Below are 72,089 nucleotides of genomic sequence, written 5' to 3'. Positions count from 1 at the left end.
CCACAGGATGATGATGTTTATGTAATAAGTAATTGTGTGGCATGCAATGCATATACCTCCTTTGGTATCTGTTGAGGAGTTTTCTTATTACCCAAATATACTTGTACCACATATTTTATTTTGTATTTTCTTTTGTTTGACACCTTGGCATTGTAAGTCTTGTCGAATTCAATATATTTGTTAATTTTTTTTTAAATCATGATTAATTGATTGACTATATAAGAGCATGAAATATTCCAGAATTTTTGTTAACAGGAAGGTCTACTGGTATGTGATTTTGTGGCAAATATAAATTTTTAATACACAATTAAAAAAGCAGAGTTTTGAGGTTTTATTCATTTTTATCTACTATTTACAAATTAGTGTAAAGAAATGAGCTGATTCTAAAAGCAATTAATTTGTGTGAAGACCGATATATTTGTCCATCTTAATCATTCGCGCTGTATTTTCTTTTTTTTTAATATGGTGTGTACATTTTCTCTCCACTTTTTTTTTCAGCAGTTCGGAAAACGCAAACGGTTTAGTGACAATTATCTAGAGAGCTCAGTTTAAAAATAACCATTCAACTATCGACCACCACCACTTATGTTTGTAACCTCTCTTTTCCCTTTTACAGCTTATCAAATTGTTTAAATCTTCTCCTTGTGTATTGAAACTTTGACATCTCTTTCCTTAAGTTGTCTGATAGAATCTAATTTTTGTTATTTTTTTTTCGCATAACAAGTTTTCTCCTCATCATATCGGACAGTTTTGTCTCTTCAGATTTAGATTTCCCGGTTATTGTCTGGTACGAATGTCTAGAAACTGAATCGTTCGATATTTAGATTAATCCCTTCAGTCTACATCTTGTTTGTAGTAACATGCAAATTAATTTTCAGGAGGAAAGTTAATAAAAGACTTTCAAGTCTGAACTTGTATAAAACTTTTCAGAAAATAATATAGAAAAAGTAAAAACTGCAGGCGTGGTCATTGCATCAGATTAAGAACTGTTGAATTTCACTTTTTTTTATCATTTCTAGAAGATTCAGGAAATGTATCGCATTCATCACCTTCATGTGTATGCATGGTGTGGGCTCCGTCGTCAACGCTGAGGAACATCATAAATTATCTGTATCTCGTTCAATATTCGCATGTCATGTCAATAGTATGATACCAATATCACTTCGATCTAATCTCGGTACTATATCTCTCAATCTGGACGTTGCCCTGAGGTGTGACGGAAACATAGACATTCTTCCTCATGATACTTCCGATATAGTCCAACTGTTAATGTCATGTTGGCTCTGGTGGTATATTTGTCTCAAAGCCAATCAAACCACATCTTCTTCGTTTTACGATAGTAAATTAGTTACAAAAACAGCTCCTATAACAGTGAAAATATAACTTATATAAGAGAGATTTGCAACAGATGCGTTTGTCCTGCTTTCAATATTAGAATGGTTCACAGATAAGACTGTTAGTGAATTTTCAGTTGTAACGAGTTTTTCTCTTATGCTCATAATATGTTGTAACGTAGTAATAACTTTTGTTGCGTCAACGAAGGTCCTAGGGGAAGATACCCACTGTCTCTTGGTCTTTGAAGACGAAATGAAAGGCTTCGTGGTAAATCTTGTTACTAAAATAGTTTGGGTAGATTGTTTTTTAAGGTGCATGTCTAGTTCGCTCATTTTCCATACATTGTTTGGTAATTTGTGCACATTTCTATCCTTAAAATCCAATGGTTTCTGTTGTACTGAGGACACTGTTACCAATAGTATGTAAATGACCAGGTTAACCATGATTTTCTACAATCAATTTAAATACTGATCATCAATATAGTTATTGCATTGATCATATTAATTTGTATTACAAACAAACAACATTCTTTATTCATATAATAGAAAAACAAAAGAGATCGGGTATCCATCATGTCCATGTATCCTCGACATAAGTATAGCCATAGCTATCAGAACACATACAAAAAACAAAGGAACAGCGCTTCATATGACAGTCACATTGATACCTTGATTACTGCAAGTTTAAGGCAACATTTAGCAACGGATTTTGTAGATTTTTCTACGTGGAACAATAGGTTAGAGGTCTTTTAAGGTTTAAACAATCGTCATTTTCATGCCAAAAAACTTTGCCACTCTTTTGCCGATTTGTGTCCTTATTCATATGAGACTGACTTGATACAAAAACATTTTAGGAAGAAACGAAATTAGTTAGCAGTATTCTCAACCCTTCTTGGTGTTATATAAGTTATATTCTCTAGCTAAATGATTTAAAATCTTGGTGATTATGTCGAATGCATATATCCCATCGAATTTTAGAAAAAGGATACACCATAAAACTGTTTAAACTGCCTCATATCTTGACTTACATTTAGAAAATGATAATTAGTGTCGGTTAAAACAAAAGTTGTATTACAAAAGAGATGTGTTCATCTTCCCAATTGTGAACTATCTATTTCTATGTATCAACATTCTAGCAGCGCCTGCTTATGGGTTATATCCACAGTTGATATAATATTCCTTGTCTTTTATTTCATATAATGATTTCATTGATAGAAAGATGCTATTTAACTTAGATTTCTAAGTGGTGAAGCTAAAATTGTCCCTTCATATGTTTTGCAGACGCCCTAACAAATTGAATAAACGTTATGGCATATCCGTTTCACAGATGATAGCGAAAATGTTCTGCTTATTATTAATATCATCCTATTCCCTGTTACCGAATGTGACCAAAATATTCAAGATCAATATTAGACCTTAACCTAGAAACATTTATCTTGTTCGCACAACAAACCATCGCAATAGATTCATTCATAATTAGTCAATATTTTTCATAGATGACTCTGTATGCGTCACAGGAAACCATTGTATTTCATTATTGAAGGAATGACTGTAATATTTTTTCTGTCTATGAAAAAATAACATAACAAATTTGGTGCACACTGAATAACGCGCGTAGCGGGTTATTTAACATTGTGCACCACATTTTTATGTTATTTCGAATGAACAGAAAGAAATATTACAGTCATTTCTTATAATTTAATTCTAAATTCCATTTTAAACCGTAGAAAACCATGAAAAACCGTTGATGACATCACGGTCACATGACGTACTTATGTCTATGGGCTGATAACAAAATAACGTCAGCCAATCAGAAGACGCGTCACATCCAAAAATAAATTATATAAATATGGTTGTGTCTTACTTTTGTTTATTAATAAAAAAAAGTTAAGTTGATAAAGATAGTAGCGTATTACGCTGGCGTATTTGCTCTTATATTGAACATCCTTTCTTGTAAAGTTAATCAATATATATAGATAAGTGCGTACTACTGGGCTGGTGTAACCCTCGGCCAAATAAATCTCCACCAATAGTGGCATCGACCCAGTGGTTGTAAATAAACTCATCCTAGATACCAGGATTTAAATTTTATGACAACATGTAATTAAAACCATCTTAAAATATTTTACCTACCACGAAATGCGTCTTTCCGTGTCTGTTCTTCTTATTATTATTATTATTACGAATGATCCAATGAAAATAATATGCTCTTATAGCGTATTAAAAATTTCCATTCACATCTTTTATTAATAGATTAATATTTCCCCTATGCTATTAATATAGTATAGTCGTACGATTTTTAGATCGCGCCTTTGATGTCATCGATTATTTTTAGAGTATATATTGTATACCACCATAATCTTATTGAGAATTAATTCATGGAACCTATAGAGTTTTGTGAGAAATTTACACATAGCCTCGGACAATCCTTAACCTGAAGCGGAGATAGGTATTTCGTGTGTGTTTGGTTGTTTTAACCCTTACTCCCTATTAAATAACTAAAACTTTCCAATAAATATATAGCCCGCAGGAATTTTTTTTTCTTAAATAACCGCTAGAAATGTGTTTAACTGTTTTAATTCAATCCAAACATCTGTAATATGTGATTAACAATTCTACGCTTGTATCTTGTACGATAACGTCAAATTCATAGTTTACATTTTGTAACGAAATAGCCACCATGTTAACCAGCTGATAAAAGTAAGAATGCGAATAGTAAAATAGAATAAAAAATGTAACAACAGCGGTATCTATCTCAAAACTCCATGTTCATTCAACATCATCTGATTTGGAAAATTCACAGAGCGAAAAACCTTTCAGCTTTTAAGTTTTCATTTGTATCAGTGAGGTTTTGAAATGACTTAAATGCACCAATACTTTGTTGTCTCTGTGACACATTCCCTATTTCCATTCTCAACTTGTTATCCAAATTATCAGTATGTATACTATGTCTTGGCTTAACTTGAAAAATATATTGAATTTTACAAGGTTTACAATACAAAGTTATACTCGGAATGAACAAAACGTAAATTCCATGTAATTGGCTGAAACACACAAATTATCATACTATACAATAATGACGCAATAATGTTTAATACATTTGAGCACACTACATTTATCTATTGCATTACCATTTCGAAATATAAGGAAGGTTTTGATTCAATTTTTTATTATTGACGAACTATTATTAGAACAATGCAATAAGTTTCCTTATTATATTTATATTGAAATAAAAAATAAATTAAGGAAACAAATTAAGTTTTTTTTATAACTTTCCATGAATCATGTTAATGATGCAGCCCTATTTAAAAACATATACCACTTGAGATCCATAGGAATCTTTCATTTATGATCTAACCATTCCTGATCATATACAATAGTATTGAGTTTTGTTGTTATGTAGACTTGGATCCATTAAAACGTTTAATCCCGCTGCAAATGTTTGCACCTGTCCTAAGTCAGGAATCTGATGTACAGTAGTTGTCGTTTGTTTATGTAATATATACGTGTTTCTCGTTTCTCGTTTTGTTTATATAGATTAGACCGTTGGTTTTCCCGTTTGAATGGTTTTATACTAGTAATTTTGGGGCCCTTTATAGCTTGTTGTTCGGTGTGAGCCAAGGCTCCGTGTTGAAGGCCGTACTTTAACCTATAATGGTTTACTTTTTTAAATTGTTATTTGGATGGAGAGTTGTCTCATTGGCACTCACACCACATCTGCCTTTATCTCTTTATTAATTTGACTGTCCCTCTGGTGTCTTTTGTCCCTCTTTTATACAGTATGACATAATCTGGGTTAATATGACTATCTATTGGGATGTGATTTGCTGCAAATCAAAATTTTAATTACACAATATGAAAATTATTTTATTTTTCTGCATTTAAGGATTGATTCAAACTATTTACAAATGAATGTAATACTCGTCTTCTAAAGGAATAAGATAATTCTAACCGCACTTAATTTGTTTGGAGTACGTATTAATCATTCACACAGTATTGACGTTTGTTCAGGATCTTGTGTACATTTTCTATTCCAGTTTCTTTATTTTAGCAGTATACGCATACGATTATTTAAAAATTATAAACTCTAAGAGAGCTCTGTTTTGAAAATAACCATTCCATTATCGACAACCACCACAAAGGTACATATATGATACGTTTTCTCATCAACTACAAGTTCACTTATGTCTAGTTCTTATGTTCTGTTTGTTATATTCTCCTGGTGTATTGAAACTCTGGCATCTCTTTCCTATATTTGTCTCATAAAATCAAGTTTTTTTTATTTTTTTCGTATAAAAAGTTCTTTTCTTATCCTATCGGCCAGTTTTATCTCTTTAGTTTTAGATATCCCGGTTATTTTCAGCTACGAACGTCTATAAACTGAATTGTTTGGTATTACGATTAATCCTTACAGTCTACTCATAAAAGTTATAACGTGCAAATTAATAATAAGGAGGAAAGTAAAACTTTGAAGTTTCAACTTGTATAAACTTTTCAGAAAAAAAAATCGACAAAGTTACAACTGCAGGCGTGGTCAGTGTATTAGATTAAGAACTCTTGAATATTGTTTTTTTTTAACATTTCTAGGAGAAACAGAAGATGGACCTCATACATCACCTTCATGTGTAGGCGTGGCGTGGGCTCCTTCTTCAACGCTGAGAAAATAACAAATTATCGTTCAATATTCGTCTGTAAAGTCAATAGTGTGATACCAATATCACTTCGTTCTGATCTCGGTACTATGATGATTTCAGTTTTCCAATTTTGAACTTATCTTTTCTATGTAACAACATTCACTTTAAGACAATAGAGATGATTTCAGTTTCTCCAATTGTGAAGTTATCATTTCTATGTAACAACATTCATTTCAATGTAACAACATTCAAGTAGCGCCTACATACGGGGTACATTTCCTATTGGTACAATGCTCCATTTCTTGAATTTCCTGTAATGATTTTCTTGATGGAGGATTGCTGCTCAGAAAGAAGCTATCAAACTAGTAAAGTAGTGAAGATAAAATCATTTCATCATAACGAAATGGTTGACCGTCATGGAATATGCATTTCTCAGATGAAAGGGAATATGTTCCATATGTCGTGACTACAATATTGGTTCGTGTTCCTGAATGTGACCTACTGAATAAAAATATTTACCGAGTTTTATTAACATGAGCAGTACGACGACTGCCTCTTAAAAATCAGGAGCTATACCATCCAGAGCTGCTGAGACCACCCCTAGTTTTTGATGGGGTTTGTATTTCTTTGCCTTTAGTTTTCTATGTTGTGTCCTGTGTAATATTGTTTTTCTGTAAGTCTTTGTCAGCCGTTTGAGTTTGAATGTCCCTCGTGTATCTTTAGTCTTATATTTTAAACATAATAAATGTATGGTGCGCTACTAGAACCACAGCCTACATAGGAACCACAGTTATGTATACCTAACAGCAATACACAAGTGTATTATTGAAACGGTGTAAAGCACCGATGTCATACGAAAACTAACTACTGAAGCTATAAATATTGTATTCGACGATTGTGCACAACGTTCATTTATCACAAAGAGTATAGCTAATGATTTACAGATAAGACCATGTGAAAGGGACACAATTAAACTGTCAACATTTGAAGACAATAAGTATACAGCAAAAGAAGGACGAAAGATACCTGAGGGACAGTCAAACTCATAAATCGAAAATAAAATGCCAACGCTATGGCTAAAACTGAAAAGGACAAACAGACAAACAATAGTACACGTGACACAACATAGAAAAGTAAAGAATAAACAACACTAACCCAACCAAAACCTAGGGGTGATCTCAGGTGCTCCGGAAGGGTAAGCAGATCCTGCTCCACATATGGCACCCAGCAAATGTTTAACTACAAACTAGGTAAAGAAATATAAGGTGAGATCGAAAATAATAACTCATTGTTTTTCGATATAGCAGTATCACTTCAAAACCAGATTAAATATGTAGTCCCATATTTGTCATAACTATAAGATTTACAACTCGCACATCCTGTTTACTTACAGCAATTGTAGCTTTGAAATATCTGTCCTGCTCGAAGCAGACTACTATTAGGTTGTACACGATCACGTGAATAGAGGGAATGGACCTCAATTCGTCGTATTAAAATAAAATACTTGCTTCTTGGACCAATAACAAAGAAAGAACCCTACAACTTCATCCGTACTTTATATTGGTTGCCTTCGACTGTTTTTTGTTTTCCATTGATCAGGTTTTTGTCTCTGACAAATTCACAATTTCTGTTTTCAGGTTAATTTTGAATGTTATTTCACCACACCACGCTGAGGAAAGCGACACTGAGAAGTTCTCAAATCTAGATCTATACACAATGCATTTATCTATTTGTCACAACATACCCTTGTAAAACACAAAATGTAAAACTTCTGCCAATATCAGTGAACAGTATTTCAAAAGGCTCGGTATGCGACACAGGACACCATTGTTCCAAAGAAATATGTAACTTTGTTTCCTACTTTGTTTCATTCAGATTTTTATGGGACAAATACGGTGAATTTAAAAACTGAAGCGAGAGGAGTGGGTATGTCGTGAGTTTGGCTGTTATATGTTACCCCTGTTTGACAGCTAACTTTCTAACATTTGTCATATTCAATTTGCTATTTCTTAATCTACTGCCAAAAGCATTACTGAAGTTTGCCATGTTTGCCGAACCCTAATGCATGATTTTTTTTTGTTATTCACTAGAAGTAGTTTTTCGTTTGCTATTTTTAACACAAATAAGTTGACATAGCGTTAAACTTTGCACATGTTGGTTTACGCGGGAGATATTTGTTAATAGTCATTATCGTGTTGTATCGTGTTTAGTACGTTTAAATTTACGACCTGCAAGCTGCACGCGTACAACGATATGCTGTTATAATAACTCACTGCGAAGTATTTATGCGCCAATCTCGGATAAGCAATATCTGGTATTTAAAAAACTAAGTTTACTATTTTTACTTTGTGAAAAAATGCACATAGGGCACATGGTACATTTGAATTGACAAGATAATTATTTTCAGCTTTTTTATATTTTTTCTATTTAAGTGATTTTTCAAAATTAGTACTAGTATTGCTGTAAAACTTCATTCACAGAACAACATTAATCATGTATATAATATACTTAATGTTTCCAGGAAAAGTATAGAAAATTAAATTTAGCATTTTAATATTAAACATGCGAAATCGAAATTGGAATATCACGGAAAGTAAGTCATGAAGGTAGATTTTCTTTGCACTTTTAGTTTGTGCATGTCAATAATGACTTTTTGTAAAACTTTGAAGGAAAAATTATGTGTGTCACTGATTGCCGACACGTAATTTCATCGTTATTTTTCGTTTGTTTTTTTTTCGTATGATCATAATAACAGACAATGAATTTAGTAGTATTAGAAGTATTAGTTCATTAGCTAAATGAGTAATCATCTCGTAGACTAAAAAAAGTCAGGATCTAATATAAGATGAATATTGTTGTTGTTGCGTAGAATACATTGCTTAACGTACGTCTGGCATTTCAAAGGTTAATACAACTGTATAAACGGCATTTGTCAAACCAAAAACATCAGAGACAAGTTTTGAATGAATAACACATGAATAACTACTATTAAATACAAATAAATATTTCAATGTTTTTGCGCCAAGTGATTTCCTTTGGTTTTATATATGTTTTCTTCATGTTGTCAACTTGAAATTGAGGAGGTATGATACATATGTCAATGAGATGATAACTAGTGTTTAACAGTAGACACAACATAATATTTCGTACTTTTACAAGACCAGATCAAAAGTCGAGTGCTATAGACAGTGAACAACACTTCTTTTTAAACTGAGCATGCAAAGTGTATATACAAAACATATATTACAGTACAGGTAAACAATAAAAATGAGATTCAAAGAAACAAAATATATGCCAAATGATTCTTTTCAATAAATATTACGCGTTCTTAAATGATAGTTAACTTTTTGTAACCCACAATCCATCGAGTTAAGTGGCCGATTTAACATGGGCATGTATACATTTTCATATTTAGAAAATATCGATTCAAAGTCATTCTTCAGTCGTAAAACTAGTGACATCGACTAGTAATAGTTCCATCCGTTAATTGAGATATGTTGATAATGATTGACTATAACAACGGTTCTTATAATAAAACTAGGGAGGCAAATAATGAAATATCATTAAAATACACAGTTTTTCTGCAACCAAGGAAAGGTAGGCCCTTCCGATGCCTCCCCATGGTTCTGTCCCTGCTTGTGGTTTGTTGCAGGTTTTTACTTTTCTATGTAATGTGTTGTGGACACTTTCAGTAGATTACAGCTTTGCCATATCATCATAAGTTTAAAACTTACGACTTATAAGTTCTGGTTGTTCTATCCGTATAATTCCTAAATTTGTCAATTTATTTAAAAAAAAAAAGAAGTTTTTTTTTTCGCTTGTTCATATCTGTCAGAAGAAGCCTGTCCACATGATGTTGATAAACAAAACCCTAATTTACTCCAGAACACACCAACATCATCCAAATACACAAAAAGAACACATGCAAAATATAATCATTTATCAGATTTTAGTTGTTTATATACCTCTACATATTGGTCGTGTAATTGTTTTACCATTTTCTGTTCCTTTATAGATGTTTTAGAGACGCGAGATGATTTCGGAGGCTTTCCTTCAGCGCCACAGCATGATGAATCTACGCATGATCTCTGAACACATTTACAAAAGCACAGCCTCCTACAGAAGCTGCAAACACCAATTGCACCAGCGAGTCTTTGAGATTTCAGTAATTTCTCTAAAAGAAAAAAAGTTGAAACATAGCAATTAATCATATGTACTTTTAAGAACTCAAGAAACGCATCACATTCCACACAGTAATACGTTTATTTGTTTCTGTTGTTGCTACACATAAACCTAAGAAATAATGTACAGATAATTTTAAATATTAATGGTCATAAAGTGAATAGTATAACTAGATAGAAATGTGACAAATGTAGCATTGACAAAGGTTCACATTCTCATTATCCATATATACATATATTCAGACCTGCATTTCAATTTATATTTGTCCATCTGATGAGTTTATCCTATTTCAACTGCTTTTTATAGTTCTTTCTTGTGTTGTACCACTGTTACAGGTTAGTGGGATGGTTGGAATCCCACTAACACGTTTTACCCCTTCACATTAGGTACATATGTGCCTGTCCCATGTTTGGAGCCTGTAATTCAATGGTTGTTTGTTTATGTGTTACTTATTTGTTTCTTGTTCATTTTTTTGTACATAAATAAGACCGTTAGCTTTCTCGTTTGAATTGTTTTACAGTGTCATTTCGGGGCCTTTTATATCTGACTTTGCGGTATGGGCTTTGCTCATTGTTGAAGGTCGTACGGTGACATATTATTGTTAATTTCTGTGGTATTTTAGTATCTTTTGGAGAGTTGTCTCATTGGCAATCATACCACATCTTTATTTTTTATATTCAAATATTAATAAATAACTTTAGTGAACTTTTCAATAAAAGTAATAGCAAACGATGAGAAACAATGGAAAAAATCAAAACGACATTGCTTGCGATAAAATCAAGCGCTACAGTTTTATATCAACTGATGCGCAATATTCGGCAAAACACATGTCCCTCCTTAAATAATTATGTCTCCCATACTATATCCGTTAATCATGACTTGTGAATTTTGATTATACATGTTGTATCTTCCACATCTTTCAAATCACAAAACAAACACGGAGTATTTGTAAAAAAAAATATAAGCCATACAATTATATTACAAATGGCAAATACATTAAAAAGTACTTGCCTTTCTTCGAAACAGGATACTTATTACGTCGATACGAAAGAGCTAGTCCACTCAACAAACAAATTACCAAATAAATCAGAAAATAGAACTTGATTTCCATGTATTTCGTATGTGTAAACGTTTGGTAAATAATAGGTGTAATGTTCTGTATAGTCGGCTTTTGAGTGGATTCAAGTAGAACAGGGTGAAATATTGTTTTATGTTTCCTTTGAAATAACTCACTGTATACGATTGTTCTAATTATGTCGTTTCAAATAACTCACGGGTAACAATTGTTGTTAGTTATATATCTTCTTGTCTAACTAAACAATACACTCACAGTTGTTTATTTTGTTATCTCACTTTGAAAAACTAGCGGATGTATGTTATGTATCGCAGCTGACTATGAAGAACTGAAATAGTTATATGCAATATGAAATCTAAACATCAAGAAAGATGTGACAGATGTATGTTACAAATATGTGATGTCGGAAGTAATTCACTTGTACTACTGTTGTTAATTCAGACTTAAAAAACCGCTGATGTCCTCTCAATGCACAGGTTGCAGTATAGATATTCCTTCAATTGCTTATCTGAGTGAGCATTCGTCAAAATTAAGAGTAATCAGAGCGAATATGTTAAAATGAAAACAAGCATGTAATGTGATATATCTTACTATTCTGGTAGCAGAATTTTTGACCCCGATATAAAAATTAATTTATTACATTGGTGACATAATTTGTATACTTAACCTTTTTAGAATGCTAATAAATAATCCATTAAATTGTTAAATACTCGATAAAATGAATCTAAACTAATGGTTTTATTGTTGAAAAAAATATATTGTATTGGATAAAGACAGTTTAATAACCCTAATATATGTAACATATTGTAACATTTCCAGAATCTCAGTAGATATCTTGTATATGGAAGGTTATTTTGACAAATGTCAGATTCATACTACATGCAAATTTCCGAAATTCTTATTATTAAGTGTATTTTTTTGGCAGACTGAAGGTTTTTTTTTGTTCGTTTTTTTCTTTTTGCTATGGTATTTTTGGTCAACGTTATGATTATTTGAGTCTCCCTTGATGCCCCTCTTCCTCATTTCCTAAAATTGTTTTAGAAGTGGTCTATTAAACCGGAGATTCCGTTACCATGGTTATCATTTCAGCGGCTGAATTTTTCAGCAAGATGAAAAATTTAATACGTTGTGCGATTTAACGTTTTACTTTCTGCTCTGTGTACCAAATACAATGTGCAGTTTTTCATTTAACTGCTAATATACTCTGCTAATCTGTCTACTTTTAAAATATATCTATCTTGTTTAAGGTGCTCAAGACTCACACCTAGATCCATACTCGTAAATATTATTATGTAAACCCCCTTGTAGTAACATGCACATGATTCGACTAACGTTATAACGTCAAGTTGTTTGAATATATATGACTATGAATAACTAGCAATCTCACCTAACGTTAATTGCATGTGGAAGTTCCTGATAACAAGTACCACTCGGGTAAATGATTTTCTTTAACACGCCAAACGATGACCATGCGTACAATGGCGTCAAAGAAGGTTTTCTAGCAAGTATCGGTGATATTACCAACAGAGCTTCCTCTGATAAGTGGTCTTTTACTTCTTTCCAGTCGTAATAGCATTGGTTTGCAGTTTCTTCGTTTCTTTGTTTATTAACCTGAGCAAGACGTCATTATTTGTGGGATTATAATCAAACAGACTCAATGAGTTGTAAGGAAACCAGAGTACCTGAACAGACCAGTTTCCTTCAAATACTTTCTGTATATTTTCAGCATTATAGAATAGATCGTTTAAGTTCATGTATCGAGTTTCTACTTTGACGATAATCTCAGGAATGAGTTTCATTGTCATATCGAATATCACCCCGAAACACCCAAAGTTTCCACTTATCGCTCTCATCATTTCTTTGTCATCAGATGTATAGGTTCGTAGATTTCCATCCCTTCCGATTATGCGCATTTTTACCACATTGTCACTCGGTGTGTCTGCATCCCAACCTACGCCCTGTTTGTATATATGTACGTATAAACAATTTGATGAATACCTATATGTTATCATCGACACCAAACTTTTAGAAAATTGCTAGAACAATATTTCTATGTATTGTTTTGGACAATAAACTGTTTAATATGTATCTTCTACACGGTTTCCGTCTTATATGAAATATGAAGATGTGGTGTTATTGATACAGGATTCAGCTGTTAACCAATGACCGACTTACGTAGAATTTAACAACTTTAAGTCACAGAGCATCCTTCAACAATAGACAAACCTAATACCACAAAACCAGCTTTAAAGTCCCAGGTTAATCGTCTTACAACCAATAAGCATGTGTTTGGCTGTGTATGATGTACATGTACCCAACCCCGTCCAGTAAAAATGGGGCCGTTAAATCTAAAGCTTCTTGTAAAGAGAATTGTACGCTCTCTTTTGAGGTTGAGTAACCTTGACACAATTCTTTGCTTGGTTCGTATATGGCCTGTTTGCATGTAAAATGTGTGTCCAATCCAAAATACTGTCATTTGTCAGTGGCAACAAAATGTTACCGAATTTTATCCCGGACGACCTTAAACACGGTACCTTTACTTTTGTATTGATTATAAATTTGATCCGGGTCTCAACATGCATAAAATAATTGTCACTGGATGCTAAGCATCCATTAACAATGACTTATAGTTAGATAACATATAAAAGTAGTTGAAGATTTTATTATGAAAAAAATACTCACATGGCATCCTGTTGCTACAACACTGACCATCTGGACAGCCTCTATAATAACATTAGCTGTAATATTTAACTTATTTTTTTTTATTTGCTGCAAATATCAGTTTCCGCAATTCTTCTTTTGTAGTAGGAGCTGAGGAAATAACTTGCATAGATTACGTCTCTATCCATTTTTCAAACATCTTTATCTGTATAGTTGGGGATTTTCCTAAGCGCTTTTGTAACCTGGATAGTTTATCGTCAATATCTCCCTGAAAACACATCTGTTGTATTCAATACATTAGAGGTCATCGCATATTGATCTTAACATTGTACATGTTGTAAGCAGTGTAAATATATTGATGAAATAATATTTAATGTGTCATTTTCTGTTTTCGGACATACAGATATTTAGAGTCGACAGTTTATACAAAAGTTCGAAACTCATAAAATCCATTTCGATGGTGCATGAAGAATCATGGCGGGAGATGTCTGCCTTCTGTTTTATGACCATTGTTATATCATAGTTCGTTTCTGTATGTGTGTGCTTCAATTTAGTTTTGTGTTCATGTTGTGTCGTAGTTCTCCTCTTATATTTGATGTGTTTCCCTCAGTTTAAGTTTGTAACCCGTATTCGTTTGTTTTTAATCGGTTTATGAATTTCGAACAGCTGTATACTACTGTTGTCTTTATTTATGATTTGAATTACATCAAAGCAGAGAACAGATAATGTGAATTAACTGCGATAAATGAGATATACAATGTATTGAACGATATATTTCTGTTTAGAAATTGTAGTTTACAATTGAATCTTGGAATACCATTAGCTCATATTTCGCGATATATATGGCCATTTCAATCTTAAATGTTTTGTTTGTTCTTTCACATGCCATTATCTGATACACAATTCACAAGAACATTTATTGAAAGCACTAACTATTTCTAAGTTCTCACGACCACGTCATTAAAATCATTTAGTACCTGGTTAGACAAATCTGGGTGAATATTCTTTGTACTAGAATTCTCAAATATAGATTATTATAAGGGTTTAAGAATAAAAGAGAGAAAAAATTCGAAGTGTTCATTCGTGAATAATGAACGAAATAAAAACAAGAATGTGTCCATAGTACACGGATGCCCCACTCCCACTATTATTTTCTATGTTCAGTGGACCGTGAAATTGGGGTCAAAACTTTAATTTGGAATTAAAATTAGAAAGATCATATCACAGGGAACATGTGTACTAAGTTTACTTTAACTTCATCAAAAACTATCTTGACCAAAAACTTTAACCTGAACTTTGCACTATCATTTTCTATGTTAAGTGGACCATGAAATTGGAGTCAAAACTATAATTTGGCATTAAAATTAGAACGATCATATCATGGGAAACATGTGTATTAAGTTTCAAGTTGATTGGACTTCAGCTTCATCAAAAACTACCTCGACCAAAAACTTTAACATGAAGCGAACGGACGCACAGACGGACGAACGGACGAACGGAGGCACAGACCAGAAAACATAATGCCCCTCTACTATCGTAGGTGGGGCATAAACGCAATAATATCATATTACACAGAAAATAAGACGGAGCAAAACGAAACCCATTTTTCACTTGGGTTGATATCAGGCGTTCTAGAACCGTTTGCATATTCGTTTCGACATGTCGTGTTGCTCATGTAAGTATTTTAAAAAAAACATCATTAACTAGGAAAAGTAATGTTTTTCACTATAACGACATCGTTATACATTTAATGGCACGACAAATAACATTACGATATACTCGGAACAAGTCCTTCCCTGCTATAAATGCAACTACTCGATGTAAAGTGTAGACTATAATTATAAAATCAAAATGTGCAATGTCCTCAAATTTTGCATACTAGTACATTGTAATTACAAATACTGATCTAGTATCTATTTTTGAATGTCTATTCATGCTATATGACAATTATTCCGAATTATAAAACAAACATATTTTACTTGTTCGTCATACAATGCCTTGCAGTCAATCATCGCTATTTGGTCATTACATCTCGCATCTTTTATCTAATCTTTGTTTCTGTCACCTAGTTCAATTATGGCAATTTTCTGGTCAGCTAGTGCTCGTTCCAAACAGCGGTTTAGTTGTTCAATATCACGTGGTCTATCATGTTTGACAACTAAAGGATGAAACTATAAAAAGAAACAAACACAACGTTCTATGTACAAAAGCATGCACATTTACTCATTTTCAAAACATATATCTTGATAAAAGAGAGTGTTATGTTTAATTGAAGTTCGTCGTAAGGTAAAAATTCACTTAATCCAATTCGTTGGTGTAATATAATCACAAAGATAATCATGTTTCATGAACATCTGACAAAACAAACACACTGATTGCAGTTCATTACGCGGAAATATTGAATACAATATAAGCAATATTAATATGCTATATAGTTTAAACAAAATATGATAACAGAGTGATTCTACCACAGTGACTGTATCTGTATTAAACCAGTTATCCTATATTCAAAACATTAAGTAATAATTTGAGTCCAAGTATAAAAATGATCGGTAATACATGTACCTACATATTGCACAGACCAACGATAATCTGATATGTCACGCTCTAACCCAATAAACATGTTTAATAAATATATATTGGATCGATTAGCTATAGATGTCGTAATACTAAATTATTTCTTACCGTTTCCGACGATTGACCGCACCCATTTTAAGTTTCAATCTGAAATGAATATAATTATATGTTTAGACAAATGACTGTACATAACATTATGTAAAGTTACAAACAACACTAACGTACTAGTACATAATTGCATGATAAAGTCCACAAGGTTCATCACGGTTTAATTCATATTACTTTTCTTCCTCCTTCTTTACTTGATTTTCTGATTTTTTGTTTGCCAGTTTTTTTTCAATATAACAAATAAAAAGACAAAAAGTAAGTTCTTACTCTGTTGCATAACACAAACAACATACCTCTGAATGTAATTGTTTGTATTTATGACTTAACACGATTTATTTTATATGATGTAAGCGTTTAATGTAAAAACAACAAGTGAAACTGCGAGCTACTGCTCACTGATGATACCCCCGTCACAGGTGGATAATATTAATAGTGTAAAAATATGCAAGTGTTCGGTACACAGGAAGTTGTCAAGTGATGAATCTGAAAACGCATCACACGGCATAGCAGACTTATATAAACCCTGAAACCAAATTTCAGAAATCCTTGTGTTGTAGTTCCTGAGAAAATTGTGACAAAAATTTTAAAGTTGGCTATCATGTGTAAAATCATACAAGTGTTCGATAAACAGGAAGTTGTCAAGTGATGAATCTGAAAACGCATCACACGGTATAGCTGACTTATATAAACCCTGAAACCAAATTTCAGAAATCCTTGTGTTGTAGTTCATGAGAAAATTGTGACGAAAATTTTCAAATTGGTTATCATGTGTAAAACCATACAAGTGTTCGGTAAACAGGAAGTTGTCCAGTGATGAATCTGAAAACGCATCACACGGTATAGCTGACTTATATATACCCTGAAACCAAATTTCAGAAATCCTTGTATTGTAGTTCCTGAGAAAAATGTGACGAAAAATTTCAACGGATACTAAAAGTTTTCAACAAATAACTTTAAAAATTAGATTCACTGTACACGGATTAAATCTAATATACTTAACCCATTAACCCCCAATGACGCCTATATGCGTCATGGCGACAACCATTCTTTGATGGCCCGTATGACCCTCCATACCTTTTTTGAACTGCCCCACCTGAACTGTCATGATAGCAGGGACTTCAACCAAGCAGTTCATGGTCCATAAACTCTTCTCAGACGTCTGTTTAGGAAAATATGGCACGTTGAAAGCCGTTTAAGAGTTCAAAATCGGGAAAACGTGAAAGGTAGACAAAATCAGGTTGGGGTGGGCATCTTTTGATGGCCACTACTTCACTGGTAGTCATTGTAGGTATAAACTATTATCGTAAATGCATGCATAGGTGGTATAGGAACACAAAGAGGTATAATATGGCCAATAGGAATCTAGTCTGTAAAATCTAGGTCACCGTTTTGTCAAAAATCCGTAAAAACGGACATTTAGGCAGACCTGACTTGACGATAATAATTCGCCAGCAAGACACTTAAGTCTCATATTCTCCCAGTTAGCATGCATGGACTGCGGTAACGATAGGGTAATACTTGAATGACAAAGAAACACAGTCTGGTTAATGTTCACCTCTCAAGGTCGTTTTAAAATCGGAAAATAGACGGAAAATTACCATTTTTCAGTGGGGGTGGGTTCAAACCCACGAGAAAATCTTCCACCTCCCACCCCATCCCCCACCCATGCCATCCGCCCCCAAATTGCAATACATAGTTTAATAGATGAGCAGCAGTTACAGCATCAAGAGTCTGCTAATTTGCATATAATTTGCATATGATTGCAAATTTTCGGAAATGCCTGATTTTCCATAAATCTCTTAGGGGTGAATGAGTTAAGGACAGATAAAATAATTTCCGCGATTAACAGTTAAAATTATCTAGACCTTATCAATATGTGTTTTAAGATTTACTGTACACAAATAAAATCTAAATATATAGGGTGCTTTATACAATGGAAAGCAGGACACCCCTGCCTCTACCTTAACACATATGTACATAATGTTCATCTCATATTGTTCTGTATTTCACTGATTGTATTATCTATGTATTTAGCTAGACAGTTATTATTATCCTTGTAATTTCCATACACGCTGCGAATGGAGTCTATAACACATATCCGAAGCTAATCTTTAAATTTTGTCCAATTCGGTCCTATTTCTAAGCAGAAAAGAGCTGTCGACAATAAGTCTTATGAGATATAAATGTCCTTTAAATTCTTTAGACCAATATCCCGTGCCAAGAACAGATATCACATAAGACTTAAGTTTTCTAAATGTTTCTTTTCTGTGCTGGTGGAAGGCCGGACACAACAGTAGGAAATGGATTCAATCCTCATCCGATGTTCCACAGCATTTACATAATGCCGACTCCCTGCCACCACTAAATGTAGATCTTTGGGATTCTAGTAAATAAGTTCCAGTTAATAGCCGAACTTTTATCGTTCCCTTTTTAACATCCGAGACGGTTGAAGAAAGGCTGGTCCAAACCGGATGTGTAGATCCAACTCTTAACATGGTTTTGTCCAAATATGTTAATGAATATAAACAAGAGGCTCTCAAGAGCCTGAATCGCTCACCTGGTAAACAATGCCTTCGGCCATGTTTTTTGACGAAATAGAAAATAAAACACAAACTTTATTTTATACACCCTACTGATCATTCAAATGAAGTTTGGTTGAATTTGGTTGAGTAGTTTTAGAGGAGAAGATTTTTTAAAGTTAGCAAATATGATGAACAAATTGTGAAAAATTGTCATTAAAGGACAATAACCCAATTGACAATTTTGGTCATATTAACTTATTTGTAGATCTTACTTTGCTGATCATTTTTGCTGTTTACAGTTTATCTTTATCTATAATAATATACAAGATAATGACCAAAAACTGCAAAATTTCATTAAAATTACCAATTAATTTGCAGCAACCCAACAATGGGTTGTTTGATTCATCTGAAAATTTCAGGGCTGATAGATCTTGACCTAATGAACATTTTTACCCCCATGTCAGATTTGCTTTTAATGCTTTAGTTTTTGAGATATATGCCAAAAACTGCTTTTGACCCCTATGTTCTATTTTAAGTAACATCAGCCATGTTTTTTGACGGATCAAAAATCGAAGCACAAACTTTGTGCAGAATAATCTAAGGAACAATCATGCTAAGTTTCATCCAAATCCATTCAGTAGTTTCAGAGGTGAAGATGTTTGAAAAATTGTAATCGACGACAGACGACGACGACGGACGCCAAGTGATGAGAAAAACTCACATTTCCTTTTAGGAAAGGTGAGCTAAAAACTGCAAAATTTCCTTAAAATTACCAATTCAGGGGCAGCAACATAGCAACGTGTCGTCCGATCCATCTGAATATTTCAGGGCAGATAGATTTTGACCTGATAAACAATTCAACCACAGTCAGATTTGATCTTAATGCTTTGGTTTTTGACATTTTACCCCTATGTTCTACTTTTAGCCGTGGAAGCCATCTTGTTTGGATGGCCGGGTCACCGGACACATTTTTTAAACTAGATACCCAAAAGATAAGTGGCCAAGTTTGGATTAACTTGGCCCAGTAGTTTCAGAGTAGAAGATTTTTGTAAAAGATTACTAAGATTTACGAAAAATGGTTAAAAATTGACTATAAAGGGCAATAACTCCTAAAGAGGTCAACTGACCATTTCGGTCATGTTAACTTATTTGTAAATCTAACTTTGCTGAAAATTATTGCTGTTTACAGTTTATCTCTATCTATAATAATATTCAAGATAATAACCAAAACAGCAAAACAGCAAAATTTCCTTAAAATTACCAATTCAGGGGCAGCAACGCAACAATGGGTTGTCCGATTCATCTGAAAATTTCAGGGCAGATAGATCTTGACCTGATACACAATTTAATCCCGTCAGATTTGCTCTAAATGCTTTAGTTTTTGAGTTATAAGCCAAAAACTGCATTTTACCCCTATGTTCTATTTTTAGCCATGGCGGCCATTTTGGTTGGTTGGACAGGTCACCGGACACAATTTTCAAACTAGATACCCCAATGATGGTTGTGGCCAAGTTTAGTTCAATTTGGCCCAGTCGTTTCAGAGGAGAAGATTTTTGTAAAAGATAACTAAGATTTATGAAAAATGGTTAAAAATTGACTATAAAGGGCAATTACTCCTAGTTAAAGGGGTCAACTGACCATTTCAGTCATGTTGACTTATTTTTAGGTCTTACTTTGCTGAACATTTTCGCTATTTACAGTTTATCTCTACCTATAATAATATTCATGATAATAACCAAAAACAGCAAAATTTCCAATTCAGGGGCAGCAACCCAACAACTTGTTGTCCGATTCATCTGAAAATTTCAGGGCAGATAGATCTTGACCTGATAATCAATTTTAACCCCATGTCAGATTTGCTCTAAATGCTTCGGTTTTTGAGTTATAAGCCAAAAACTGCATTTGACTCCTATGTTCTATTTTTAGCAATGGCGACCATGTTTGTTGATAGATCAAAACTTAGGATACAATTTATAAACTAGATACCCTAAGGAACATTCAGTTAAAGTTTGGAAGTATTTGGCCTAGTAGTTTCAAAGGAGAAGATTCTTGAAATAGTTTACGACGACAGACGACGGACGACGACGGACGCCAAGTGATGGCATAAGCTCACTTGGCCCTTTGGGCCATGTGAGCTAAAAAGAAGATGTGGTATGATTGCCAATGAGGCAACTGTCCACAAGAGACCAAAATGACACCGACATTAACAACTATAGGTCACCGTACGGCCTTCAACAATGAGCAAAGCCCATACCACATAATCAGCTATAAAAGGCCCCGATATGACAATGTAAAACAATTCAAAAGAGAAAACTAACGCCAATTTTTTTTTTATTTCTTTAATGAGGATTTTAGCCCAATAATCCTGAATTGATAATTAAAGTATTGCTTTCCATTTTAATTTTGAAGGTAAATTTTGACTAAGTGTAGTTATACTTGTCAGATCATATAGAGCTAGCACACCTGTGACCTTACAAAAGAAGCTTAGATGGTTATCAATATTCATGATGATTTGTCTATCTACTGAGCCTTGATTAATTGTCGAGTTGTTACAAGAATGAACAGAAAAGAAATTTGCCTTTTATGTAGTTCTGCCTCAATTGTCAGAGCACTCAACAGCATAAATACCGATCCAGTGGCTGTTCGTGTAGGCAGAGACTGAATATTACGCAATGTGTTTGTGTGGAAACGGGTCATGATATCAAGTTGGCTCTCGTAAAAACGAGGAATAACATAGCTCTGATATATCTTGTAAGATGGCTGTGGGTTTAGTCCATTTGATCCATGTAGACCAGTATTCGTCAGAGAGTATAGGGTTCTTCTCGCATTGCTGATGCGCGCATCAATATAAGATTGTTTTCATTCAATTCTGTTCTTATTAGGCCAAGATGTGTTGTTTTTTTCTGATGGATAAACGGAGATATGGCCTAGTGTTCAGTTTGAGTCGGACTTGTTTATCTTTTTCGGTTTGTTGAGGATGACAGCTTTAGTTTTGGTAGGATTTATTGTTACTTTAGACTGTCTCGCATGATTAGTTGCAACAGATAGCAAGCATTGAAATTCCTGATTGCTGTTGCTTAAGAAGGCTATGTCGTCCACAGAAGTTAGGCAAACCAACAGTTTGTGCCAATTTTATGACCAAGACTGTGCGATTTAAGATCCTCAAGTTGATTGTTCACATATACTTTATATAGAAAAGGTGAATTAAACCTCCTTGTCGTACTCCCTGATGAATATTAAAGCTATCACTAATGGTTCCCTTCCATTTGACTCTTGAAACTAGCCCTGAGTAAAGCTTTATCACTATTGACCGAAGAGGATGATTTTGAGTATGGTCATATAACGCATCTAGTAGTATGATGTGATCAACCACGTCGAAAGCCTTCTGACTGTCCACAGTAATAAGAAATAAAGGCTCCGTTGTGACTAGTTGTACTTCTGCTCTTGCTGCAATGATAATGAGACTGGCAATAAGCATCGACAAATCTTTTGTAAAGCCGAATTGAAGAGATGACTTATTAAAATTCTCACTTACGAAGTAGATTAGTACATTCGAAGAGTTTTGAGATGACAGGTGGAACGGTAATTCCTCTATAGTTGTCCATTAACATTGGATTTTTCCCTTTTTTGTGTACTGGTGTTACGATTCAAGATTTAAAGATATCAGGTATATGATGATTGTTGAAAATGTTATTAAAGCAGTTTGTAAGAAAATGAGTTACAGGAGTTGGTGAATTTTTAAAATGTTCAGCAGCAAGACGTACTTATTCATCTGTCGCCTTCTCAGAATATAGCTGTTCGATTGCATTACAGATATTTTGAAAAATTAAATTGAGGTTCGTTGCTGCTTTGTTTGCAAAGTTCATCAAATATGTTATGCCGGATATTGCAGGGATCTAAGAATTCGGGATCATATCCATTGTCTCTGGGAACAGCCAGGTCCTCAAAGTATCTAGAGAAGCTGTTTGTTTGGTCAGTTGCAGAATATTGGTGCTCGCCATTTTCTATTATGCAGATTGCATATTTTTTTTGAAGCATCTGTTACGTCGAATCAGTTTGTGAAACTTATCATTGCTTGGGTTGTCCATTAATTCATTGTAAAATTGATTTCTATCCAAATACTGTTCCTTTCGGAGTTGTTTGCGAAGATTTCGTTGCGCCAGTATTTTGCACGTTTTGAGATGGTCATTTTTCTTGCCATGAGATTTCTAGAGTTGATATTTTTCTTAACTTGTTTTGAGCATCATCAAAGTGGTTGGAAATGTTTTGAATTGTGGACCTTTCAATATAATAATCGTTGATGGAACAGCAACTGTAAGAGTTTTTTTAAGACAGTTGCAAAGGAAGTTAATGTTTTCTTCTATTGAGTGACGTTCAATATCGTGCTGAGCTTGTTCATTACTGATATGGTTATAGTAAGTTTCACTGTCTTTATCTAGCATATTAATCTATTGAAATAAAAATTCATAATATCTAATAAAATTTGTAGATGTAGCTAACAAAGTCCTTATATTTGTATAGAGTAACTTTCGTTTATAGTGGAAAATTGTGTTAACGTTAAATAAGCTACTATTAAAAATTGCTTGCTGGACCCTGTCTGTGATTAATATTAGATAACTCTGGTTAATTTTCCAATGAATCTATCATGAAGAGCAGAAATATAATTCAATTTTCATTCATAGTCATTTTCAAAAATGATGAACGGTTCTTTATATTGGTATGTAATCATTTTAAACATTTCAAATTTATGAAATTATATTCGTAATTTAATGTTTTTGATACACCAATAACAAAAACTGAAATATATTGAATTGATACATTTTGTAATTATTCAAAACTATATCAGAAACCTAAATTTAATTATAAATTAATGAACCTGTTAAAGGCAGCCAATACTCGCATAACTTTTTTCGAATCGGCACATAATATAAAGTAATGTCACTCTTGCATACAAATGGCACATCAATATAATTAATTAACTGTGCATTCGTGCTCCACCTTTAATGGTGATTCTAAATTATAAATATAATCAAAAGTTGTTAATATATAGGATAGTGAAGACTAATGAAAGCTAACCCACTGCAAGAAATATTTCTTTGCAATTTTTTAAAACTTACTCAGAAAAATGCTCGAGCCACTTGACTTTCATAGCTCATAATTAACGTTTTTACACAATATTTAAATAAAATAGTTAAAGATTGTTCGCTTCTCAAAGTGTATAAGACCTTATAAAAATCGTATGCTTGCATTATCTTACCCAAATACAGATTTAATTAAGTCCTGAACTTTTCGACATTTCTTCGAATATTTTCATCAAAACCGGTTTTAAGCAATTCACAAGTACATGTTAAGATCCGACTAAATACCTATATCCCGATATCGTCAGGTAAATTTGCTACTTTATCTTTCTACTGCATTTCTAATTAGCTGATATAGCCGGGTTTGATTGCTTTATTCGTTGGTTTTGATTTAACAGTCATCTTTGCATTCACAGCAATATGACTTACAGTATTGAAGTGTCGTTGGTTATGGATCTTCTAGTCCGATAGAAAGGCAACTGTGGCATCCTGCAAAATACAGTAAAATTGAAAAGGTTGACATTCCAGAATGATGAAAAAAAAGTTGATTTCTCAGAGCGATGAGATTGGAGATTCATGTACGATGGCTTGCAGAAGTAAATCGTCTTTGTTATAGTTTTTTATAATTTATAATAGAACTATAACATAATGATATATAATAGAACAATAACATAATGACGGGATCTTCTAAAATACAGAGTCACGTTATCAGAACCTCAGAAACACAAAAGGTCGCATATACAAAACACACCAGCAAAATAAAAGATAACACCCATTGTTTAGGTAAATGTTGAACACCATCTAAAGCCATCCACTCCTGTCCCACATCAATGCAGAACTCTTTCCAACCTTTCGTGTCAACAACACTTAAAACTTCTATATAAAGCACCTGACCAGAACTTCCAATATCCGGATTTCCGATTATACCAGGACAAAGAAGTGTCTCACTAAAAATGATGATTTTATTTAACATTAAAATAAAGAAACTATATAAATATTCAAAATCCATACACCAGTGAACATGCGACAGAAACTGCATCGTGTTGTCGCACTATTCAAAATTAGCAGCTTTTCCAATAAAGCGTGTTATATCTATTACTTTGACTGTTAGATCACATTCTGCTGGTTGATCTTATACTGACACACCGCGTCCTCGTGGGATCACTATTAATGATACTGATTACATTGATAGAAGTGAGCTAATAACATCCAGACATTCTGTGAATTCTAGATACGAGTCCCCAGAGTTATTCGTAGGCATTTATGCACTAGGTATGCATCAAACTAAAAACACATTCATTACTTCGCGTGTCTGACGTCAGAAAATGTATACGTCAGGTAGGAAGATTTTTATCGTTTAACGTTTATTCCAAACAATTTTATAGTTTCACATGGGGAATGTTGGCATACAGGGTTAAAAAATCAGAGTATTTTACAATTAATTTCAGAAATAGACCGAGATTTATAATTGTCCAGAAGTTTTCTAGAATTTTTAAGAATTCACAAATGTTTAACACCCCTACTCGATTAAAATTATTTTGTCATTTGTCGTTCAAAGTATTTTATAATTTATAATAGAACTATAACATAATGATATATAATAGAACAATAACATAATGACGGGATCTTTTAAAATACAGAGTCGCGTTATCAGAACCTCAGAAACACAAAAAGTCGCATATACAAAACACACCAGCAAAAATAAAAGATAATACCAACACATTGACGGGATGTATAAGTACCGATGCACGTCAACTTGATATCACAGAAAACAATCGAAACAGTAAAAGTAATATTAATAATAGAACAAAGACAAATGAAAGAAAAATATAACACGTTGCTAAGATGATAAACAACATCAGTAATGCGTTTAGTTGTTACAACGCCTAGCTGCTCAACTTTTAGTTAAGATAACACTCATCACCTTAACATATTGGAACATATCCAGAATTTAAGTATATATGGAAAGTTATGGTTGACAAATATAAGATTCATACTACATTAAGTTTTTCCAAAATTCTGTTATCGATCTCATATACAGTCACATGCTATTTTGTTTTTCTGTTTTGTCAATTGTTATCGTTGTGCCTTTCATCATTGTTAATAGCTGTCTGTGCCTTATATATTTGGTTATTGTTGACTGCCGTACAGCGACCTATAGTTATAAATTTCTATGTCACATGGTCTCCTGTGTAAAGATGTCTAATAGCCAATTACACATATCCTTTTTATATATTGTTAATTTCAATAGAAAGAAAATTGCGGTACATCAAGTGCAGTAAAAATTGAAAGAGAAAAAAAACACGCACCCCACAATGTAGTATAGGACTTTAAACCCCTACAATGTGAATTATCTGACTTATTTAAGCACAAGTTTCAGCACAAATTTGCATAAAATCATATCCTATTTTACTGATTATTCCAAGGTGAAATGCGTTGAAGTTTTACCACGCCCAGCTGCTCAACTTTTTGGTGAGATAACACTCATCACTCTTAACATTAACGTCAGTTATTATTGGCCAGTTATATTTAACATGTTATTGAGTTGGCTTCAAAAAGGACACAAATACATTGTTTCGATGTATAAAATATAGGGATGCCTCGTGGTCTATATTATGGCATTTTTATCGCAGACGAGGAGATCAGCAATTATAAAGAATGTTTTCCAAACTATTGCTTTTTTTTCTGTTTTGTTGCAACATTTCTTTGTTCAAAGACTGCAATTGAGAATGAAGACACATAAGCAAATACCCTACCTCATTCAATGATGGACTGCTCCCCTTTATTTAATGAAAATTTTTGGTAATTTAATAAGGTAAAAGGCACATAGTCGTTATCAAAATCACGTAATAGCACGAAACAAACTTGTTTTATACATGAATAAAACATGAAACAATTAATCATTTTGAAACATGATAAATGTTTTGGCTGTTTTATAAAGATTATGTCATTTGTATTTTCTTTCGATTCTTTCAACATTTTTGATGTTTCCGCTTCTTTACTTCACATCCACACTATCTTCTAATTAGTTATCAAACTTATAGGATTAATATTTAGTACGGCAGACGCGTGTTTCGTCTACATAAAACTAATCAGTGACGCTCAGATCGCCAAACAAGTACAAAGTTGAAGATAAAATTGAGAATGGAAATGGGGAACGTTTCTGTGTGTTACATTGTAGTGTTGTGTCGTTGTTCACTTCTTATATTTAATGCGTTTCCCTCAGTTTTAGTTTGTTACCCTTATTTTGTTTTTTTGTCCATGGATTTATGAGTTTGAACAGCGGTATACTACTGTTGCCTTTCTTTATCAAAGAGACAACAACCCGACCATAGAAAAAACAACAACAGAAGGTCACCAACAGGTCTTTAATGTAGCGAGAAATTCCCGCACCCGGAGGCGTCCTTCAGCTGGCCCCTCAACAAATATATACTCGTTCAGTGATAATGAACGCCATACTAATTTCCGAATTGTACACAAGAAACTAAAATTTAAATAATACCAGACACAGAAAGGCCAGAGGCGCCTGACTTGGGACAGGCGCAAAAATGCGGCGGGGTTTAACATGATTGTGAGATCTCAACCCTCCCCCTATACCTCTAGCCAATGTAGAAAAGTAAACGCATAACAATACGCACATTTAAATTCAGTTCAAGAGAAGTCCGAGTCTGATGTCAGAAGATGTAACCAAAGAAAATAAACAAAATGACAATAATACATAAATAACAACAGACTACTAGCAGTTAACTGACATGCCAGCTCCAGACTTCAATTAAACTGACTGAAAGATTATGATTTCATCATACGAACATCAGGCACAATCCTTCCCGTTAGGGGTTTAGTATCATACCATCGTAACATATATATATGAGAAGAACATAACCCGTGTCATCCCAATTACTGGTTTTTGAATAAATGTGTTTAGTTCCGATGCAAAGACCCTATAAGTGAATCAATATTAACGCCAAAATATGCAATCTTTAATGACCTGACAATACAACAGTATCGTAACTATATTCCTTCTTAATAAGTCTATTCAAAGGTTTTGTTAGTTTCTGAGGTGAATACTGACACCTTTGTGCTTTATAAAGAATATTTCCATAAAAAATGAAGAGCATTTAAGACCCAAAATTCTATAAAAAAAAACATAAGTTAATTGTTTTATCTTAAGAAATGATCTTTTGATATTTTAAAGCCTTTTTTCTGATTAGAACACTACCGATATTTGTGGTTAAATAATCAAAACTTTCCAACTATACTGCTGAAGTATACTCATAGGACTTTCTGTAAATAATGTGGGTCCCGTCTACAAAAGACTCATCTGTGACACTCGATTCAAATAAAGTAAAAACGCCTAAATAAAGTACGACGTTGAAGAGCATTTTGGACCTAAAATTCCCAAACGCTTAGTCAAATTATCATTTTGGCCGAAGCTGTTTTGCCAAATACAGCTAAGGTAATATATTCCTGAGGTGGAAAAGCCACAGTATTCAAAAAATGTATTTTTTTCTATTTATACTAATGATAATTCATGTCTACACAGAATTAACAACTGTTTCGAATTTTACCTTTTTATTTTACATAAATACAAATTTTTAATCATAATAAAACTAATTAATTGTCAATGGACGAATAATTTGATGAATTCACAGCACACGTATAGTAAAAAGTCACTTCCAGTTTGACGTATTAAAGCCGTAACAGTTTTTGTAGACTTTTGTTGAGGAACATCTTCTTTGGATCAGCACCAGATTTCTGTAGCTGCTTTCTAAAGGCATCGATGTGCTGTCCCATATGCTGAAAGATTGGAAAACAATAAATTGTCTTAGCAAACATTTGATTAATAACTTCATTTCTGCATTGCAATTTTTTAATACTTACATTAAAACATTAAATCATACATTTAATTAAAATTTGATAGTTGTTTTCAGTCAATTCGTTTGTTAATCTAATCAAGCGTTTGGTTTTATCAGTTTTTATCTGCTACAAATTTCAACATAGTTATTCTTTTATTCACGAACCTATGATTATGTATCTATTGGTGTAACATAAGTTATGATTGCAGTTTTTTGGGCAATGTACTTTGCCATATAGACCAAACACTACACATTTAAACACATTATCTTCATTAATTTGCTATGTCATTTACTAGATAGAGGCAAGAGTAGTAGACCACTGTTCAATAGTCATAAATAGGATAGGCAAAAACAAATCAGGTTTACAAATAGCAATTGTTATATTATAGTTCGTTTCTGTGAGTGTTACATTTTAGTGTTGTGTTTCTGTTGTGTCGTAGTTATCCTTTTATATTTAACCTATTTATAAGACATCACACGATATCTAACCAGTCTTACAAAACGAAACTTCATAACTAAATACATGGATTTTAGATGTATAAATACCGAGACACGTCAATAGCAATGCGAATTAACACTCGAAAAACAGTCATATTCGGGAAGAGGTCAAGGTTAGTACCTAGAAAAAACCAGACGATGAAATTGGTTAAAGAGGGAAGAAAGATACCAGAGGGACAGTCAAACTCATAAATCGAAAACAAACTGACAAAGCCTTGGCTGAAAATGAAAAGGATAAACAGACAGACAATAATATACATGACACAACATTCAAAAACTAAAAAATAAACAACACGAAACCCACCAAACACTAGGGGTGATCTCGGGTGCACCGGAAGGGTGAGCAGATCCTGCTCCACATTTAGCACCCGTCGTTTTGCTTATGAGATACACATACGGTAAATAGTATAATTCGGTAGGTCACATTTATGAAAGGGCAATTAGTTGTAGTTCCGACGTAATGAACATATCCGATATCATTTGTAACGGTTATTCTATAACGGTCAACCAACCCGTGATGGAGTCCGTAAAATTTACGAAGAGATGATTTTAACTTTATCATTAGGAACTCCTAATGTAATAGCTTCCTTTTGAGAAAAAACCCTCTATCAAGTAAATTATGATAACGACACCCGTGGTAACAATGCCGTTGGTTAGCGTTGACGCAGATATGACTTAGAAATGGGAATATGATAGTAGGGAAGTTGAAATCATCTTTTTGTTATCTTAAGAAAGTTCTTAAAAGTAGAAGAAAAAAACTGTAGGGCTGCATAGTTAGTACCCATTCAATACTAGACCTGAAAAAATGAACCCATAGTTTTATACATGCATATTGTCACAATATGAACTAGTTATTTGATTATCTCTATTTATGTAGCCTTGTTTGCCGGGTCTTTTATAATTTAGGATAACTTGTTCCGATGTTGCTTTACATATGATTGTCAAATAAATCCTTGGTTCCTTATCATTTTTTTTATTTTAACATTATTATGAACATCGACAAGGAATGTTTATTTTATGTTTTCTTTTAACGGATGGAATGTGCTATTCTCTTGTTCAACATTATATTGATTAATGATTGGTTGATGTTTACTCCACTTTCGGCACTACCATTATACTTTGTGGGTTGCAATTTGTATTGTGGGATGTGGCCGGAGTGCCCGAAGAGAGCCACAGATCTTCAGTAACAAAGCTGACAATTCTACTCAATTCATATTTTGATCGAACGTGCATGCCTTGTGTGGGAATAGAATTCAAAAGCTCAGTTTTGAAAGATTAGTAATACAGTAGTTCGACTATTGAGACCACTCTGCCACCATGACAAAAGCAATATTAAAACGTGCCGACGTAGATTAATTACTGTGTGATTGTAACAAATCAGATTCAGGATAAGTAAAAATGCATACGAGTTACTTCTAAAATAGGTATATTTAGTTCCAACACTGTTTATGTCGTTTTTTAAGCATGTCCGATAAAAGTAAGCCCTGAAAATGTTTGAATGCACTTAAATCATAAAAAGCTACTTAAGTCAAATATACCACTTGTAAGCTAGAATCAAAAACATTTAGTATGCTCTGTTAAATGTGAGAATAATGTGCACAATGTTTCACTTTGGCCGACGCAATTGTTTTACCCTTTTTAATGAGACATGCTGTTGTCAGTTATGCGATATTACATCTTGAATAGTATATTTTTTATCTCTGATCCCATTTAACATTCAAGGGAGTACCGTTTTTAGTTGTGTTTTTTTTTTTTTACTTTTCTGTAATTTAACTTCGTAAGTCTGAAACATTTTCATCTTATTTGTTTTGATTAAACATAGGTGTGAGAAAGATTAAAGGTACCTTGTAAATGTGGTCCTCAATTCCTGGAAGAAAATCCCATTGTTTAGCTAAATGTGGAACACCATCTAAAGCCATCCACTCCTGTCCCACATCAATGCAGAACTCTTTCCAACCATTCGTGTCAACAACACTTAAAACTTCTATATAAAGCACCTGACCAGATCCTCCAAAATCCGGATTTCCGATTATACCAGGGCAAAGAAGTGTCTCACTAAAAATGATGATTTTATTTAACATTAAAATAAAGAAACTATATAAATATTCCAAATCCATACACCAGTGAACATGCGACAGAAACTGCATCGTGTTGTCGCACTATTCAAAATTGGCAGCTTTTCCAATAAAGCGTGTTATATCTATTACTTTGACTGTCACTCTGGTATCTTTCGTCCCTCTTTTATATATTGCCTCTTATTAGATAAAAAACGTATGATTTAAAACAAAAAACAAATATAAAATTAAATCGTTGACAAACTGGTATAATGATGGAACAATGTTATACGCCTTCAAGCAAATTAAACGCATGTTCAGGACCTACATTGTAAGCGCATCTACCCTGATCATGATTTTCTTTAATGAGAAGAATAGCATAAAGCATACTATAAAACTGAGGCCGGGAAAACGACTTTTAGGTATGTTCCAAGGGGGTTTATTAATTACATACATTAATGTAAAGATGCAATACAAGTTTTATTATGTTTAATACTCGATTAATTGCTCTTCCATCAATGTCATATCTGATAGTGAATAAGTAGCTATGGAAATTTTAAATCATATTCACCTATAACCCATCATACGCATTTCCAGAGCAATGTTAAGTTGATACTCCTTTTTTTCCTGGTATTGATGCACTTTGTTCACAACTACTTGAATTATCTCCAAGAGTCGATTAAAATCTCCCTTCAAATCAAAGGCAAATTCCATGTCATTCACAGGAGCCAGATCAATGTAATGTCTGAAATTCATAAAATGCCAGACCTAAAGCTGATTTAACATGGAACAAACACAGAACGTCAAACTAAACATTCATTTTACAAATTGCCTTTGCAAATATCAGTCTTATATTTTAGTCAATTGGAAAACCATATTTTTTAAAGAAAAATAAACTCATCATAGATGCAATTACTAACTTTTCTAAGCATGATCAAAATAGTTAAAAGGACCAATACCATACTGATGTTGGTGAGCATGGAATGCCAAAAAAAAATCTATTCCTGAGGAAAATAATCTTTAAATACACGAATCTTCATTTTTTGTTTGTAATTACTTTTCGGTCAGATCTCGAACAGATTTTGTTATATTGAATTATTTCTACATTGCTTAGTAATTGTTCTCTTGTTCAAAATGGAAGGAATTATGGGTAATTTCATTTAACGTAAATGACGTTATTAGCATAGATAACTAACAATCATACCTAAAATGAACAGCATGTGGAAGCTCCTGATAAAGATCGTGACCACTTGGGTAAATATGGTTGCTCAAATAACGAAAGGATGCATATGCAAATTCTGGAGTCAGATGAGGATGTTTGACAAGATGCGGTGATACGATCTCCAAGGCTTTCTGTGTCCAATGATCTTGCCTTTTTTTCTTTTCGTAATAACTTTCTGTTTCTGTTTTTACTTTTTTCGATTCTTTGTTAATGATGCGTATCAGAACGCGGTCATGTTTTGGATCGTAACTAAAAAAGCTCAGTGAATTGAAAGGAAACCAAAACATCTCAACAGACCAGTTGTTCTCAAATATTTGTTTTATATTTTCTGCATTGAAGAATAAATCACCTAAATGCATGTATCTATTTTCTACCTTAACGATAAACTCAGGAATAAGTTTCAATGTCATGTCAAATATGACTCCAAAACATCCGAAATTTGCTCTTATCGCTTGTAACATTTCTTTGTCGTCTTTCGTATAGGTTCGTAGTTTTCCATCACTTCCAATTATGCGCATTTTCACTACATTGTCGCTTGGTGTGTTTGCATTTCTTCCTACTCCCTGCATGAACAAATATATAATAGCGTTCAAATGTGGTTACACAGTATTTGGGAACAATCGAAAACTAGATGAAATGAAAATATTACTGTATTCCTGGTAACAAAGCAACACATGAAAGATTGGCGTAGTACATTAGTCTTCCTACGTGTGTCACTGAATCAACCAGTATAAACATTAGCAAAATATTAATATTGTCGTAGCTTTGGAAAAAAACATAATTATGCAGCTGTGATAGAAGGTATTGGCAACGAAACAGCAATTCCCCAATAATGTGAAGGGGACGAAAGATACCAGAGGAACAGTAAAATAAGTAGATTGAAAATAAACTGACGACGACATGGCTAAAAATAAAAAAGACAAATAATAGTACAGAAGACACAACATATAAAAAAAGAACCTAGAAAACTGAAGATAAGTATTAAAACGACCAGTCCACCATACGGCCGTACAGAAATAACAACACCCTCATCAAATTGTAGACTTTAACGATAGCCGAATGAAGAACAGTTGAAAAAGAATACCAACGGCCCAATTGATAGATGTGATTAAAAACACTAACTTCTCCAGTCACAATGCTGCAACAACATAAAAATAGAACACATTTAAAAATGACTGAATCAGTAATAAAAAGGCTAACACACAATAAACAAACTGCAAATTACTGGTCGATCTTATTGGAATCTAATACAAGCCAAATTTCATCTAGATAATTAATCATGTTTCCTTTAAAAGATATATATCTTTTCATAACCAAAACAGTAATTGTTAAGACATTATTGAAAGTTTTGCGAAAGCACGGACTTCTACTGTGTTATGATTTAGGTAAATACTTTTTTGTTAACGTGTAACAACTCGTACAAATACGTGTATTTATTTATGAAATTATTCAAATTTATCCAATATAAGAATCGATAATCAAAATAATAAAGATATCTTACCTTCGTGTGATATTCCTTATGTTAATTAATTTCAAGGTTCTGCCCCTTTACCAAAAAATAGTTATATTTTGAAAATATTATATTCTCAAACTGAGGGATGGGTAACAGCATTCATGATTTGTGATTAAACATTAATTTTTAAATTGATGCACAGAATGTGTGTTTAGGATTACAGACTTTTTTCAAGACTAAACAACTACAATGTCAATAAAAGGTAGGCCTTTGTATTAGTGTAAACAGCAAAGGATTCAGATAAAACATATTGTTTATCATCTACTTAATCTATTAGTTTCATGAGTACAGATCCAGTTTTACATGACAATGCATGTAATTTTAACAATGAATTACATTTCGTAGATATCTTTATTAGTAATGATAATTTAAAGTTAAATCAAAACTCACGTGACATCCTGTCGCTACAACACTAACCATCTGAACAATATCTAATATAACATTAGCAGGTATATTTAGCTTGTTTTCTAGTTGGAACTTCTTAAAGTCTCCAGTCGTTACTCCGGTCATGATGTCAACTTCAAGCTTTTGGGGCTACAATATAATACAGTTTTGTAATGTAAAACATACTAATCAATGTACAAATTGTTTAAAGTCTCGAACGATCAACCTTCTTAAACTTTATATATAAGAACAGTCCGTTTTCTGTAACGAAATTTTGCGTCTAATATTTTCTGTTACTTTTTGTTTACATTTGCTTATGTACAACTCACAATTCGATTTAAAAGACCTTATAAAACGCATTTAAAGGGAAGGCAAGACCTGTAAAGGTCAATGTGAAGTGCACGTCTTAGTTAGATTACACGATACATCAGTTGTAACAGCTAGAGAAGAGGGAAGAAAGATACCAGAGGGACAGTCAAACTCATAAATCGAAAATAAACCGACAACGCCTGGCTAAAAATGAAAGAAAACAAACAAACAATAGAACACATGACACAACATGGAAAACTAAAGAATAAACAACACCCACCAAAAACTAGGGTGATCTCAGGTGCTCCGGAAGGGTACGCAGATCCCACTTATAGTCTAATTTGGTAGGTCACATTCATGAAAGGGAAGGGAATTGAAGTTACGACGTAAGGAACATAACCGATATCATTTGTGAAACGGTTATTCCATAACGGTCAACCAACTCGTTATGGCGTCCGTAAAATTTACGAAGGGATGATTTCAACTTCACCATTTGGAACTCTTGGTTTAATAGCTTCCTTCTGAGCAGCAACCCTCTATCAAGAATATTATGATAGGATATGCAAGCACGGGAATATCGTATCAATTGGGAGATATATAACCCAGGTGCTGCTGGAATGTTGCTACTTAAAAATGGAAAGTTCATAATTGGAAAGCTAAAATCATCTCTTTTTTCGTAAAAGGTTTTTTAGCAGTCGTCACAATATTCTGAATGTCCGCTCTGCGAGAACGTAACTAACTATAACTAATTGTCTAAGGTCAGATTGATGAATTATTGCATGCATGATTGATGTAAATACTTATTTTATTACGTTTTTCAATTTGCAACTGATTATTGGCTATTTTTATTACAGCGAATCGACTTATAACTAATGTTGAACCATATTTTGTGTATCTTAATCGCGATATTCAATAATTAAAACTGGATTCTAGTTATATCTTTTCAATTTTTACTTTAGCACGATACCACAAGACAAACGTTGCTGTACTTTGTGGAATTCTCAGAACGAATTGTATAACCATAACTGTAATAGGCTATGACGCTTGCTATCGAGAATAATATCAATTTCGTCCAAAAATATATTTGATACTGATCAAAGTAATTACTACTTACGTTAGATATTCTAATTCTAGATCCATCTTTGTAGTCGCTTTTCATATCTTTAACGTGAATAAGTAACTGTTTGCTGTCTGAAAAAAGTGGTGCCCAGCTGTGTCCACTTCCAGCACATCTTACATGCAAACCTTCTTCAGATGCTGCTAACACTAACTTCTGAATTTCTTCTTTTGTAGTAGGAGAAGATGATATAACTTGAATAACTTGTGTCTTTCCCCAGTTTTGAAATACCTCTTTCTTTACAAGTGGTGACTTCCCCAAGCGTGTTTGTAACTTCGTTATTGTCTCCTGAATGTCGTCCTGAAAACACATTGTGTTAATTCTGTTCATTAGTATAAGTGAAAATTGTATTAGATACCCATTGTAAACGAATTATCCAGTATTCGGATATTCGGCTTTATGTTTTAAAACACCACGTGATACATGATGATCTTACCATGTTACCTTAATAGAATGTCCATTCGGATGTATATGTATATCACTTATTCTGTAAAATTCATCAGATTTCTATTACATACGATATTTTTGACATTTATATCTATTATGTCTGTTTGCGTTGTCAATATAATGGAATTAAATGAGACTTTCAAACAAGTGATGGCTTTAGCTAGCTATAAAAACAGATTTAGTCCAACATCTTCTACATACAAAAATGTCTTTACCAAATCAGGAAAAGACCAGAGGACATTCAAATTTCTCAGTTCGAAAATAACTTGACAAAGTCATAGCTAAAAAAGAAAAAAAACCCAGATAAATTGATGTACACACAATTCTCACGTAGAAAAACTAAAAAACACAAACCCAACCCAAAAATTGGGGTTGATCTCGGGTGCTCTTAAAAGTTAGCAATTACAAACCCGGTAAAAAGTTCAATTCGATTACGCTACATTCGCGAAAGAGAATGGGATTGCTGTTTCAACATATGGAACATGATAATTTCATCTGTGACACGGATATTCGATAACGGTCAACAACTCGGGATGGCGCCCGAAAAAATACGAAGGGATAATTTCAACTTCACAATTTGAAACCCTTTGTGCAATAGCTTCCTTGTGAGCAGCAATCCCCTTTCAATGCAATTATGATAGAAAATGCAAGCTTGGGAATATCGTATCAATTGGAAGATGTATAATCCGTATGCTGGCGCTGCTGGAATTTTGCTACACAGAAATGGGAAGTTCATAATTATGAGGTTGAAATCATCCCGTTTGACATTAAGTTTTGTTTTCAACCCACCCTCATTGTCAATTTCTACATGTAAGTCAAGATATGAGGCAGACTTAACTGTATATGTTATATCCTCATTATCTATATAGCGGTAGGTAGAGTAAAGTTAAATCACCCCACATTTTGGTAAATTCAAATAACATTTTTACAATTCTTCTCATTTACAAATTACATTTACCTTATTCATAGCGCCACTAATACTGTTGTTATAATACTTACTTGTTCAGATAAATCTGGGTAATTATTCTTTGCGCTTTGATGTTTCATCTACAATGGAAGTTTATTCTGATAATGGTTTGATAAGAAACTCATACGAATCGAAAATATAGTATATGTCAAATAAGAGAAATATTAATGCATGTTGTAATCGAAGGTTATCACATAGCAAAAACTGCATACACTTCCAAAATCCGCCTGGTGTATCCCTGTTTTAACTGAAATTTGTAATCCTCACCTTGAGTTTTCGCATATATTTTTGAGTATTTCGTAAACGCTATGTTTTCTTCATTGTGTCAAATGTACCTATTTTCTCTATAAAGACTTTCGTTTAAATTAATATCTATCAAGTTTTGAAAAGACAAACGTGTATCAAACAGTGCATTGCTTACACCGTACTTTTTCATTAAAAACTGATCTAAAATCCGCCTTTAAATGTGTTTCTTGTATGTTTTTTTTTTATTTTAGTTCCTTTATATCTGTTGGTGTTTAGTATGACGTCATTGTTTCCTAAACAAGTAAACATTTTCTTAGGGTTTAACTTTGGCCCACCTTCAGGTGCGGGATTTTCTCGCTGGTGTTGAAGACTTATTGGTGGCCATAGCTTTTGTCTGCTCTTTGGTAGAGTTGTTGTCTCTTTGACATATTCCTCTTTCCCATTCTCAATTAACCAGTGTGTGCTATACAAATTGCTCAAAAATAGTACCTGTTCCTCATGCAACGTTTTTAGGTCAACCATGACGATTTTGCCATTACCACTTGTATTTTTTATCAAATCGTTGTCACTGTCGCCTAATGTAAATATAACCGTCTTTTGATCCGTTCGTGCATTTTCCAAGCAGATCTTTAGTTGTTCACCATCACTTGGCTTTTGATTATGCACATCTCCATGACGAACCTAGGTATAGATGCATAGATAGTTGAATATATAAAAAAGAAGATATGGTATGATTGCCAATGATTGAAGCCCATATATAGTCAGAATAAATCATGTCAAATTTATAGATCATGATAAAGAAAATACAGCTAGTACACATTCGTCTTCAATACTTACAGTTCTTACAAAAGTGACAGGATACAAACCACACATTTGGAACAGAGTATAAACATTTTGTCATCCCAGACTTGTTTGACTCTCATCTGTTTAACCGTACAAATGATATACAAACAAACAAGACTTTGCACTTGATTCCATGTTTAGAAAGAACGCTGTGTATGCTTCACTTTTAGATAAACTTAGTAATGTATGGTAATTTTGTTTTCGAATTTTGAGTCATTAATGCTCTTCAACTTTGTACTTGTTTGCTTTATAACTAAAGTGATCTGAGCATCGCTGATGAGTCTTAGGTAGACGAAAAGCACGTCTTGCGTAATTATAAGCCTGGTAACTTTGATAACTGTTTGGAAACGATTACAACATTGAAGACGGTAGGTGTATGATTAAAGGCAAAAGTGTCAACATTTTCTTGTTGTAAAGCCGCAGTGATAAACATATTGTGGCATTCTTTTGTAATAATTTTATTTTTTTCATCGGGGTAAAGCTTTCTTAAGATATTTTTTGAATCCCAATCGACTATTTCTTTCTTTCTATCTTTTAATAAAATTGTTATAAGGTGGGACACATGATAAAAACGCTAAGTTATTTTATGATTTGTTACATAACAAAGGCAACTTTGCTAAATTGAGGTGATGATTGTCATCGAGACAACTATCAAATATAATTCAAACAAAGAAATGTTTTAAGCAAATATAGGTCACCATATATCTATCAACAGTATTGATCACTACCGATATCATACAGGTAGCTGTAAAACGCCCCATCAGGACAAATTGTGAAACAGAAAAAAGACAATTTACGACAACGGTTCGGTTATTGCATGATCATCAGACATAGCACATATATCAGAATGTAACAGGATATGGTACATGTACATATATAAGAATACAATAGAATAAAAAAACTGTATTTTGTTTCGACAAAGCATTAACAATACAATCATAATCTCTGGTGAGCTTTTTACAGAATAAAAATCATACAAAACACAAAAGAAACAGCAACATGCACATATAATACATAAAACAAAATAAAGGCAGACAAAAATCAAATCATCAGATTTTAGCAAAATTATCTTTAATATTGAAAAAGTACTGTTTGACAAAAAGAAAAAAGCAGCAGGTCATGTGGCATGCGCCTCTATTGGTCTCAATAATAATGAGTAAGCAGCAGTCAAAATTAATTTTTAAAAAAATCACTCGGGCTAGATATTTGACTTAAAAAAAACAAATGTGGAAAACATTATGATAATAAACTAATTAAACAAAATGCATATTGACGGACAACAAATCAAAATTATAGGTACACACTTATTGCATCATTTCCTATATAATGTTGAAACCGTTAATTGATTTAACATCTCTATCTGTATAACATGCATACGGAACCCAAGTTTAAAATTTAAAAAGGAGGAAGACGCCATTGACTGACACAAACATGTTAAACGTATTGAAAAAAATCAAATATAAGTTTGCAATACATTTCACTATTCTCACATTTAAGATTCAAGTTTGCAAGTTGAATGTTAAACTCTGCAACTACTTACTTATGTCAATAAAGGGAAAACCTAATCATTGAATAGGAAAACTTAATTATTTCTTACATTCTGCGAATTACTGCACGCCATATCAAGTTACAATCTGAAATTAAAATTTGTATTGAATAGTATTTTATGACAAATGACAAAACTATAAACCACACATCATTTGGCAAGTTTTGGTATGTTTAACACTGTCTTTTATAAATGGAAACCGATGAATCATTGTTAAATAAATATATAATGACTTCAATGATTTCATTAAAGATTTGTCACAACATTGTTGTTACATTTGTTAGGGGGTAGGGGTCATCAAAATTTGATTGAATAATTTAGTAGTCATTTGTTTTCTATTTGTTCGTTTTCATGTTTAATAAATAATCTATCTCACATATCATCGCGTGTTAATCGTATCTTTCTTTAGCAACGTATTACTAATATAAATACCACTTACTTCTAAATCGTGACTGTTTGTACTTATGATTTTACATTTTATACAATGTATGGCTCTGCATGTAGTGATTTCAAAGGAGTATTGCGCTCATAATGTTAATTTACCGAAGCCGTATGCCGACGTTTATTTTTTCGGTGAGTTTTTTGTTTGCCATATTATTTTATTCTAAAATGACATCGTTTTCTGCTGTGCTCATAGACATAACTATTTATTAGAAAACAATATAATGTAAACATAAAATGCAAAAATCTTCTATGATAACAGGTAAAATTGACAAATATTTTATATCGAATTATTGTCACTATAAAAATTACATGTCGAAACAGAATCTGTTCATCAAACTAGCCTGTAAGTGGTCGCATGGTTGTGACTGTTTTGATGAGCGTGAATTTGCATTGCTATAAGACGTCTCATAGTATTTGTAATCCAGCATTCATGTATTTAGTTTTGGTGTTCTATTTGTTATACTGATTGGATATTGTTAAATGTCTTATCGTTTGTAGTTGTGATTTTGAAATTAACTTATTTTCCATTCGTGTGTGAGGGTACATTGCCATACAAGCGGGAGTTTTGAATTGCCACAAAACCAGTTCGAACCACCATTTTTTCTTACAATGTTCTGTACCAAGTCAGAAAAATTTCTATTGTTATCTCATACTCCGTTTATGAGCGTGTTGCGTTGTCGTTTGACTTTTTGGCAAAGTAACTTGTGTCGGATTTAGGTTCAAGAAGTTTTAACAACTAGAACAGTTGATGAACTATTTGTCCAACCAGGCTTTTACGAATGTTGTTGGTATTTACAAAACAATAATGCATGTTCAATTTAAAATGCTTTTCCGATTTATATAGCCAGTTTTGGTTTAATAATATACGTCTTAATGTATTGTTTAATGTGTAACTTGTGATTCCTTTATTGACACCTATATATGTATCTGGACGTTTTCGGTCTTCAATTGGTCTTTATTAATTTGTTTAATCTATTTAAAATTTCAAAAGCCTTTTCCATTTTTTGTCTTGTATTTGTTTTAGTTATTCAGGACTTGTAGTTTTTCGATGTACAACATATTCAATTGTCTTTTAATAGCCAACGAATTATGATATTGAACATGATGAAGGTATGTCATACAAATATTGTTTATCTAAACGTTGGAGAACTAACTCTTCTCGAACTAATTGTATACAATAATTGAATGCTTCTTTTAGTAACTTCATAGGGTGTAAAAGCGTTGACCGAAGTACATTGTTTATGAAACGCGGAAATTTTTAAAATGTGCGCACGGTCAACGCTTATAAAATCCTATAAAGTTACAAAAAAAAACATTCAATACTTATAATTACATTTTTTATCTAGGATAATGAAAACACGATTTTTGTCAGTTTTTTATTTAATTTACCAGTGCACTTTATTGTGGGACATCGTGTCATAAGGGTTTTTAAGGGTCATAACCTTTATCAGCCTACTGGATGAATCAAAATATGCTAACAGGTGTTAATGAAATTGACAACTTTGTGGAATGTGGAAGGCACTCGAAGGAGGTTTTTTCTAAACAAAAAAGGAAAATTTAATTTTTAATCAATAGAGTAACAGACTAGTTGATTATCGGATTTATCCAATCTCGATAGTCAAAATTGACAATTTAGCTATCTCGATTGAATTAATCTGATAATCCACTAGTATCAATGTAAGAATCTATATTGATCCGTAATATAGATGTTTAAAAAGTAAAATCACAAAAATACTGAACTCCGAGGAAAATCTTTTCGGAAAGTCCATAATCACATAGAAAAATCAAATGTCAAAACACATAAAAAAACGAATGGATCAGAACAGTCATATTCCTGACTTGGTACAGTCATTTTTAAACGTAGAAAATGGTGGATTGAACCTGGTTTTAAAGCGCTTAACCTCTCACTTTGATGACAGTCTCATCAAATTCGGTTATATTTACAATGATGCGTGAACTAAACAGACATAATAAATAAAATAGTCAACATATGGGTACAGCAGTCATCATCGTGTAACAATTTTAAAAGGAACAATTTAACAGAACACAAAAACATCTATCTACAAACACATGCATTGATTCGCGTGTCAGACGTCAGAAAATTGTATACGTTACATATATTTGTTGTTCAATGTATATACAGGCAATTTTAAAATTTCACATAGGCAATGTTAGCATACAGTGTTAAAAAATCAAAAATTATGTAAATGATTGTTCTCCTGTTTTATAATAAAATGTTACGTTATTAACTACACTTATAACAAAATATATATTTACTGGATCATGGCGGGCGGAAGTGTATTATTTGAAAACTTTTAATTTGTTATGGGGTTGACACGAAACACATAAACATACATATAAATTAGGGCTGTATCGCTGAAATGATCTTTTTGTTTCAAAATTCTTAACTTGATTTGTGTGGGAAACCTAAGAGATTTTCCAAAACGTTCGATTTATATAATCCGGAAATTCAGCTCCGTGAAATTTTGGTAGAGTTCTCTATTTTATTTTTTCTCTCAAAATTTATAGGTCATCGTATATCGCCAGCTAAATTTATCATTTCTTTTGGATATTTTCCATCAAAGAAAAGGTAAGCATTAGTATATATGCAAACATTTCTAGCCATCAGTGACATCTGTTCTCAGTGGACCAGTGGTATAATCTGTCTCTTGACTGTCAGATTTAACAGGTGAAGGCAAGGACTCCCAGGTCGGAATGCTTTTTCATATGTTTTCAGTTGGATTTAAATAATAAGAACTCGAACCTTACACGAGGAGAAATTCTCACTAAGTAGAGGGGTATCTAGAAGCTAAACTTAGGGAACGGCCATTGCTTATCAGCTGAAGGGTATGTTCAAATTTTTCACCACATAATGACCCCCCTCACCTAAACACATAGCTTCAAAACTTTGACCCCCAAACAAAAATCCCTATCGATTGTAAGAAGAAATTCTCACTATAGTAGGACATTTCCAAGATCCCAGAAAAAGGGTCTGTAGAAGCTAAACTTAATATAGATATATATATTCTTGAGAGCAACAAAAACAGTGTGCAAGAGGATTAGATCTGAGTACAGAGGTAGTACATATAGGTATAAAGTTGAAAGGAAAGGGGATTATTCTTTGATTTTTTGGGGAGGATGATTTTGAAAATGAATATCATATCCACATGTCCACTGAATAAAATAAGCATAACAGATGAAAATGAATATTCAATTTGGAAAAAAATTACTTCTTGCCCCCCAAATTATCAAATGGTCATCTAAGCCAAATAATTATGACCATGTTGAAAGGCTATTTTATTTTTTTCCTGTGACACGTTCCTTTGGACTAACGGTTATCTAATTATTTTTCAATTTGTTTGCTATTTTATTTTATTTTTTCTGTAACACCTTGCTTTGGACTAATGGTCATCTAATTATTTGTCAGTTTGTTATGTACCTTACATAAATGGGGATTACTTCACAATTAATAGGCTGTTTTGAAACATTTCACAGTACTTGCATTTGTTGAATCAGATGAGTTACTAGCATAGTTTTAGTTGTACATGAGTACTGTCACGAGACTTTGACTCCATAATGGATGACTGGGAGATTAGCTTCTGCATCTGACATGTCTGATACATCCATTTCATTGGAATGTCTTTTTTTTCAAAAGTAAAATACATAAAACTCTGTATAAAATCATCAATACCTCTCTCTCTCTATCTTCATGTATCTAGATTTTTTCGTGCATCCATGCAAGTGTGTCCACACCAGCCTCGTGTATATACATGTATATATTTATCAAAATTGCATAGACCTTATGTCTAGATGTAGTCCATTCGTCCACACCAGCCTTGTGTATATCATGTATATATATTTATATATATTTATCCACAGAAAAACTTTTTCACTGCTATGCATATTGATGTAGGCCCGAAACAATTACATACAGCCATACACAAGCGTAAATTATACATTTATTTTAGTAAAAAATTTACCACTTTTTAGCATATTTTTACACTGATGCACATACATTTACATGTACTAATACAAATGTATTGATTCAGTGGTGATGGTAGTAGACACTGAAAACTTTTTAGGTTTTAATGTTTTTTTTCTTCACCTGTTTACCAAGATAAGGTGGAAGTTTGTTCTTATTTCAAGAGAAAGGCACTCAGGATGTATTTATTTGTGCATGAAGTGACATCTACTTGCTTTTTACTAACTATTTTTATCAGAAATTTGTATTTCTATATATTTGTATTTGAGTTTTATATACATGTACATAAACATTTTATTTACATATTATATATTAATTGAATAAAACTAAAATAAAATATTAAACTCCTTGGGAAAAAAGATATAAACTGTTTTGTATTCTGTGACTTCTCTAAAGCTTTCGACAAAGTTTGGCATAGGGGTCTTATATGTAAAATGAAAGCGTATGGTGTTGACGGAAACATATTGAATTGGTTTCAGGATTATCTACACGACAGAAAACAGAGAGTAGTATTAAATAACTAGTCTTCTTCCTTCTGTAATGTCTCAGCTGGTGTTCCCCAGGGATCAGTTCTGGGCCCTCTTCTCTTTGTCTTATATATTAATGATATTGCTGATAAGCTTACTTCACTGTGTCGGCTATTTGCTGACGACACATCATTCAATTTAGATGCTTGGTCTTCTAAATGGCTTATGTCATTTAACCCAGATAAAACCGAAATTATGATATTTTCAAATATTGAGACTCCTGACCTTAACTTTTCTTTAAATGGTAAAAATATACCTTTAAGTACATCTCATAAGCACCTGGGAGTTAATTTCAGTAGTGACGCAAAATGGAACATTCATATTGAAAGTATAATTACAAGTGTAAAGAAACACTTAAATGTTCTACGTAAACTTAAATACCGATTATCTCGAAATAATTTAGAAAAACTATACTCAGTTTTTATTCGACCCATTTTTGAATATGCCACGGAAGTGTGGGATAATTGTGGAATAGGCTACTCACATAAATTAGAAAATTTGCAATCAGAGGCCGCAAGAATAGTAACAGGTCTACCAATATTTACAAAAACTGAAACTTTATATTCTGAGGTTGGCTGGGAATCTCTTTTTGAAAGAAGAAGGAGAAGAAAATTACATATGTTTTATAACATGAACCAAAAGCATGCACCAGAATATCTATGTAATCTTGTACCTCCTTGTGTACAAAGTACAACAAACTACCCGTTGCGAAATGGTCATGATATTATTGTTCCATTTTGTAGACTTTCCCTTACTACTGAATCGTTTATTCCCTCTACTATACGTGAATGGAATAAACTTGATCCCCAAATTCGCAGTGTCGACTCTATTTCTAAATTTAAGAAAGAATTAAAAAACGATAGTCTATTATGTAAAATTGAAACGTTTTATTTGTACGGCCCAAGGACACTAAATATAATCTTAACGCAATTGCGATGTTCCGCTTCATTCTTAAACAATGACCTATTTAGAGCTAATATTGTAGATGATCCTTCTTGCCATTGTGGGTACGATATTGAGGATGTCTACCATTACTTCTTCGTTTGCCCAAAATACACATTATGTAGAAAAACCTTATTCAATAACCTTAACTGGCTATCTGAAAACTTTGTTTTAGATACAAAACTATTAATTTGCGGACACTTGGAACTTTCGAACGAACAAAATATTCAAATTTTCAAACATGTTCAAAATTTCATAAAAAGGTCAAACAGATTTCTTATGCCTTGATAGGGCGTTATTATTACTGACACGGAACTTCATCATTGTCATCAATTCACAAGTCATCGTCACAGAATTATACGACTTTTCAAACTTTCTTTTTCTCTTTTTACTTTCTATCCTCTTTGTTCACCTATGAAAGCTAGTATTATATTGTATAAATTGTTTGTTTTATATGCATGTCCATTATATTATACTATTATTGTAACTTTATATTGTATTATGGAGAAGACTTCATAAGTATGATTTACTTTTGTCTAATCCATTTTGATTTAATTCAGCAAATAAAATATGTTTAAACTAAAACTAAACTATAATTAATTTACATGTCTATTTTCAGGACCTCCAATCCGTACAGTTAGGCATGTTTGTTTTTGGTGTTCAAGAAGTTTATCACTGGATTGAGCTCTCTGTCTACATGGTCTAAGTGTATTATTAAAGTGCTTTGCATTAAGCTCAGTTCATTGTTATGCCAATGCATTCTTTCTGATATAAACAACTAAGGTAAGATCGTTGAAATTGTCATCACCATGAATTATTGAAGCAGCATCCACTGAGCATGAATAGTTTAAGATAGATTAAATTATTTTAGATGCATTTGAAACAAATACTTTGCATCCAGATAGCCAAATAAAAAAAAGTACATTGAAAATATATACCAAACATTGCTACCTGGAATATGATGCTAGGTGGTTTTGTCACCTTTTTAACCATTTGCACTATCTACTGAAGAGTCCTGAGTGCAACTAGTTATTCATTCATACATATGGACGAAACGCATAAGGCTAACTAGACCATACCCGCGACATGTCGCGGGTCCTTGACTGAATTAAAGAACCTACCCCTTAGTTTTCGCCTGGATTTTTAGAATTCGTATTGTCATTTGGTGAAGTCACGCTGATTATAAGGTGCACAGATATTCCCTGTATAATGACGAAGTTCAGGTGTGATTATTACCCGTGTTTATAGCAAATCCTCAATACACCGTTTGGTTGTGCGCCTGACAGAGGCGAAATGTACAGATTATGTAACAGGGATCAGGTAATTTTGTGAAATATACTATTGGAATCGGTATTGGATTCGACCCGCAACTTTTTAATTATTGGTAATATTAATTATGTGGAAAACAAAAGGACCTGAAATGGTGTAATTTTTAATCTACACCATTGTCCTATAGTATTTATATATAAAGTTAAATTCTGCGGGCAGTACGTCGACTGAGCATGCGAAAGCGTATATAAGACACGGATCGATAACGGTCTCCGAATTTGGATATTTTTTCAAAAATTGGCATTTTCTGTGGAAAAAAGATTGTTTCAAAAACAAATTTAGGAAGTACAAAACATTACATTTATACGTCATATCACAAATATTTCTGACTTTGTATGGTTTCAGAGGAGTTTTTAGATAATAAGGACATACTATGTAGATGTGCATATTGACAGGAAATTATTATTCAATTTTTTTGTAGGAGTTACGCCCCTTTGAAATTATTTGCCCCAATATACTACTGCAACAGTTTGTCATCGCAACTCCTCTGAAACCACACAACAGAATTTCATGAAACTTTGTCGATAATAAGGACATACTATGTAGATGTGCTTATCGACAGGAAATTACGATACAATTTTTTTTCTTAGTTATTTTATTTGTCCAGTGACAATGTGGGGGCGTGGGGTATGTGAGCGCGCTCACTAAGGTTCTTTAATTTGTGTTGATATTAATTGACGGATTACAGCACCGTTTATTTTTATACCATGGCCTAAACAAAACTGCATCCTACAAGTTTCATTTATATTTCTATCCACATAACAAAAACATTGAAACAAGAATAATTCTGCAAAACCTTATTCATACTTTTTAGGTGTAATACCACCAAATCATGGTACGTCACATCCGGTTGCATACGAAAGTAGGCCTAAAAAAATATTCCCTTGAAATTGACAGTTGTAGAAAATTAACCCTGCATTTCAATGCACTTAAATTTTTCTGAGTCGTAAATATGTATGTTGGGTGTCTGAAAGCATCATTCTTTTTTTAATTGGTGGTCTTATAAAATATTTTGGAACGTTAAGGTTACATAGTTACCAAAGCAGGTAACCAGTAAATAACAGTGTAAAAATTGGGTTGTCTACCCTCGGCGGTGGTTACTTTCTTATATGCAATGAAATGTAGTGTGAAATTTTCACTGTATCACTGGAAAGGATTGAACTTTACACATGCAAAGTATTTCTTTGGTTGAAATAAAGGTAAATACTGTACGATTTTTTTAAAAGTGCCAATTTAACAAAGACTAATAGGGAAAAATCAATGGTGGTATTACACCTTTATAGTCTACACTATTTGTAATAATCTATTTAGAGAAATTAAGAATCATAAACAAACAAATTGGATATACCATGTTATTAAAATTATTTCATTCTGGTAAATTTGTCTTTTATCATGTTTATATAACTTCAATCAGGCCATGGAGAATCTGAGATAAAGACAATTTCAAAGAAAGAATTGAAATATATGTGTGATACAACAGAAGTGTACTTTCTTGCTCATCTAGCCCCATGTGCAAGTCAGGTATTATAATCACTTTGAACTATTAGACATTTAAGAAACAATGTCGAACATGTAAAGGGAATCTTTCATTAATGATACTGGGATGATCCTTGACTACAGTGTTCCAAGTAAGAAATGCCCACCACAATGGACATAATTAGAACCATACGAGAAGAACATACATACAGGTTCTTATAAACCATCTTGCATATCAAAATTACATATAATGTAGAAATGCAGCTTATGTGTTCCTCTACTAATTTTTAGTATTTTTTTCATCCAAAAGCAAAGTAGTGGATCTCATTTTAACAGAATCATTTGGTAATCCATATATTGTGTACAAAAAGTGTCTCCTCCAAGATAATCTTGAACATTGAAAAAACCAACACTACACATTTTTAGTGTTTGGTACTGGTCTAATATTGAAGATGGCTGTCACTGTGGAACACTATGGTCGGGGGGGGGGGGGGGGGGACAGATTTTTTTTTTATCAGAAAACACCGTCAAACATTTAAACATATTATCCACATTGTATAATGTCAGGCGAGGATCCAGAGGGGGGGGTTCCGGATGTTGGAACCCCCCTTTTTTTGGACGATCAATGCATTTGAATGGGGACATGTAATTGGAACCCCCCCCCCTTTTGTCCTGGATTAGGAACCCCCCCCCCCCCCTTTTTAAAATGGCTGGATCCGCCCCTGAATGTTAATATATATATCTATACTACAGATTACGAAGATTAATTAAATTTTAATAAAAACCACTAACAAATATATATATGAAAACAACCTTATTTTATATAAAAAATGTAAATGCATTTCATGACTTCTACCCTCCCAAATAAATAGTGTTCATTTGTCATACCAGCTGGTACGATACTTTGATTTACAGTATAAATTTATATACAACTGTCGTATATTCTGGTCTCCAAGAATAATTCTTTGAGTAAATGCATTAAAAAAGGAATATATATATAAAGGACAGGCAATCAGCAGGCATTCATTGGTCAATTGTAAATTGCGATTGCTATGGGATTCCTTTACTAACTTAATTATCTTTACAACACATAATAAATCATATCCTTTTGAACATTTCTTGGAAGTTATATAAGGTAAATCATAATGCCACATGTCTATTCACCTCTGAGATCTTGACATTAATTTATGTTGCAGTATGTTACATTGTGTTAAGGAAAATGTTAGCTTTTCATCGACTTTTTAATTGTTAACTTTAAATAGTAAAATTATTTACAGCATTAAGATAACTTGAATAACCGGGGAGTGTTTTATCTTGTTATAGTCTACTTGTAAATATCGTCAGAATACTTTATTTGATTTAAACGTAATAACAAGTGCAGGCAAACATCTTCGCAATTTTTTCTGTGCAATACTTATCATTTAATCCTCCTCTCTTTAAATTCTTGTTCATAATTATTAATGAAGTGAGAGGTATTAGCTAGCTATAAAACTAGGTTCAATCCACCATTTTCTACATAAGAAAATGCCTGTACCAAGTCAGGAATATGACAGTTGTTATCCATTTGTTTGATGTGTTTGAACTTTTGAAATTGCCATTTGATTGGGGACTTTCCTTTTTGAATTTTCCTCGGAGTTCAGTATTTTTGTGATTTTTACAACGTCGATGGTTGTAACACAGTACATGTACCTTTCAGATCAGCAGTGGTATGTCTGTTTATGATAATGTTATTAAAAATATGTCCAGATAAATTTTGTTATTTACAATATACGTCTAAAAATGTGATATCTTATTAGTTTCATGGTGTGTTAGTGATCTAATACGAAATATATGGGGTCATTAAATTCCAGATTGGGTGAGATGGAACTCGAGTCCCCATATAGAATTTACTGACCCAATTTATCTCATATTAAGTCACTAGAACACCGTGTAACGAATTTATCTTACCGAACATCTTCACATGTGGTATTTTGACTAGCGGCCTATCAAAGTGATCACGTTTTCAATACTTCGTACTATGGCCCTACTTCCATTTTTCTATACAGAAAACAGATGCCAACAGTAGCAATTTTTAGCTTTAAATTTGTTTTATGAATTTATTTCAATCGTACATTGCATTTATCAATTTCTTTGTCTTTTGAATCCTTCCTTGGGGGGGAATGCGAAGTCCCCCCGTTATACAATAACAACTTCTTAACTTCAATTTATGAACTTATTTCAACCTTTCATCATCAATTCCTTTGTCTGTTTAATCCTTTCAGATTTTCCTCAGCACCGTGTTCTTTTTTAAAATGGTTATGGCTTTTAATTGTTTTTAAAGGGAGGTAACTCCTTACTAACCCCATATGTTTGTTGCTTACCCTATATGGTAACTAACCATGTATTTTTAGAGAACCCCATACGTAATATATAAAGTCACCACGTGTAGTCCGTTAACCAATCATATCATATCCCCATAAATCTATAGGAGGTAAGATAATTGTAATTATCCATCCGATAACCTGTGACAAAACAAATAACTCGTCTAAACATCAACCCAACAATTTTAGATCTGTAAATTTGCTTTCGCTAATTGTTTGTTCTTCCCTTGCCGGGATTCGAACTCATGCTAATGAGATATCGTGACACCAAATCGCCTGCACTGTATCCGAAGCCCTAAACAACTCGACCACATTGGTCTCACATTAATAAGGGTGAAACAGTTTCGTATAAAACACTAGGGGTTATTCCCCAACTAAAAATAACCATGGAGGGAAACCTCTCTTTATTTACTCAATTGGTGAAAAAATATCATGTTTTATGTATTTGATTGTAAAAATTAGTTAATTAGCTTTCAATTAAAACAGGTTGAATGATTGAAATGATTTTGAAAATTATATTAACTTTACATGTTTTTCGGGGAGACAACACTGTAAACATCCTGGTTTTTTTTGGCAGTGAAAATTGAAAACTTATTTGCAGCCACTGTAGCTCTTTTCGGAGCAGGAGACCGTTCCCTGAAACAAGATTTTTTTGAAAGGCCAGGTAAAAACCCACAAATTTCATACAGTTTTGATTATGTAAAATGTGCATGGATCATGTCTGCATGGGTGTGCACATGACCTGGTTTCAAGTTTTTTATGTTCAAATTAGACCTTTTTTCCCCCATGTTCATTGGATGGAATATTTTTAATATATTAAAAGTACACGTTATTTTTATAATTCATTATAAACTAGAGAACATTCTGATTCCAGTGATATTTAGTTTTATACAAGTATCTTTATTAATCAGTCCACCACTAAGGGTCACTTATGCATGGTCCCTCCTAATGTGACGTCATAGAAAAAAAAACTGTTGATTGCACCCTAAAGCTTTCGGTGGCCAGGTATAACCTTTCCTCGTCAGTTTTTATCTAGCGTCGTAATACAGTACATGATATATGAGGCAGGAAGATGTAATTGTTACATATCAGCTGAAATATCTATAGCAAATGATCCTGCAAATTAATGCAAGATACAGTCAGAGACTATTAAAGTGATTTTAAAGACTTCAATACGTTTAACCCAGCCGCATGTTTGCGCCTATCCATAGTCATAGTCAGGAGCCTCTGGCCTGTGTTAGTCTTGTATGATTTTTAATTTTAGTTTCGTGTGTATAATTTGGAGTTTAGTATCATACACTTATCAAAAATAAAAACACAAAAAACTTTAAGCCAATCGAACTAGCAGGATAATTTATCGGTATGTTCGGACTGTATTCTTATTTGGTATGTAAAATCTAGATATTTCCGAGAAAAAAAAGCCGCCATTGTCTGAATATCATCTGAAGCGAGTTAGGCTCCCCTCTCTATGATTTCCCCTGGGAAAGACGATTTCGAAAAACGCATTAACAGATTTTGCATCAGAACAAAGTTCAAGTGCTAAATTGTGAGCAAACACAAAGTTTACAAAGTATTTTGGGGCACAAAGATTGTATGGTTATCATTACGGTCATGCTGCCAACGGTTTAATTCTTAATTTAATTAATTATTAAAAATTATTATGGGGCAAATAAAATGCGAATTGGCGTAAAAAGTTAAGCGTCGCTTAAAATCAAATCGATTTGTTTTCATTATTTATGATTTTTATCAAGTGAAACAGGCTGGGTTACTTACCCAATTAAATTTAACAACTAAATCAGACTCCAAACCCTTCAGTCCAAGTGCTCATAAAATCGAAAATAAAAAGAAGAAAATTGCGTGTACGTGTTTAAAATTTTAATTTGAAACTTTAGAATTAATTTGTTTCTTTTAATTAATGTAAAAAAATAATGACTACCAAATAAGAAAATAGTATGAGAATAATTATTTTCTACCTTTCATATACCATGTTTCTGTAAATGGTCATGTTTCTGAAAATGGTATTGAAATAAAAAAGAAAGTACTAAATAGGCTTACCTAAGATTTGCTATAGATGAAGTACGTGTGCATACTTTGGAATGAGGCGATTAAATAAAAAGCACATTCTCCTTTTATACATTAAACGATGGTCACATGGCTAAACTAAAAGATTAAATTAAATATATGGTACGAATATTTATGTAGTTAAGATTTAAAAAAGAGTTCAGAGAAAACCATAGTTGGCTTCAGTGCATGATTTTCTTGGAAAGTTAATTTGTTTAAAGGTTACCCGAATACATGTACTTATAAACATGACAGGTTTTGTGATGTATGATACTAAACCCCTAACGGGAGGGATTTCGCTTGATTTTCATATGATGAAGACATAATCTTTCAATCAGTTTAATTGAGGTCTGGAGCTGTCATTTCAGTAACTGCTAGTAGTCCTTTATTAATTTATGTATCATTGTCATTTTTCTTAGTTTCTTTTGTTACCTATTCTGACATCGGACTCAGATTTCTTTTAAACTGAGTTGTATTGTGTGTATTGCTTTGTGTTTGTTTATTCTACATTGGCTAGAGGTATAGAGGGAAGGTTGAGATCTCATAAACATGTTTAACCCCGCCGCATTTTTGCGCCTGTCCCAAGTCAGGAGCCTCTGGTCTTTGTTAGTCTTGTATGTTTTTTTTTTAGTTTTAGTTCATTTATATGTCTCGGAGTGACGTGTCGTCCATTTTCACTGAACAAGTACACATTTTTGTTTAGGGGCCAGGTGAAGCCCGCCTCCGGCCAGTCCGGGTGAGGGATTTTATTAGCAACATTTTTTAAATTTACAACTGAAACATTAAATTAAGTCATGCATTGTTATATTTTAAAGCAAATTTTTCTACAACGAATATATACGAATATTTTATTCTCATAAACATGATGTTACAGAGAAATTAGTATACAATTATGATACACTAATAATAGTGCGTATGCGTAAACAAATATTAAACAAAGACAGTACGTTTAATTGTGTATGTTTAACACAATATTGAAATTTTGGTTTAAACACGAAGTTTACAAAAGTTCAAAACAATGTGGCTATATTTTCACGAGATCAGGGTAACTTTTGTTATATGAATTAATTAGGAATTGAAATTGTCACTATTGTTTTTATTGCATATTTATTGTTTTCATCAGCATTATTTATGATCTGTTAACCTTTGACACGTTGTTTTCTTAGTGGTCAAGTAAAGTGCCGGCATTTCGACTATATCTGGTTTATTTTCAACACTAATATATTGACTACTAACTTATTAATATTTTTTCGTAAACCATATCTATTTTTTGCATTTAAACTAATTGATTCAATAACTATTCTTTATTTCAAATCCCCCAATTTTAACTGTTTTTCTTTATATGCTGACTTGTTTGCCGAAATCTATTGTTAACATGTACCGAATGCTAATTTACTACGTGACACGATAAGCTGTCAATCAAAACATAAAATCAATAATCCGCTATCGGAGCAATGAAAACTCAACAGATCGATCAGTTTCCAGTCCCGTTAGTACAATAGTCCCAGCTAACTACAAAGTTTCGTAAAATTCTGTTGTGTGGTTTCAAAGAAGTTAAGCCGACCAGCTGTTGCGGTAATATATTAAGGTCATGACCATGACTAAGGGGGCAGGGCCAAATAATCTCTATGGAAATTAGATGTCCCAATGCTAATTCTATACAACTGCATACCAAATATCATTGACCTACCACTTGTAGTTCACCATAAACTAGACCTAATCACAAACTAATACATTGTTGACGCCGCCGCCGACGCCGGAAACAACATACAATCGTCATATGTTTCGCTTTTTGACTTCGTCAAGGCGAGACAATAAAAATGAAAGAACCTTTGTAGCACGCGCACATAACCGACGGTCCCACATTGTCACTGAGCAAACAAAATCTCACCAGATTCCTATTTTCAACGAAAGTCAACTGATAAAAATATCTTGTGGATATGGACATCAACATATTGTGCCCTCATTAACTACAACGTTTCGTGAAATTCTGTTGTGTGGTTTCAAAGAAGTTAAGCTGAAAAGCTGTTGCAGTAATATATTAAGGTCAAAATTCTAAGTTCAAATTGGCATATCTCCTTAAAACAATTGAATCATAATTTTCTGTTGATATGCGCCAGTAGTATGTCCTATTATCTACAAAGTTTCATGAAATTATTTGGTGTGTTTTCACATTTTTTCAGAGGAGTTGTGATGACAACTGTTGCAGTAGTATGCTAAGGCCAAAATTCTAAGCTCAAAGGTGCATACAAGTTTCGTGAATAACAGTAAAGCCAAAACATTGAGTGAAATTTTTCTGTAATCAAAACTTTGAATATGTTTTTATTGGTATACATATTGATTTTGTTATCAGTAAATTAAATCCACACTAAATATTATTGTCATTTAAGCATATGTTCTTTCACGGTACTACAATCTGTCGACAGCTATATTCTGACATTGCACAAGGTCATGTTTTTCTCTGACTGTTAATTACGTCTTTATACTAAATCCATTGGATGTTAGATGTGTACTGACTGATATTCTAGTCTTAGATACATGATATTTTTAAGAGGTTGTTTTTGGCTGTGAACTAGCTGTCAGTAGCTGCGAGTACTCTCAGATCTGTACTTAAGTCAATTTTGTTGTTAGGGATGAGGGATGGATAAATACCCTGCCACGTCCGGTCTGTGTTTTTGTTTGCTGGTTTTCTGCTTTGTATCGATCTGATGAGTTAAGCCTTTTTCAACTGATTTTTATAGTTGTTTTCTTATGTTGTGGTGTTTTACCAATGTCCCAGGTTTGGTGAGGGTTGAGCGCTCACAAACATGTTTAACCCCGCCACATTCTGTATGTGCCTGTCCAAAGTCAGGAGCCTGTAGTTCAGTGGTTGTCGCTGGTTCATGTCGGTCATGTGTTTATCGTAAATTGTTCTGTTATAAATTAGGCCGTTAGCTTTCTCAATTGAATTGTTCATATTTTTCATGTCGGGGCCTTTTATAGCCGATTATACGATATAAGGCCGTACGGTTGCCTATTATTGCTTACATCAACTTCATTTGAACTTTGGTGGATATAGTTGTCTCATTGGCAATCATACCGCATCTCCCTATTTTTATATAACTCGAAAATATTGAATCTTAATTTCCTATCGATATGTACATCTACATAGTATGTACTTGTTATCTACATAGTTCCATGAAATTCTGATGTGTGTTTGAGAGAAGTGGCGATGATAATAACAGGACGGGTCAAAACGTTATACCCTACGCTTAGGATATTTCGTTGCGTAGGATATCAATATCATGGTGTATGATAACATGATGGTCAAAATGAAATAGCTAGACCAGTGGTAACCATATTTTAACGGCTGAACTCTTTTTCATACGTTGATATGCACCTTTGGTTAAAAATAAATTGAATAAAACAACAAAGACATTTTGAGGAGAAAAGAATTGCTAATTAACAAAATCGGATGTCAATATTTATTTGTTTAATATCGTACTTCGTGGAATATGCTGATAACAGTTTTAGTGGAAAACTATATAGACCAAGTTTACATGTTCTAAGTGCATAGTACTGTACCTTTGGTTAAAAATAAATTGAATAAAACAACAAAGACATTTTGAGAAGAAATTACTGAATTGCTAAATAACAAAATCGGATGTCAATATTTATTTGTTTAATATCTACTTTGGGGAATATGCTGATAACAGTTTTAGGGGAAAACTATATAGACCAAGGTTACATGTTCTAAGTGCATAGTACTGTACCTTTTACTACCATTATACTACCATTATACTAAAAGACCTATATCATGTATATTACGTAAGAATTTAATGTCGTTAAAGTGTCCCGATTGTGCGTTGAAACACATTTCATTAGAATTTTAATTTGACTTTAAAAATCGTCGACTAAATCACAGGCGCTCGGAGAATGGAACATCTTTAAATTTATGAGTGGCGTTTTCGTTGAAGCAATTTCTATGTGCCGATAATCTTAACCTGTGGGAAATGAGAAGGAAGGCGGTATTGATAAGATAGTCTACGATGAGACTGTCTTGGTACGAGTACTATATAATATGTTCAATATGGAGACACAATCCTATCTAGACTACTTTTTCTTGTCTGTTGCGGAATGCGACATATTGCCGAAAGTGAATTTGTCATGCGAAATACAACGGGTGTCACTAATGGAGAAAGCTCAGATAATTAAATCCCGAGTTTGTTTGTCGGGTCCTTGTTGTTAAATCTTTGTTTTTTGGTGTCAAGTTAATTTATCTATTGTTTGTCTTTTCGTATATTTTCCTTTTTTGGCCATGGTGTTGTCAGATTATCTTCGACTTGTGGTAGTTGATTGTCCTTGAAAGTATCTTCTCCATGTACAGATGTATATAATTATGTTATATATCGTAACATTTTTTGAGGGTGGAGAATTCGGTAGATTGTAGATTTTTCATAATAAATAATATGAGACAGGCATTACCTGTGAAATGGGGACGAAGTGTGTATGGTTTTTTTTTCAAATCAAACATGTTAAAAAGAGAAACGGAAATACTGCCAGTAACGTTTCCGATTTTGGTTCTGTTGTTAGCGATTTAGTTGTGACGCTATGACGTTATATTCAATGTAAATAAAGAAACGCTGTTATTAGGTAACATCTTTTTTAAAACAAACAATTTTTAAAAATGAATTTTTATTGAGTTCCTTTCTTAGACTGATAAATATATATTTTATTCAAAGTCTCATGCAAACAAGACCGCAAACGGAAGTAGATTTCTGCCCAGATCCAGAAATTCAAAAACGCGACATTCTAGACTGGGATCCCGCTATATATATAATCACGTTGTTCTATAAATAGACAGGTGGAGACCAACGCCATTTTAGTTCTTTTTTTAACTGTTTAATGCGCAACCAGTCGCGCAGGATATTCCGGGTGTTTTATAGGAATTTCCTTATTATGAATACAGCTGTCCGTCCGTCAGTCCTGTTATTATCATCGCCACTTCTCTCTCTCAAACACACATCAGAATTTCATGGAACTTTGTAGATAACAAGTACATACTATGTAGATGTACCTATCGACAGGAAATTATGATTCAATATTTTCGAGTTATATAAAAATAGGGAGATGTGGTATGATTGCCAATGAGACAACTATCCACAAAAGTTCAAATGAAGTTGATGTAGGCAATAATAGGCAACCGTACGGCCTTATATCGTATAATCGGCTATAAAAGGCCCCGACATGAAAAATATGAGCAAATCAATTGAGAAAGAAAACGGCCTTGAGACTTCCGGTTGACAGCCATGTTGTGAGAGGTGCGGAAAAAGTGTTCCTGGTAAATTGTTTGTATCTGCCTAATATTTAACATTTCAATTAAACAGAGTAATACATAGAGCGTAATATTCATATAGGATTTCCTTTTTACACTGAACGAGGTGACTTTCATTCAATTATCTTCTTAACTAACCAGTCTTTAATCGGCGATTCCCGCCTCTACCTGTTTTAAACAATAACAATGGCTGACTATATGAGTGCAAAGATTTTGCCGACATTGGAAAATGTTTCCAGAAACTACATGTTTATATCAATACTGAAGTGGAGAAACTAAGAGAAAAACAAGACCGATCGATGATAAGGTTAAAGTTCTTGAAAACCAGGCCGAGTTTGCCAAATTGAATGGTGAGCTTCATGATATCCATAACTCTAAAATCACCAACTTGGGGTCACTAATTGCCGAGGAGGCAAATGAACGTCTAAAATTGGACGTGTGGGGAAGAAATGGAATTTGGTTATCCGTGGGCTTGAGGGTAAAGTCGGTGAATCTCCTTAGGTCAACGAAAACATCGTCCGAATATGGTTGCATAATGATAAAAAGGGGCTTGGGTTTACTGCTCCGCAGGTGAAAAGTATGTTATTTACAGCAGTACATAGATTGCCGAATGGTCCTGAAAAGAAACGCAATATAATCCTTAGGCTACCAAACTTGATAGATAGGGATGATATCCTTAGTGCTGCCATAAAACTGCCTAGGGGTGCGGATACAGTGTGGTACCGGACCTTACACCCTCACTTGCAGTTCGTCGCGGTAAACCCCTGGCAGAGAGAATCAAGATGTCCAATGAGGAAAAAAGAAAATTCAGACTTGTATACTTGAAAGATCCACCTTTCGTCCAACTCGTAAAGAAAAGATCATAAACATTACGCGTCTAATATAGAGATCGTTTTGAAAATCGAATAATTATCGCTTTCAAGATTTATTGGAACATTGTAATAAAAATGATGCTACTTTTTCTTTCAGTTTTTTTTCACCTTTAGTTACTTTTTTGTTAGTTTGTTTATATTTTATTTTAAATGTACTTTTTCTCTTTACTCAGTTTTGTATTGCGCCAGGCCAAATTTTATGTAACACTATTTGTGTTAATCGTGACTTCTCCTCTCAGTATTAACTTTTTTATAGGTTAAACAATACTTGGTCATGTTTTATGAAGATTTAAGCCCAAGGCGAAGCCGAGGGCTTAAATCTTCATAAAACATGACCAAGTATTGTCGGACCAATTTAGAACATATTCACACTTTCGAGTGACCTTACAAAATTATCCTTTCCCATTGTAATATTCAAACCTAAATAAGAGTTCACTTTTTATAATGAACTAAATGTAAAACATAGGTTATCATCATTTCAATGAATGGAATGAAAAAGCTCGGACATAGTTTGTGAGGACCGAATGGATAAATTGTTTTTCTTCTGATTAAGATAAAGGTTAATACTTATATATCTTGAGATTTTCTCTTTTAAAAAGTAACACAATGTTATACAAATCCCCTCTTTGAAGTTTGACTCGTTTTATAAATATAAAACTCTCTGTATAAATATTTAAATTCAGACCATTCAACATTAAATGCTTACTTTTTATTGATAAATTTACATGTATTTGTGTTTTTCCGATAAAATTCTTTGCTCTATATATCAGCAGACTGGCATTGTTTTCTTGAAAGAAAAAAAATCCCTCAAATGTCAGGAATATAAATTAAACTAGAAAACACCCGTGATATCGCGGGTCCGTGACTGAATTAAAGTATATAACTATGCGCAAGCCTTATTGTAGTATTAGTACTGTTATCTGATAAAGTCATGCCGATTATAAGATACACAATTGTCTCTGCTTTCAAATCTTTCTGTTTGAACTCGTCGAACTGGAACTTATCAATTATTGATAATATTAATTATTTGGAAAACAAAAGGTCCTGGAATGGAGTATTTTTTAATCAACAGCATTGTCCTATATTAGTTATAAATAAAGTTGAATTCTTTGATTCGCTGTTTTACGTCATGCCCGCTAACAAATTGAAACTTATTTTTAGTCCAGATTTTTAGTATTCGTATTGTTATCTTAGAAGGTCTTACGGATTAAAATACTACAATAGGTAACAATTTGACAATTTAGTAGTGTCAAGCCTGTGATTATGACCCGTGTATATAGCATATTAATCCTGAATATACCGTTTGGTGGTGCGCCTGTCAGATGCGGAACGTACAGATAAGGTAATAGGTAACAGGTAATTACACTATTGGTATCGGTATCGGACTCGACCCGGAACTTCCTAATTATTGGCAATATTAATTACGTGGAAAACAAAAGGGCCTAAAGTGGTGTAATTTTTAATCTACACCTTTGTACTATATTAGTTGTATATAAAGTTGAATTCTTTGATTCGTCGTTTTTACGTGATGACGGCTGACAAATTGGACCTCGTAATTTTAGTATTATAGATAAGTATTATTTTACTTACATCATTACCCAATTTTTTTTTGTTTATTCTATATATGTGTTCCGTTAGAAAATGCATGAAAATTTGCAAAATTCAAAATGTTTTGTTTTAATCTTTGCTCTTTCATCTTTAATACGTAGGCTCTTTTCCCATGGAAAATGCCTCAGGGGATTGTACACTTCGTTAGTGCAGTTATGAAAAGATAAATTCCATAATTAATTGACAATGAAAAGTCATTCATGTATAGCATTTTATAGTGCATGAAAAACCATGTACTATGAAAATTAGAGAGAGAAAAACTGACTTTTCATTGGACGAAAAGGGGTGAGTATGTTCTAATCTTAACGTAAATAGTGGGTGTGGCATAGTTGTACATTTCACATTCCTGTAGGCGGAGTCTTGTGTAAACATTTGGATACTCGGAATCTCTCTATAGTCTGACCTCTTGTTCTGCTACAATGACAACACAATGGAAGCCTCCGTGGATAAACACGTGTTATTATTCAATCATAAGTCTCGTCACATAAGTGCTGTTTACAGGTAAAATCAATAAGAACAGGGTTTATCCTCCCACATAAGTCCTACACATGCATCTTTTTTTTTTTTTTTTCAAATTTCAGATCCCGAATTCATACATTAAGTGTGAATTATATTTATATGATTTGTTCAATACTATAATAAACATATCTATTTTTTTTTTATATACAATCAGATTACGGATAAAACTTAATCTAGGTAACAAGGTATGGTCTCCATTAATTTACGCATTATGCTTCCAATTTTGAAGTGAGCTGCAAAACCATAATATATAATTGTAGTTAAGTAACTAGAAACATTCAGAACTTTCTCAAAATCAATTCCTACATTGAATGACAGCTTAGACCAAAGTTGAACATGCTAACTGCTTTTGGTGCTTAATTGCATTATTTATCTTGTGTTTTCATGTTGACAAAAAGCTGTTTACTGCTTTCTGCTTTTGTTGCTTTAGTTTAAGCTTGGTTTTTGTGATAGCATGTTGCTTGATATGTTTATTTGCTTGCTGCATGTTATGCTTATGATTTATTTAACTGTTTCTTGATTTTTCTATGTACTGTACCTTTTACTACCTTTATACTAAAAGACCTATATCATGTATGTTACGTAAGAATTTAATGTCGTTAAAGTGTCCCGATTGTGCGTTGAAACACTTTTCATTAGAATTTTAATTTGACTTTAAAAATCGTCGACTAAATCACAGGCGTTTGGAGAATGGAACATCTTTAAATTTATGAGTGGCGTTTTCGTTGAAGCAATTTCTATGTGCCGATAATCTTAACCTGTGGGAAATGAGAAGGAAGGCGGTATTGATAAACATAGTCTACGATAAGACTGTCGTGGTACGAGTACTATAGTATATGTTCAATATGAAGACACAATCCTATCTAGACTACTTTTTCTTGTCTGTTGCAGAATGCGACATATTGCCAAAAGTGAATTTGTCATGCGAAATACAACGGGTGTCACTAATGGAGAAAACTCAGATAATTAAATCCCGAGTTTGTTTGTCGGGTCCTTGTTGTTAAATCTTTGGTTTTCGGTGTCAAGTTAATTTATCTATTGTTTGTCTTTTCGTATATTTTCCTTTTTTGGCCATGGTGTTGTCAGATTATCTTCGACTTGTGGTAGTTGATTGTCCTTGAAAGTATCTTCTCCATGTACAGATGTATAATTATGTTATATATCGTAACATTTTTTGAGGGTGGAGAATTCGGTAGATTGTAGATTTTTCATAATAAATAATATGAGGCAGGCATTACCTGTGAAATGGGGACGAAGTCTGTATGGTTTTTTTTAAATCAAACATGTTATAAAGAGAAACGGAAATACCGTAACGTTTCCGATTTTGGTTCTGTTGTTAGGGATTTAGTTGTTACGTTATGACGTCATATTCAATGTAAATAAAAAAAACGCTGTCATTGGGTAACGTCTTTTTTAAAAAACAAACATTTTTTTTAAATGAATTTTTTTAGTTCCTTTCTTAGACTGATAAATATACATTTTATTCAAAGTCTCATGCAAACAAGACCGCAAACGGAAGTAGATTTCTGGGCAGACCCGGAAATTCAAAAACGCGACATTCTAGACTGGGATCCCGCTATATATAATCACCTTGTTCTATAAATAGACAGGTGGAGACCAACGCCATTTTAATGCGCAACCAGTGGCGCAGAAGATTCCGGATGATCATAGGAATTTCCTTATTATGTAGACGAAGTCCCCAATAACAGTAGAAAAATCAATTAAAAAAAAAAAAAAAAAAAATCCGAAATTTTCATTATCGACTAGAGTCGATATTAAGAATTAATCGATGGACAGTCAGTGCGTGCATTTTTCTTGCTACCTGATTGGAAGATATTACGAGACGTGAATAATCAAAGTTTATTGATTGGTTATGTCAATCCAAACCTAGTAAATGTCCTTCAATCCCGTAGAGTATCGGATTTGTCCTCTCTATTTTAGCAATTAGATTTTGCCTGGTCATTAATCATGCATATTCATGATATTGGTACAATGTACACAGGTAACTTTTATCTATAAATAGTCGAATCTTCTGGAGTTTCGTAAACAACAACGTTAAACGATATACTACTTCATAACGTGTGACCTCACGTGTGTGGTAAAATTTGTTGATTGATGCACGTGGCTATTCTAGTAAATGAATTAATCTACAAAGCGAGAGCACTTTCCATTTTCATCAGCTAAGAGTCGACTAGCCCTTTTTGAAAGGCTAATGCTTGTAGTACTAATGAACTCAAAATCGTTCAATTTTTTTTATGTCATGTTTTGAATTCCCGCATCTGCGCAGAACTCTACAATGTACTTCTTTTTTCCGGTCTCCTTTGTATGAAACTTTGAGTAAACTGTATATCTATCAGTCTAGTATAAAATAAGAAGGAACGCAATACCAATTTCATTTTTAATTCCTTGATATGAAAAACCGTTACCTGATGATAGCGTTTCTTTGTTTACATTGCATATGACGTCATAACTTAAATAACGTCACAACTAAAATCCCTAACAACAGAACCAAAATCGGAAAAGTTACGGTATTTTCGTGTTTTTTTTTAACAAATATTTAAGTTACAAAAAAAAAATTCATACAGACTTCGTCCCCATTTACAGGTATTGCCTGCCTCATATTATGAATACAGCTGTCAGAATGGAAGAACGTCTGCTACAATAAAGATCGACAATGTAACTCATAAGCGCATTTAAATGGTATTCTCAAAAAATAATTGAATGTATATAACATGTAAAACTATTTATTATAAATATAATTACCAAAAAAAAAAGATCTACCCAAAAAATGAGGATTTAGATATTTTATTTTTATTTTTGGCAGTAGCTATTTTTACAGTACTGTCAGATCACAGCCAAAGGAGTTAAAACTCCTGTACACTAATTAAAATGTAATAACTGCTGGGATTTAAGCCGTCAAAATAGCATTTTCTATAGAAATAACTATTTTTATTTATCGGCACCAGTAATGACAGCAATATATATAAGACCTATAGTGAACTTGTTATTTTGCCGATGGAAGTTTCATCAGTTTAATATTTGCCGATATCGAGATGTTGTTAACATGTTAAAGGACCCCCTATGCCCCCCCCCCCTTTTTAAGCATCTATCAGTCAAAGTGAAAACATCACTTCAACCTCAGTTAAGGAACAGGGCATACCAATATTTAGTTGGACCATCACTAGGATATGCCTGTTCAGTCTGGGACCATTACTTTACTGAGGATTTAAACAAAATAGAAAAGTACAAAGAAGGGCTGTAAGATTTGTCACAATACACATCAAGCGTTATAGTGACATGATAGATCACTTATAACCGAGAGACAGTGGCCGCCATCCCCATAAAAAAAACACACATTGTATGCATGCCTGGTCATGTTTTATAAAATCATATATTATCTCATTGCAATCACAACAACAGACTAGTTCACCTGTTGCTGCCGAGTTTTTTTTTCTTGCTTTGTCGCGCCAAAAGCATCTTGACGTTTCTTATCTGTGACGTTGCAAAACTTGTGCCTATCTGTAGAACTGCGCTTTCCCGCCGTCCATAATTTTTCCCGCGTCAATGTAGCCGTAATTATGAAAACGATGTATAAGTAATTTTACGGAAGTTAAATATGCTCTAAGATTGTCATAAACGATGTTTTTAATGCAAGATTATTTACAAATACAACTTTTAACCTTGGAATATATATATTTTTTTATCTTTCTTGTCTTAAAATAAAGTGAAAATAATATACCAATTGCTATACTAGCTTTATGGGCGACTTTGTTTTATCTTTGTCAAGTGAAATGCATAAATGATTCTTAACCACCTATAAAATAGTAAAATATTTATTCTCGTTTTTTTATTAGGTAATTGGTATAAAAACTGTAAAAAAATCTCTCAAATCATTATATAAACGGCAAAACCATGGCATTCATTGATAACGAAAATAAAAACAAAGCGTGTACAAATTCATAAAAATAAATAAAATCTCCGAGCAGCTGTTCTATGATTTTATGAACTACTTCTTGTTGTAAAGTATCAAACGTGTCAGATTAAATGTATCACGATTTCAATCCTTGTTTCGGTAGGCGAGGAAATATTTTCTATATAAAAACTATTATCCATATTCATTTTGCTTATTCTTTAATCATGTTTATTATAATTTTGTTGACCACTTATTGCTCAAAATTTTAGAGAATACGAATTTAAAAAAAACATAGTAAAAACGAGGAAAGAAATTCTCTAAAATGAATTTCTATTGTCTACAAGTGAACCTGAATCAATAATAAATCATTTTCATTTACTCTCTTCTCAACGTTCAGTGGCAAATATTTCATGCAATATTAAGGACGTCTGAAATTCAATATACAATAAATCTATTGCTCAATGAGTCCTACAAAGTAAAAGATCTGTGGTGAATGCCAGAAAAAAGAGGTTGCCACTGGGAAAGGATATCTATTATAAATATGATAGGAATAGAAATCATTGTGTCTACTACTAATTTAACATCCCCATTTCGAATGAAAATAAACATTTTTAAGGCAGTGCTTCCATGATGAAACAGGTTTAAAATGTATTGAAATATCGTATGGCAATACAAGTACATCGGTTAACATGTGTGTACTTTTACAAAAAATAATCCTAGCTGAGATTTCAATCGTGGTCACGGTGGGTATGGTTGTCCTGCGAGAGAACGTTCTGTGCTGGTGATTTGGTCCTGTCAGGTGCTGGTGGGTCCTGATTCTGTGCTGGTGGGTTTGTTTACATTGTATCAGAACGGCAATAAAACGACTGTTTTGTTGCTTAATTTTTCTCTGATGCGTCATTTGTACCATGCAAAGTATATTACAACAATATTATATTGCAAAAGTCGTGCAAGTTCGTTAAACGGAATTGTCCTGACGTTGTGCTGGTGATAAGAAAAACGGTCCTGGTTCTGTGCTCCTATGTCCTGGTTCTGTGCCTTTATATTTTAGTTAAAAGTGGCATATATTCAAGATCATTCATGCTGTACTGTTATTGACTAGTTAGCTGTTGTCTGCTTTCTTGAAATTGAAATTGTTGTGAATCTGTTTACTGTTATTATGAGAGAAAAAATATCCCTATTTTTTTTTATTTTTTAGGCCTGTTAATGGAACCCTTCTTGTCCCCTTTTAAGATAAGAAAATATGTTTACGATTTTCGGGATTACGATCATTTTGCAAGATCACGAAAATACGTTGTAATTTATACAATACTTATATAAAGTAGATGATGTGGTATGTTTGTTGTCAATGGACAAATTTCCATAAGAAACCAAAGAAAGTATGTGTTAACAACCACACGTCATCGTACGACCTTCAACAATAACCCATAAAATAAAAATGTAAAAGGTTTTGCATAAAAATGAGGAGCAAAAATATAGAACAAAGGACTTTCTGAGCGTTTGAATCATATGTCTTTAGCAGCTTAAAACACATGTGTTTGTGCACAATTTAGTGCTGACTATAAGAATGACAATAGTATTGCGGGTTTGTTTGTTTGTTTGGGTTTTTTTTGGGGGATGGGGGATAAGTTAGAGCGAGGTTACAGTGAAAGTTTTAAACTTGGAATAGTTTCCCGTAAGATTTAAAAGTTGTATTTTAAAAGAAAAATGTATCTTATTGCTATTAAGAATCACTTGCTGTATCTGTAAGATTTTTTCAACATAATTGTTTTGTCTGAACGGTTATCAGGTATTTGTTTCGAAAGTTCGATAGAACACTAAAACAAAATTCACTATTTTATGAAAGGGCAGACTAGAATATGTCAAAGAATGAAGACGAGATAACCTAGAAAACACTAACAAAACTAAGATTTCTTAGCTTTTTCATTTCAAAATTCCAAAATAAATAAATATTTTTGATAAAGAACTACGGGGGAGGAAGTGAACAATGTGTCCTACTTTTCTATATTTAAATATTTTTATGAATAAAAATCAAATGTGCCTTAATTATAATTGAAAATGAGTAAATGGAAAAAATACCCAACTAAAATACACTTTTATTTTAATATTGGCAATATCACTAAGCTTTTACGTTTTGTGTGTCAAACACACCATCTCTGTAATAATGACTCATTACTGTCTAAGATATTCCACGTCATCCATTTTTTTCTGCATTTTTTGATATTTTGAATTCTTAGTATTATTTTATTAAAATGTAGCCTTAATTTATATTTGAAAAAAACTGAATCTAAAGCCAGATATATCAAACATTTTTGTTTCGATCTATCCGTTTCAGGACTTTAACAATCAACTAGCTTTCAGTACCTGCGAGCATTCGTTGTTCAATAATGTGTGTCTTTGTGTTATTATTTTATGTGATAAATTGTTGTGTTGCACTGTAACAATGAAGGAGGAAATGAGGAGGGTTGGTTTGGTGGAAGTGGGGAGGGGTATGCGGAGCTAACAAACATGTCTATGCGGCATGGGCTTTGATGTTGTTGAATCATCAATGTAAGGGGCATTTAATATCTTAATAAAACTATTCTTATTTTAGAAACTATATATTGTTATCTGATATTGGACGAAAGATGTTGCTCTTTTATGTAATTATGTAAAACAAGTTACGATCATTTGAAAACACATATTAAACAGCCAAATGGATGCATAAGAGCTGAAATAGGAGTCATATATCGTATTGACAACAATTATCTGCCCAATTTTATTGATTTTGTAACATTTGTTTCAAATATGACCAACTTCTTATCCAAAATCACCAGCACCGTATCAGGACCCACCAGCACAATGACAGGACCCACCAGCACAGTATCAGGACATGAATAAATTGAGAAAATGCTAAATTTTAATAAATTGCAATGTTTTTTCACAAAATAGTTTTGTCGTGTGGATTGCGGTATAGAAAGCGGACTCTATGGGCATTTTTGTTTTATTTTTTCAGTTCTAGTTTTTCTGAAAATGAGCATTTTTGTGTTACATTTACTGAAACAGTTTAGAGGGTCAACATTTTAATGGTTTACATATGAACCTATAAGAAACAAAATTGAAACATCTCAACTGTTTTCTTCCATTTTTTATGAGTGAAAACGTCAAAAATCATCATTTTCGTCTTTGGTTACATTTTTTCATTGATCACCAGCACCCGTCAGGACCGAATCACCAGCACAGAACGTTCTCTCGCAGGACAACCATACCCACCGTGGTGGTATTTGAGCCCAAAATAAATTATCCAGTTTTTTTAAATAAAGCGTGTATGGTGTATTGTGAATGAATATTAATATTTAACGTAATCAAATATAACAGCTACCTTTTTATGATTATTTATCAGGGATAAGATTTTTGATTTATATGAGATATTCTGATTGATAAATGTACGAAAAAAAACTAGAGGCTCCAAAGAGCCTGTGTCGCTCACCTTGGTCTATGTGAATATTAAACAAAGGACGCAGATGGATTCATGACAAAATTGTGTTTTGGTGATGGTGATGTGTTTGTAAATCTTACTTTACTGAACATTCTTGCTGCTTACAATTATCTCTATCTATAATGAACTTGGCCCAGTAGTTTCAGAGGAGAAGATTTTTGTAAAAGATAACTAAGATTTACGAAAAATGGTTCAAAATTGACTATAAAGGGCAATAACTCCTAAAGGGGTCAACTGACCATTTCAGTCATGCTGACTTATTTGTAAATCTTACTTTGCTGAACATTATTGCTGTTTACAGTTTATCTCTATCTATAATAATATTCAAGATAATAACCAAAAACAGCAAAATTTCCTTAAAATTACCAATTCAGGGGCAGCAACCCAACAACAGGTCGTCCGATTCATCTGAAAATTTCAGGGCAGATAGATCTTGACCTGATAATCATTTTTACTTATGTCAGATTTGCTCTAAATGCTTTGATTTTTGAGTTATAAGCCAAAAACTGAATTTTACCCCTATGTTCTATTTTTAGCCGTGGCGGCCGTCTTGGTTGGTTGACCGGGTCACGCCACACATTTTTTAAACTAGATACCCAATGATGATTGTGGCCAAGTTTGGTTTAATTTGGCACAGTGGTTTCAGAGGAGAAGATTTTTGTAATAGATTACTAAGATTTACAAAAAATGGTTAAAAATTGACTATAAAGGGCAATAACTCCTAAAGGGGTCAACTGACCATTTCAGTCATGTTGACTTATTTGTAAATCTTACTTTGCTGAACATTATTGCTGTTTACAGTTTATCTCTATCTATAATAATATTCAAGATAAATAACCAAAAACAGCAAAATTTCCTTAAAATTACCAATTCAGGGGCAGCAACCCAACAACAGGTTGTCCGATTCATCTGTAAATTTCAGGGCAGATAGATCTTGACCTGATAATCATTTTTACCCCATGTCAGATTTGCTCTAAATGCTTTGGTTTTTGAGTTATAAGCCAAAAACTGAATTTTACCCCTATGTTCTATTTTTAGCTGTGGCGGCCATCTTGGTTGGTTGGCCGGGTCACGATACACATTTTTTAAACTAGATACCCCAATTGTGATTGTGGCCAAGTATGGTTTAATTTGGCCCAGTAGTTTCAGAGAAGAAGATTTTTGTAAAAGATTACTAAGATTTACGAAAAATGGTTAAAAATTGACTATAAAGGGCAATAACTCCTAAAGGGGTCAACTGACCTTTTTGGTCATGTTGACTTATTTGTAAATCTTACTTTGCTGAACATTATTGCTGTTTACAGTTTATCTCTATCTATAATAATATTCAAGATAATAACCAAAAACTGCAAAATTTCCTTAAAATTACCAATTCAGGGGCAGCAACCCAACAACAGGTCGTCCGATCCATCTGAAAATTTCAGGGCAGATAGAGCTTGACCTGATAAACAATTTTACCCCATGTCTGATTTGCTCTAAATGCTTTGGTTTTTGAGTTATAAGCCAAAAACTGCATTTTACCCCTATGTTCTATTTTTAGCCATGGCGGCCATCTTGGTTGGTTGGCCGGGTCACGCCACACATTTTTTAAACTAGATACCCCAATGATGATTGTGGCCAAGTTTGGTTTAATTTGGCCCAGTAGTTTCAGAGGAGAAGATTTTTGTAAAAGTTAACGACGACGGACGACGACGACGGACGACGGACGCCGGACGACGGACGCCGGACGACGGACGACGACGACGGACGCCGGACGCAAAGTGATGGGAAAAAGCTCACTTGGCCCTTCGGGCCAGGTAAGCTAAAAACGTAAAACAAATTTCTCGAAAGAATGCAACATTTTACATGAAAATGACGAACATGATAACTAGTAAACACGTTAAATAAGTTTGTATTATAGTACTAACAAGCTTATGATCCTGTATCATTTCTTGATATCCGTTTAAAGTATACTTTTAAAGCATTTTATTCAGTTTGCTTCATTCCCGCCAAAATCGCCCTTTTCACGCCGTATTTTGACGTTGTCAGTGCCCCTGAGTATTGTGACGTTACAATGGACCTTTGACGTTCTACACAATCAACAAGATTGTGTGTAGAAGCCATAAATGTCCCTTTGGCAGCAAGAGGGTTAAGACAGTCCGGGAACATGCACACACTCTTATATCAGATTCCATCCAGCAGAACACAAAATTTAATAAGGCAATAATCATTTTTTCCACAAAAACAAATAAAAACTGGAAACGCCTTCCACTGAGAACCTACACCACAGTCAGTAGTTTCATCGCGTGTGAATAGTTTTATCTTTATATTAAAAAAAAGTAAAATATATACGTGTAAGCCTCAAATCTATGTCCGGCCTCAAATCTATGTCCTTTCCCCAAATCTATGTCCTTTTTAATATTGCGTCATAGACGTTCCAAATCTATGTCCTTTTTAATATTGCGTCATAGACGTTCCAAATCTATGTCCTATATTGTCTCAAATCTATGTCCTTTATTTACTCAAATTTATGGCCATTTTTGGCTCAAATCTATGTCCTTTCATCGACGTAAATCATAACAAAACGTCATCAAGTATATGACGTCATTGCATAAAAGGAATGATGGCGGAGCAGGACACTATTCCAAATGAAGGATACACTATATCTAATAAGCGCAAAAAAGGTATTTCAAAGGATTCAAATCCAGAATCGTTTTAGGTGGATATGCTTTACATTGTACAGATTGCAAAGGCCAAAGAAGAAAATTAAAATTGGGGACCAAAAAAAATTGTTGACGAATTGAAAGTGCCGTTTTCGGAGAGAATGGTAAAAAAGTTTTTGTCGCTTTACTTTTATGATCAAGAATCTAAATGTATCTACAAGAGATCTCAAGACTTAAATAGCAATCATAGAAAATGTTTAGACAAAGAGCAACTAATTCACATAATTAACAAAAACCACATGAAAGACCATAGAAAATATGAAGCAATTTATGACTGTTTAAGAAGTACAGTATTTCCTGTCGTTATAGAAAGCATCAAGGTACTATTCAAATTAAACGTGAACTGCCAATGCAGTAGAAATTCCCAAAACAACAGTTTTAAGGCGCCC

At 33.2% G+C, this 72,089-nt stretch overlaps 1 protein-coding gene and 1 long non-coding RNA gene across 2 annotated transcripts; both read right to left on the bottom strand.

Moving 5' to 3' along the window:
* Nucleotides 1-316: 316 nt before the first annotated feature.
* On the bottom strand, nucleotides 317-4,388 carry LOC139502890 (uncharacterized). Its single transcript, XR_011658965.1, has 2 exons — nucleotides 3,468-4,388; nucleotides 317-1,784 (listed from the first exon to the last, which is right to left on the bottom strand). It is a non-coding gene; the product is annotated as an uncharacterized lncRNA (long non-coding RNA).
* A 24,333-nt stretch (nucleotides 4,389-28,721) lies between these two features.
* LOC139502849 (uncharacterized) lies at nucleotides 28,722-53,366 on the bottom strand. The gene is made up of 10 exons (XM_071292476.1): nucleotides 53,289-53,366; nucleotides 40,225-40,261; nucleotides 38,274-38,465; nucleotides 37,571-37,618; nucleotides 36,122-36,424; nucleotides 34,705-34,848; nucleotides 32,784-33,364; nucleotides 32,151-32,324; nucleotides 31,370-31,580; nucleotides 28,722-28,968 (listed from the first exon to the last, which is right to left on the bottom strand). Exons 2-10 carry the CDS (start codon nucleotides 40,246-40,248, stop codon nucleotides 28,861-28,863), a joined length of 1,785 nt encoding a protein of 594 aa, XP_071148577.1. The 5' UTR covers nucleotides 40,249-40,261; nucleotides 53,289-53,366; the 3' UTR covers nucleotides 28,722-28,860.
* Between the last annotated feature and the right edge of the window lie 18,723 nt (nucleotides 53,367-72,089).

The sequence above is a fragment of the Mytilus edulis genome, chromosome 14 (genome assembly GCF_963676685.1).
Source record: "Mytilus edulis chromosome 14, xbMytEdul2.2, whole genome shotgun sequence".
Taxonomy (NCBI): Eukaryota; Metazoa; Mollusca; class Bivalvia; order Mytilida; family Mytilidae; genus Mytilus; species Mytilus edulis.
Note: the sequence above shows the minus strand (reverse complement) of the source record. Positions and strands in the feature narration are given on the sequence as shown.

Bases quoted from the DNA above. Each gene is read 5' to 3' on its own strand.
- LOC139502849 (XM_071292476.1), bottom strand. From the start codon at position 40,248: ATGGCGTGCAGTAATTCGCAGAAT. The intron at 37,619-38,273 runs GTACTATTTTTG...CTTCCATTGTAG, and splicing joins AAACGTTGCATGAGGAACAG to ATGAAACATCAAAGCGCAAA. The intron at 32,325-32,783 runs GTATGATTGTTA...TATGAATTTCAG, and splicing joins CCACATGCTGTTCATTTTAG to ACATTACATTGATCTGGCTC.